Raw genomic sequence first — 54,540 nt, 5'->3', positions numbered from 1 at the left:
CCTCTCACAATCTGGGATCACTGGCTCCTAACCGCTTGCCTGCCTGCCTGCCTGATTGCCCCTAACTGTTCTCTTACCAGCCTGATCGCCCTTAACTGCTCCCCTATCAGCCTGATCGCCCCTAACTGCCTCTGCCTTGCCCCGCATCTGGGACCCAGGATTCCCTCCCCTGGCCAGTCACAGGCACCTGGGACTCGGGCTGGCTTTGCCCAGGCCAGCTGCAGCCACAGGGATCATGGGCGTGTGGCTTTGCCCAGGCTAAAGCCGCAGGCACCAGGACTGCAGGGTGGGTGGCTTGTCCCTCTCCTAGACCGCAGCCTGGCTGGTTCCTATTCCTCTATCTCTAGCTCTCTTCCTATTCCTCTCTCTTTGTGCCTGGCTGGTCCTCATTCCTCTCTCCCCAGTGTTGAGCCATTACTGCATGAGGGCGTGACGACCATTTGCATATTAGCTATTTATTATATATGAGTTTTTTGTTTTATCTCTTCTCATTCCCCAATCCTACATCGAGGTATGTCAGTCTGTTCAATGCCTCCATACTTAGGGTCTTATTTTGTGGTCAATTTATATGTCTTTTATTAGTTAGTTATGATAGTTCTTCATATATTCTAGATATAAATATCTCATCAAATATGTGATTGCAAAAATTTCTCCCATTCTGTGGGCTGTCATTTTGCTTTTTTGTTTGTTGGTGTCCTTTGAAATACAAAATTTTTTTTCATTTTAATAGAGAAAAAGTCCAGATTACCTATTTTTTTCTTTTGTTGCTTATGCTTTTGGTATCATATCCAGGTAACCATCACTTACCAAGATCACAAAACTTTACACCTACACTCTAAGAGTCTTATAGTTCTAGCTCTTACATTTAGGTCTTTAATCCATTTTGAGTAAACTTTTGTATATGGTGTGAAGTAGTGGTTCAACTTCATTTTTTCTCATCTGGCTATCCAGTTGTCCCAGCACAGTTTGTTAAAAAGACAACCCCCCACCCCATCCGACCATCCGACCATCTGACCGTCCAACTGCCTGGTAGGTATGATGTGCACTGACCATCAGGGGGCAGACGCTCAACACAGGAGCTGCTGAGCTGCGGTGACTTGGCAGCAGCGGTTCTTGGGTGACACACCTTGGAACCAGAGAGGAGGGAGACTGATTCCAGGGTGCGTCACCCAAGAAACGCCCTCTTGCAACCTGGGACCCCTTGGAGGATGTTGGAGAGCCAGTTTTGGCTGATCCCCGCAGATCAGGCCGAGGAACCCCACCTGCTGGAGGGACACTGCTCACTCTGCAGATGCCCTTTCAGCCATGGCGTTGCCCCAGGTGCAGCTGGCTGGGTTGGGACCACAGGAGGTTGGCTCCAGGGTGTGTCCGGCCCTTCTCGCCCAGTCCCGCCCCACCAGCCACCTTCTAATTAATTTCCTTTCAATGTGCATGAATCTGTGTACCGGGGCACTAGTTTTAGAATAAAAAAGCTAAAATTAGAGAAAACAAAAGAACATAAAACAATAGGAGATATTCAGGCTGCTTATGGCATTGTGACTATATTCGTGAAACCTGATCTAGAATTTTTGCTTATTCAGGAAATCACGGGTCTTGAAGAGCTTCTGATCGCACTCAGAGATAATGCATGTAGCCACTTGTCCCTGTTCTATTCTGAGGGGATTTAATCAGATATAACCTTCAGAGTCTTCTGTGACTTCTCAGCCTTTGGGTCTACAGGGTAGTACAAATGACATTGGCTGAGCTCAGGCATGAACAACCAGGAAAAAGATAAGAAAAGACAGCCCTTGACCTCAAGCTGTCAAATCTTTTCACATTACAACCTGGAAAAGGAGAGGCAGACCCTTGCCATTGGCCCCGGACTGAAGTTGACTCGTCTCTCACCACTTCTGTTCCACCAGTCAGCACTCTCTGGGGGAAATCTTACCTGGTCCTCCAGAACGGCCATCGATGCTACTTCTATGACGCCCTTGGTGTTTTTATTAGACAGATTTGAAGTTGCCTGTTTACTTTTCTTTCTTCCCTGTAGACCAAGCATGTCAAACTCACGGCCCGCTGGCAGCATGCGACCCACAATGAATATTTTTGCGGCCCCAGCCATTACAATGGTATGAAAGAAATATTTTAATAAACATTTCATAACTTAATTTTTACAATATCCTGTTCTACATAATTAATAACGAACTACAATGTTCGCGAATGACTGATTACTATAATTGTGTTGCATTCATTTCTCTTACATGCCTTATGCGCACCATTTCTCTCCACTAAAGCAGCGAATATTTTAGCAGCCGATTGCCATGTCATTAGTGTTGGACTGACTTGTTTGGTGTGCGCAACAGGAAATATTTCGCTTTTGGAGAACAAGAAAAATAGGTTTATTTGCGTTACGCTTATTAATTTGTGCAGTTATTCAGTGTCTGGTAAGTTAATGTTCAAGAAAAAATATTAATTTTTATTAAATGTTCTATTATTTTATGTTAACGATTACTCATTTATTTCAGCCCTTTGTATTCAGCATATCGCTATTGAAATAAACCTACGTTTCTATGAAAATTGAAGCTTTGTTTTTGTGCGGCCCTCATAAACTTAAACCTTATTTATTTGGCCCATGTTAGCCTTTGAGTTTGATATGCTGTAGACTGCAAGCTTGAAAAGCAGAGAAAATACCTTGTTAACCATTGAACCGCCTATATGGAAGTGACTGGGATGATAAATATCGAATGAAGGAATGAATGAGTGAGTACTATGTTCCTTCTTCCTATTATATATACGGAGCCACTTTAAAATGGAGTTGGAGCTGCCATCCCAGAGGATTCTTCTTGCATGTCGTATGCCTCAAATCTTTGGAATGTTAAAGCAGCAAAGGAACCTTTGGACTGGGCCTAAGACAACATTGTGTCCCAAAGAACTGTTTGCAAGGATAACAAGAAACAGATATGACTACTGAGCTGATGACTACTGCCCTGAAAATTAAAACATTGTTTTGAATTAGCGTCACTCTGTAAGCTTATCTGCACCAATAGAAATGCCTTTCTTCAAGTGATAGAATTGTTCCCTTTTTCATAAATACCTCCTGCTTTTGTCTCCTAATCGGAGGAGTTTGGATTTGGGTTTCTGCCCAAATCTGAGTTAGGGTTTCTTCCCGAATCAGTGCTTTTTGTGTAGCTATTCTCTTTTTTAATCTCAAATAAATGCTTTTTTGCCTCTTACTTTGGCCTTTTATTTTTAGGTTACCATTTCTTTAAAAGAGAATGATTTTACAGCATTACATTAAAAAAGAGAGAGAGAGAGAGAGATGCTTTGTAAGTGTATGTTAGTTCAGTGGAAAGAGTATTAAGTTCGTTGTCAGAAAACTGAGATGCGTTCCAGTTCTGGTTTTGTTACTTACTAGCTGTGTGACCTTGCATAAGTCACTTGCCTTCTCCGGACTTGGTCCCTCATCTATAAGATGAGAGAGCTTCAGGACTCCTTCCAGCCCCCATATTCTGTGAACTGTTGAAAACAGGGCAAATCCAGCTTTCAAATGCAGGCTCGCTTCCAGAAAAGCAATTCCACGGAACAGCTGCAATCTCCAACCTTTCGTAGGAGCCTCTGCCTCCTCCCCCTGCTCCATGTTGTAGCAAATATTAATAGCCAAGGGCCTCAGTGAGTGCGGTTTTTAATAGAATCCAATTTCAGTCCATTTAGAGTGGGACTTTTCGTGCTGACTCGGTAATTTGAACTCTCTCAGGCCTGAGGGACTGAAGGCATTTTCCCGTCTCGGCTGCCGGCCCCGGGCTGGCGAGGGGAGAGTGTGTGGGCAATGGGAGTGGGAAACGGGGGCATCTTAATCAAAGTGGCTGTGGACGAGCTATTTGGACCTCACATTCAGTCTTGTCTTTCCAACCCTGAGGCATGCAATGAGGATCCCAAGGTGCAGGAAGGGGAGCAGGCCATGACTCCTCTCTTTTCTGACAATCGCCTTCACCTTGGAGGTGAAAAGCCACTGGCCTTTGGGTGGAACCACAGGAAGAAAACTGTGCCGATCTTTGGATGCGACTAAAAGACAACTGGGTCTGAAAGCATCAGAATTATTCCAGTTGGCTGCTCTACACTCTCTGATGCGCTGGGAGAGAGCATGCGGTGAGTGGAATAAGGGGCCTGTGTGACCAGATAATCCAGGGCCTGTTGGAAGCTCCTTCCTTCTAGAGTTCGGTGTGGGAATGTCGGAGGCAAACATGCAGGTATTAGCAGCCAAACTATAGATGAAGAAACTGAGGCTGAGCGGGGCGGGGGGGGCGGGGCGGGGGACGCGGGAAGGAAATGAATATGTTCTATTTCATGCTTACGCTGCGCTAGGCACTGAGCTAGGAGACAGGTAGTTCTTAATCCTCCCAACACCCTTGTAAGGGGCATGTAATATTGTCCTCATGTTTAAGTGAGGCTAATGAGGGCCTGAAAAGTCATGCAACTGCCCTGAGGTCACACAGCCAGCGGATGTCAAAGCTGGTGTTCGAATAAAGCTCCATCTACCCACTGCAAAGGTCTCATGATTTGAAACAGTGGAGCCAGGGGCTCTGATTTATCTGCTGGACTGCTTCAGCAGCAGCTTTTTCCCCTGACTGGTCATCAGAAACACTGCAGGACTCACACACTCACATACACACTGTGGTGTGCTGAGCATCATCCCCGGGAGTCTGATTCAATGGATCTAAGGCAGAGCCTGAGATGATGCATTTTTAAAAAGCTACTTCAAGTGATTCTGATGTTTTGGAAAGCACAGCAGGGGAGCGCAGGGCTTCTCTTATAACCCACGTCTCCTAGGAGTTCTTCACTTCTCAGAAGCACAGATCCAGTCCAGCCCTGCATTTACCTCAAGTAACATCAGCCCCCGAGTCCATTATTCATCCAAGCCAAGCTCAATGCTCAACATTTAGTGAGCACTTGCTATGTGAAGGCGTGGTGCTAGACGTTCTGGCTGCAAAAATGAACAAACCACAGCGCCTGCCTTGAATATCCGGGTAGCGGCGGGGTGGGGGGGGGTGGTGGGGAACACATAAGTAGGAAATTCCAATTCACTGTCGGAAATGCTGGCCAGGGGTAGGCTCGTGCTGCTTTAGGAGTGCAGGCTGGACTCAGGGGTCAGGGACCACTTGCAAGCAGTGATGCTTAGGGTCCGAACGGAGTTAGCAAGGCAAAGAGGGAGCTGGAGGAGGAAGGCGTGGGCGGCTAGGCAGAGGGAGCAGCATGGAGAGGCCCAGAGACCCAGAACATGGGTTCAGGGAATGCCAAGCAGCTGTGTGGCAATGGAATGGAGGGCACCTGCGAAGCAGACCAGCAGGTGAGCCCAGAAGAGCCAGTGGGGGAAATCACAGGACAGCCCTTGTGTGTTATGCTAAGGAGTTTGGCTTTTAAAGTGAACGAGGAGCCGCTACAGATGTTCAAGCTAGGGAGCGACACCATCCGTGTGCTTTACAAGGGCCACCTGACAGAAATGGGAGAGTGAGCCACAGGCAGAAGAAGCTGGCAACAGAGGAACAAATTAATTGCAGAATTAAGAATTTATGTACGTCAGAAAGCACCATCAACAAAATTAGAAAGCAAAGCACTTGGAAAGCCCATTTGCAGTGTTTCTGGACAAAGATAATATTTGTAATAAAATTACATGTTGATAATAAAGGTAAACATACCAATATCAAATGACTAGAAATTTCACAAAGAAAGTAGTACAAATGATCAATAAGCGCATGAAGATGTTCATCAATAATAATCAGAGAAATGCAAGTTCAAATAACATTGACATCCTATCATTTCTCTATCAAATTGGTGAAGATTTGATAAGGGCTAATCAAATCTGTTCAAATCCATGAGGGAGGGTGCAGGGAACAGGGCATTCTCAAGGCTGCAGGTAAGAGTGCTTTGGTACAAACTCTCTGGAGGACAGTTGGCAACTTCCATCAAAATTCTTAAAGATAGCCAAGCAATTTTTTCCTTGTGCACAGAATAGCTCCAAGAATGTCTGTTGCAACCTTATTTAGAATGAAGACTGGGAACAAATGAAATGACCACTATTAGGAGATGGATTATCAAATAAGGGTCCATCAGTAGAATGGGGAGGATGTTGAAAAGTTCGAGAGAGAACGCAAAAAAAAATGTTATGCTCCTGATATAATAAGTGAAGTAGCACACCGGGCAAAAGCGTGTGTCCATATGCTACCATTTGTGTGTGACAAGAGTCTATGTGTCCATATGTTTGGAAATGCTTAAATGTCTCCGGAAGGATATACAGGTAATAGGAGCGAGACTAGATGCTGGCAGAGGGGTGGGCAGGAGATTTACTTCTTACTATAGAGATTTTTGTAATTTTTGAGTTTTGTGTCTGTGTATGTATTACATATCCTAAAATATACACATTTTGAAAAGTAAGTTATTAAAGAGTAAATATATATATACAATGTGCTCTAGTTTTTGTTTAAAAAAAACACACAACAAACTGTGTATGTGTATGTGTGCATTTATCTCAAAGAGAACCAAAAGATACGTCCCAAAGGATGGTAATGCTTGCCTTGGGTGCTAGGATTGTGGGTTGGAGTTTGTCTCCCCCCGCCCCCCTAAAATTCACAATACACATGTGAGGCGTTTATAATCATTACAAGAAAAGTATAATTTTTCTTCCCGAAGAGTCTATCCCAAAAGTCCAAGCAGGAGATGACAAAGCAGGTCAGATCCAGGTTTCGTGCTCCAGGAAGAGTTCAGCAGTGACATCCGCAAACACAGCGTGCAGTTAAATGTCAACCCCTGTTTGCGCGAGGGGCGGGGAGAAGGAAGCTGGCGGGAACGTGCACACACCTGATTTTGCTTAGCAGCTCCCTGACGTCTCTGTTGGACAAGTGAACAGAAGATCCACCACTCAGCCCAGACATCAGCTAATCCTCCAGGCAGCTTTTCCCTTTGGGATCATTTAACGTTGGGTCACAGTGAGTGGAGTTCCAGTAAGCATGTGTATCTGAGTCACCAGACAAGCAGACAGCCTGTACACTTGTACTAGGATGTCCCGTGAGGTTGTGCTTAGTTCTGGTTTTCAACCTTTTTCTTTGAAAGGATGATAACAATCTTATCCCCGGCTGTCCAGTCTCGCCGCAACCCACTTTTTGACCTCTCTCCTGAGCCACGTTGGGAACAGTTACTCTGCGTCCTTCCTGAAGGCAAGACCAAAGGGAAGACCCTGCCAGTATGAACTGGTTCTACAGGCCACCTCTGACCTCATCTTATCCTTCAGATTCTAACAAGCAGTTCGCCAACTCACGAGCTTGCTGGACCGGAGGCTTGGGGGCAGGGGAGTTTTGCACGGTTGCCTGTGCTCTGTACACTGAGGGTGGTTTTGAATTGGGGTCACGTGAAACCATTTTGGAGGAAGAGGGCAGAGAGAGGGCTGTGGTTAGGGGTGGGGTAGAATGTGGCAGCTCTAACAGCCTTTTCCTTTTCCCCTTCTCCTGAGGCTGAGCTACAGGCAAGCAACTGTGGGCCCTTGGGTATTCCTGGCACTTTCTCCGGGTCCCGGTTAGAAGCCTTTGAGAAGCCATGTGAGGATCCCCTGGGCTGCTGGCTCCTGGGCCCCTCAGCAGCCATGAAATCCTGCAGTGGCGGAGCCCCAGATTAAACAGATAACCCATCATCAACTTGGTATTCCCTTTCATCCTCTGCCTTATAATTGTGACCCTTCTCCAAAGCTGGGATGAGGTGAGGAAAGCTAGGTGGGTTGTCTGGCCCATCAGCAAGTAGAATGAACAATACTCAGAAATAACTGCTGGGTCTCAGCTCTCTTTTCCGGGTCTGTTACTGCCCTGTCCACTAGCGAGTCTAGTGTTAGGGACCTTTCTTTGTTTTTTTTTGTGTGTTTTTTTTTGCATTGGGCATTTTAAACACAAGAGGCAGCTCAGGTACTACAGTCAAAACTTTTTAATGTAACACACACTGTCCTGCTCTTGAGTGGTTGTAACTGCTCAATATACGTTGTAGAGCAGGAACTAATTACAGAGTAGTTTTAGCTAGAGCTCTGGGGTCAGACACACCTGGCTCAAATCCTAGCTATTCCACTTAAGACCATGCCACCTTGCAATAGTTCATTTTTCTCTTATAAGTTATTTTGTTCATTGATTTCAGAGAGGAAGGGAGAAGGAGAGGGAGAGATAGAAACATCAATGAGAATCATTGATTGGCTGCCCTCCTGAACGCCCCCTACTGGGGATTGAGCCTGCAACCCAGGCATGTGCCCTAACTGGGAATCAAACCGTGACCTCTTGGTTCATCGGCTGATGCTCAACCACCAGCCGGACTGGGATAGTTAATTTTTCTGGTTTTCAGTTTTCTTCTCCTTCAAATAGAAATGCTATCTCCTAGGGTAATTGCATGAAAGAAATGAGCTTATACATGTAAAGAGCTGAGGATAGTGCATTTAATAAATGCTAACTATTAACATTATTGCATCTGTATATATTTTAATTTGTACAATACTGTTTCTTTCACTAATCACACGGAAGATACACGAAAGTGCCTTGAAAATTTTAAAGCATCATATAAATGAAAGGTGTCATTGGTAATAATCTCACACGAGCATTTCTGAACTCTTCCATAGGACCACGTCCCATGTCCCACAGCATATTGCACAATGGTAGGCAAACAATAAGCCCTCAGGAAATGTTTCTTATTTGACTGAAGCAACATGGCATAAAGAGCATAGATGTCAGGAGACCAGGCTGGGATAAAACTAGTTTAAGGCAGGAGAGCCAGTCTGCAGTCATAATTTATTCATTCAACAAATATTTGTTGAGCACATTCTCTGTGCTAGATATTGAGTCCAGCTAATGTCATCGAAGAGGCTGTACAAGTCCCACAAAGTCCCACAAAGCCAACCCCCTGGGCAGAATCCCCAGCCCCAGCCTACTCTAACGCAGAGGAGGCAGCCAACTCTGTCGACCACGGAACAAGTGGCCCATTGGGGAAGCCCCACCCTGCCTGGCTGTAAGGAGCTCTGAGTGGGTTCCTTGGGGGAGGGAGCAACTGCGGGGGAGTGGGCTGCTTCCAACAGAAGTGACAGGAGTTTCTGCCTGTTAATTTCTTTTTATTTACACTTAATGAGCCGCCCAGTCTATACAATGCTCTCTCCCCTGGACGTCACCTCTCCCTCCCCATCTCACCTTAGTGGTCAACCCTTGGCCCACTTGTCCCTGCCCTTCTGCTGTCACAGCTGCCTGCTGGGGGGATGGGAGGATGGTATGTGTGGTCACCAGAGGGCACTGAGCGTGGGTGTCAATGGCATGTGAATCCTGGCACAGTCTCAGATCCCCGGGGGCAAGAGAAGAAAGCACAAGCAAAGACAACAAGGAAGGGAGGCAGGGGCGGAAGCGAGTAGGGGTAGAGGTGGAGAAATCCAGTGTACAAATTCATGGCCTCTCTCCTGCCTTAACCAATGCTCCTGGTGTTTGTCTCATCCCTGGATTTGTTACAATTTACTTGAGATGCTCTGGTCTGTCAGAAAGGTGTGCAGGGTCCAGACGTGAGTTCCTTGCCTGCTGCCTTTGGGATGGTAAACCGCCAAGATCTGCCTCTGTCAGAAACCCAGGCATTCCTGGTCTGTGAGCGTCCTCCCCGGCTGTTCCCACAGAGGTCAGGTCCCTCTCAGTGGCTGACCTGCTAGAGAAGAAGATATCTCCATTGTCAGGGCAACCCACCAGATTCCAAATTTGCATCTCCTTCTTTTCACACTGGGTGTAGACAAGAGTTGGGGGGCAACAGGAAGAAGAGATGGGAAGGGGGGCTAGTGGAAGGAGTGGGGAGAAAGGACCAGAACCCAGGGTGGGGCTCTCCGCCAGGGGATGCCTAGAAGTCCAGGGTCGGGCGCAAGTGCAAGTCTAGAGAGGTGTTGTAGTTACATGGCTTCCTTCTCTCTCTGGGAGCATCTGCTGAGCTTCATCTCCGTCAGCTGGATATACCGAATCACGTTGGTGTCTGTGAGGAGAGAAACACACCTTAGGGGGCACGTGGTGAGGGGAAGTCTCGGGCCTACAGCTATAGATCCTGGACAGGCCAGACTCATTCAACCAAGGTCCATGATGTCTGAGAGGGCAGCCAGGACGTTGGCATTCTCCTCCATGGCCTCCCCCGAGCAAATGTGGACAGGTCACCCTGACCCAGGGACAGACGGGAAGGAGACGAGAGGAGGAGGGATGTCTCCCTTTATTTCTATGAAACAGCACATCCCCGTGCTCCTGAGTCAGCACAGTGAGTGGAGGCTCTGTTTAGAGTTTAACTCCAGGCATGATACCAACTTCTCGGAGCCTCCTGTCTTGTCTGCAAGAAACAACTTCCATTTCTGAATGCCTACTTTGTGCCATGTTATCTCATTTCACCCTCCTTGAAACCCTGCAATGTGTGTAGCATCACCCTCACTGTGACAAAAGGGAAAACTGGGCCCTAGAGAGGTTAAGTGTGATGCCCAAGGACACAGACAGTGTGTGGGGCAGCTGACTCCAAAGCCTGCCTCCCCTGGGGGTCATACCTTCCTCGGGACATTTCCGTGAGGGCCAAAATAGGTTAGCCTAGCAGCGCTACTCGAACAAAGACGAAATATTAGTTGAATGTAATTTTTTAAATTGAAGAGTTTAAAATGACTTTGCTTCATTGTCTTATTTTTGTCCTTCTAAGTAGAGTCAGGCCACCTCACCTCAAACTGGGAAATGATCCCCCAATCCCAGCTTTTAAATTGGCGAGCGGGGTATGATGCGGAACAGCTGCTTGGCTCTGCACATAGCAGCATATAAGAGTTACAGGGCTGCTTGAATGTTTGCTTCCAGAATTCTAAGAAATGCCACACATGGTAGCCAGAACAGTGCTGGCATACAGTAGGTGTTCAAGAAAATTCTGTTGATTGAGCCCAGTTCTTTGTCCTCCAGTGGGTTAGAGTACAGTTGGGGGAACATGACTGATTACAGAAAACTAATCAACACATAAAGATATTGGTGCTCTTACAAAAAATAAAGAAAAATGTATACATTTGATCCTAAAGTTCTTAAAGACTTCTTGGAAAGAGAAGTGCATTTAAAAAAATCGGCCCTGTGAACAACCATGGCAACATCAAGTCAAAGTCATTATTGAAATGCTATCTCTTCAGAGAGGTTCTTTCTTACCACCAGGTCTACAATAGCACCCCATTTACTCTTGATCCCTTTTTTTCTGCTTCATTTTCTTCATAGCACTTCACACTACTAAATACTGCATTATCTATTTGTCCATTTGCTTACTGTCCATCTTCCTCCATTATATCATAAACTCCTTGAAGGTAGCCGCTTTCTTTCGTTCCCTGACATATCTACCCAGCACCTAGAACAGTTCCTGGGCCATTGTAACTGCTTAATCAGTATCTGTGGAATGAATGAATGGCTGAGCTTGTGGACGTGAATTTGCAAGAATGCTACAGATAATGCATCCTCTCAGGAATGGGATCTGACTGGAGAAGGCAGAGCATGCTTCCTGGAAGATACTGGGCTCAGCACCCAAATCATTGCTTTGTATTCTGTCTTGCCCACCAGAGTGTGAGCTCCTCAAATATACGAGCCACCTTTTCTCATCCACATCCCTGGTGCCCAGCAGAAATCTTGGCGCATCATAAGAATTCAATATGTATTTATTGAATAAGAGAAGAAAGCTGGATTCTGGATTTGAAAAGACAAAGAATTCCATATTCAATTTGAAGGGAAGAGGTGCCCAAGTTCCCTGGGACTCAGACCCCAGGCAAATGCATGGACTGTATGTTCTCCTCATTCCAGAGTCTAGCGGCCACCTGACCCCCAATTTGCCATTTCTGCACCTGCCTGGCCCTGCACCATGAGAGCGGCCCATCCCAATGAGAGGGCCCCAGGAGCTGCCAGAGGTGGCTGATGATGAGAAAACATCAAAATTTCTGCCTTACCTGTTGGCTGTCGGGTCCTTGCTTCTTTCAGGTAGTAGAGTGCTTTGTCATAGTCCCCAAGGTGGTAGAAGGCCACACCAGACCGGTAAAGGGCCTTGAAGTTCTCCCCTTCCTTCTTCAAGACTTTGAGGCAATACTCCTTGACTCGTTCATAGTTTACCAGCTCAGCCTGGAGCAGGCAGGCTGGAGAAGAGAGAAAGAAGGGAAAATGCCATCAACACAGTAGCAGTAGGCTCTGAATGTCTCTCTTTGGTTCTTTCTCCCCATCCAGAGAAGGTTTAAGAATTTTTGGGCTTGCCCTGACTGGTTTGGCTCAGTGGATAGAGCATCGGCCTGCAGACTGAAGGGTCCTGGGTTCGATTCCAGTCAAGGGCATGTACCTTGGTTGCAGGCACATTCCCAGTAGCGGGTGTGCAGGAGGCATCTGATTGATGTTTCTCTCTCATTGATGTTTCTAACTCTCTATCCCTCTCCCCTCCTCTCTGTAAAAAATCAATAAAATATATATTTTTTAAAAAAAGAATGTTGGGGCTTTACATGGGGATTCATGCCATGAACTGTGTCATCAAATAATCCTGGGGTCTAGGGACCCAATTTCATCACCAATGAGATGGGTGACATTGAGCAAGTTCCTTAGCCTTGTACCATAGGTTGAATTGTGTCTCCTCCCTCTCCCTCCACCCCATCCCTACAAAAGATGTGTTGGATTGTGAATCCCCAGTATCTCAGAATGTGACCTAATTTGGAAATAGGGTCTTTACAAAAGTAATCAAGTTAAAAGAGATCATTAGAGTGGTTTCTAAAGCCCATATTACTGATGTCCTTATAAAAAGGATGCTATAGCTGAATGTGTGTGTTTCTCCACCCTCCCTCCCCTAATTCATATGTTGAAAATTAATTCCCAATTTGGAGGGACCTGTGGGAGGAGACTACGTCGTGAGGATAGGGTTTTCATGATTGGGATCAGTACTCTTATAAAAGCGACCCCACGGAGCTCCTCCACCCTGTCCGCCTTGTGAGGACACAGTGAGAAGACAGCAGCTAAGATCCAGGAAACAGGTCCTCACCAGGCAGACACCGAACCTGCCAGTACCTTGATCTTGGACTTCTCTTCTTGGACTGTGAGAGATAAGGGGTTGTTGTTTGAGCCACCCAATCCATGGTATTTTTGTTATAGCAGCCCAAAAAGCCTCAAACAAAGGGGAAGTTTGGACACCGAGACAGACACACAGAGGAAAGATGAAGTGAAGAGACATAGGAGAAGATGGTCATCTATAAACCAGCAAAGCCCAGAAGCGAGGAGAGACGCAGGGAACAGAGTCTCCCTCACAGCTCATGGAAGGAACCAGCCCTACCAACACCTTGACCTTGGACTCCTAGCTTCTGGAACTGTGAGACAATACATTTCTATTGTTTAAGTCACCAGTTTGTGAGACTTTTGTTGTGGCAACCCTAGGAATAAGCTACACGAGGCAATCGCAATACTAACCATGGCTAGTACTTGTCCAGTGCTTATTTTGTGCCGGATGCTTGTCTCATTGCTTTCCTTGTATTACCGGATATGATCCTTGGAATACCATGATGTGAGTTCTATTATTATTCCCATTTGTCAGATGAGAAAGCTGAAGCCCAGAGAGGGTAAGTAATTTCCCAAGGTCACACATCATGAAAGAGGCAAGGCTGAGATTTAAATTCATGCTGTCTGGCTCCAGAGCCCAAGTTCTTTATTGAGTTGAGAGGATTATATAAAATAATGGCCATAATGTATTTAACACAGGGTGTGGCACATGGTAAGTACCCAAAGCGGTATTTAATATTATTATAATGTTTTTCAGCCCTGCACCCCTGCAGTGACAACTACCTCTGACTTGATTCAAGTTCTCTTTCATACGTGTTTCTCTCTGCAGTTCCTGGGAGCAGGGGCCTTCTGATAGGGAATGCCCAGCCCCATATGGGGCACACCTGTGGACAGGAGAGGCCTGGATGTCCCAGGCAAGAAGAAGCAAGGCTGGCAGGTGCCTATGGTGGGGCCCCTTACTATTCCACAGTCAGCCATTTCTGAGTAAACCATCTCCCCTTGAAGCTTCCCCTCACCAGCAATCAGGGTCGGAACAGGGTGAGAACTTGTATGAACCTGAGAGCGAGTGCCTCCTGCAATTTGGTTCCCTAGTAGCCTCACTGGCCTTGCCATAATCCCAGTCCTGCTGAGCTACCTCCATCTCCATTCGATCACTCAAATATTCAGTAGGCGTCGACTAAGACAGTGGTCGGCAAACCGCGGCTGGTAAGCCACATGCGGCTCTTTGGCCTCTTGAGTGTGGCTCTTCCACAAAATACCACGTGCGGGTGTGCACGTACAATGCGATTGAAACTTCGTGGCCCATGTGCAGTAGTCGGTTTTCGGCCTGGGCGAGTCTATTTTGAAGAAGTGGCGTTAGAACACTCAAGGGGCCAAAGAGCCGCATGCAGCTCGCCAGCCGCGGTTTGCCGACCACTGGACTAAGAGTAAAGAAGTGTTAAAGGGATTACAAAAAAAAAAAGAGACACCTTCTCCAAAGCAAATAAAAACAGATTTAGGAGCCTGGCCAGCGTGGCTCAGTGGTTGAGAATTGACCTATGAACCAGGAGGACATGGTTTGATTCCTGGTCAGGGCACATGCCCAGGTTGGGGGCTCAGATCCCCAGTAGGGCATGCAAGAAGCAGCAGATTGATATTTCTCTCTCATTGATGTTTCTCTCTCTCTTTCTCTCTCCCCCTACTCTCCCTTCCTCTCTCTCTAAAGATTAATGAAAAAAACACACAAACAAACAGACTTAGGAGGCAAAACTGCTCCTTCTTGCCGAGACCTGGCTGGTGGGGTGAGGGGTGTGCTGGCGGGTCTCTGTGCTCAGGTCTCTCCCACATTGAAAAAACCATCCTCAGATAGAGGCCAGTCACTGATTTTTATCTTCAGGGGTGTAACTTCAGCTGTTTTGATCCCTTAAATAACTTCCTAGGGTTCAGAATGGCTGATTAAGAGACCAGACCTGTCTCTGGGCATTGTGGACAGAACACATCCTCTGGCAGAGTGAGGGGGAGGGGAAGCACAGCTTCTCAAGTTGAAGGTGTGAGAACCAGGAAGTGGAAAAAAATCAGCCCAGATCTGGAAACTGACCTGTCAGGTTCCACTGGCCACAGGGCAGAAAGCCAAACAAGTCAGCTAAAGCCACCTGCTGCTGGCCCCCTGGGCCTGGGGTGGGCCTGGGCGTGGGCGGCTGTTGTCACAGATGATCTCTATCTGCTGACACACCAGGGGCTATCCCACTGGGCTGATGCCACCAACTCGCCTTCCCTCTCCTCCCCCAGCTGTGGGGTCGGCCCTGGTGCTCACACAGTTCTGCAGACATGGAGGGGTTTCTGCCACGAGGTTCCTGCGTGTAAACCTCTGGCTACTACCTGTGGGGGACTCAGGCTTCAACATCTGTCCCCAGAACTGATGGATTTCCTATCTCAGCTTCCCCGTGCCTGTCCGCTGTGATCTCAGCCTCTTCCTGTCCAGTTTTCCACCAAACACACTTCTGTTTGCTGACCTGAGCAGTCTAGGAAGCGGAACTTCTTTTTCTTTAAAACACAGGTTTTGAACATCTAAAATGGTGAGGGGCGGGGGGCAAAGAGGCCTGGAAATGGAAAAGATCCCTCTTCCCCAGGGCTAAAGGAACAATAGCAATCAATTTCTGGAATAGCAATCACTTTCTGGGACTCATTCGGTGAAAACGTCATGATTTCCCCTGCAGATCCGGTGGGAACTGTGATACCTGGCTCTGGCCTAGGGTTCAGACCTGGTGGGCGGTGAGGCCAGGCAGGTCCCAGGGTGTGGAGCCCCTGCTGGCATCAGAGGCAGAGCCCAGGAAGACAGAGAAATCTAGAGTTGGCTCCGGTCCGGATAGGCTGCCATCCAGATAAGGAAACAGGGGTGCCAGGCCAGAGTCTTAAGAGGGTTCAGGGTGGAGGGGGTAAGAGAGAGTCTGGAAAGCTGACCTCAGCCCTACCTACTGGTAATTTTTGGGATACCTCTCTAGTTTGGCTGGGGAGCTACTTGGGGTCCATGTAACAAGCCCATGGGATAGATAAGCTGGGATGTTTTTAAGGCACATTTTAAAGCTGAGAAAGTTAAGAAGAGGTTGACCAGCAGTCTGATGTTCCTTCCACGTCCCTCTGCCCATTACCCAGGGTCTGGGGTGCAGCAGACCCTTAGAATGGGTTGGGTCATCTTACTGCCCTTCCTTTATCTCCATTTTAATCCCTTCCCCTGTGTCAGAGGTGGTACTCAATACCTTACATGCATATCCTATGTCTTTTCATTATCACAGTAACTCTACGAAACAGGTTCTATGTTTGTTTGTTTTACAGATGATGAAACCCAGTTCCAGAGAATTTAAGTAACCTACTGAAGGTCACTCAAGGAGGAGGTGGAAGAATTATGATACCCACCCACTTCTGCCAGGCATCCAAGACTGTGCTCTTGACCATGGGTGCTTGTGAGTTTGCATTTGAAGCCTCTGGAAATCCACGTAACCCCTGGCAAAGGACAGGTCACCTGTGTAAACTACCTTCCTCTGTGTTCCACGGTCAAGGCCAGAAGTGATGCCTAACTGCACTGGGCACCCCACAGGCCACTGGGATCAGGTGATGAACCAAACACTCCATCCTGGGACTGATGGACTGGTGGAGAATTAAGGCGAGTTTCTCTTCGTGCTTGGGAAGAAGTGCTAGAAGAGAAACAGCCTTCCCAGAGCCTCGTGTGCAACTTACAAGGGAAAGGTACATTTGGGACAAGAATTGGGGCTGTAAGTCTCCAACCACCCCTCCCATGTGGAGGTCCCTCTTCCGTTGCCCACCTTGGGTGGTGAGGGTATGTTTCTATGAGAAGGGCAGGCAGGCTTTCTTAAGGGATCTGTGGTAGGAAATCTTAAAACAACCAGGAACTTAAAGAACCCCATTGCACACTCATGCACTCAGACAAGGGAAATCATTTGATGTTCCCCAAAGAAACCACACTGAGACCTCAGGCTAAAACATGTCAGGTTTTCCTGGCTCTGGCAACCTGTTTTTGTTTTTCCTGGTGCACGCAGGGCATAGTGACTGCCTGGGCAAAACGCCATTCATTGGCACGAGATGAAGGGAAACTGGATGAGAGGAGGCAGAACAAGTTTATGTAGCCATTGGTTTTCAGCTGATTCACTGTAGTTTTCCCGGGATGGGAGGGAAGGAAAGACCCATCTGGGGCCAGGAACGAGGAGAAGGAACCTACTCTACGGGGCTGCCTCACTGTTATGGGTTGAATTGTGTCCTCCCCAAAAGATAAGTTGGAATCCTCAAGACATGATCCTATTTGGTGAGAGGATCTTTACAGAGGTAATCAAGTCAAAAGGAGGTCATTAGGATGGACCCTGATTCAAAATGGTTGGCATCCTTATAAAAAGGAGACATTTGGACACAGAGACAGACACACAGAGGAAAGGCCATGTGAAAAGACAAAGGGAGAAGACGGCCATCTACACACCAAGGAACGCTGGAGGCTACCAGAGGGAGGAGAGAATGGATTCTCCCTCAAAGAGGTCAGAAAAAACCTACCCCTGGCCACACCTTGATCTTAGACTCCTGCCTCCAGATCTGCGAGACAATGCATTTGTTATCTGAAGCCACCCAGGTTGTGGTCCTTTATTCCAGCAGCCTCAGGAAACTAATACTCCTTGCTGGCCATTCCTTTGGGAGGTGGCGCCAAGAAGGGGCTATGACATTACTGGGAGAAATTTTCCCAAAAGTTAACCCAATTATTTGATTGGTTTTCAAATTTATTTCAGAGGGCAATGGCATAGTAGTCAAGTGGAAGGAGCGTGGATCTGGACAGAGGTGACGACAGTCAGAATACTTAGCAGCTGTCTGGGTCATAAGCACACTGAATAGGCACAGAGTATCGTGCCAGTTCTGGGCGGTCCTGGCTGAACAGCAGCGGTGGATCTGGAGATACGTTCCTGGGCTGGAACCCAAGTTCTGCCACCCACTAGCCCAGGCCCTCAGGCACGTTACTTAATCTCCCTGGGTCTCCCTCTCATGTGTTAAATGGAGGTAATATCTCCTTTGTGGGAACTCTTGTGATCATAAGATGACATAGTTAATGTCCTATGTGTCTCACACAGTGCTGGGCACTCAAGCTGAGTCTCCTAACTTCTAGTTCTTCAGGAAGCCATTTGTCAAATATGGTTTCTCCAGCAAACATGTACCTTCATCAGAGAAAATGTCCCTTTGGGTCCTACATACAATGGATATACATACATGAAGCCACAGCTTCATTTAAAGCACATTTTTAGGAATAGGTCAGACACATTTCGGAGGGCCTTCCTATGGCAGAGCGATGGGAACATGGAGTGTGCAGGGACATGACGGTTACTTTTACTTAGGAGGCTCCGTCACAGGACGGCAGTGACCCACTCAGTTTCACCTTTCCACGGAAGTGCTGATGGTCGCTCCTGCATACACTGATGCTTGCCATCGGAGCTCTGCAAACAACCCTCTTCTTTTGATTTCTGATTTTTGTGTCATGGTCTGGCATGCACATAAACCCCCACTTGCCACAAATGTCTCCCAAACCTAGGTTCGATGCTTGCTTTTACTTATCAGTTTTCCTTTCAAAGGTGTGTTTTCCCTACTGGGGATAGGCGGGTACATGCAAAGAACATCACCAAAGCAGCTTTGCAGTCAGAAAGGGGGGCTCGAGGGAAAGAATGGGTGGGGTTCTGGGCCTATTTTCTTCTCATAGATTAGCAAGCCTCTGAGTCAACAGCTGGTTCTACCCCCACCCCTCCACACCCCAAACATTAGAGCTGCCTGCTCCCTGCTCTCAGCCCCTCCCCTCACCACGAATGGATGAGTGGATGGCTGACAGCTTTATGGATGGGGTGGAGGGAGGGACGCAAAGTCACTGGGCTCCTCTGGAGTGCTAAGATTCAAGAGAGCTAGGAGCTCTAAAAGCAGCGTGGCAGGAAAATTAATAGGCCTGGTTCCTGAGACTATAAGGCATGAGACAGCCTATGAGGGAAGAGGGAAGTATTTTCAATGGAGAAGTTGCTGGCCAGGTTTGGTGCCTCTGAGTTAGTTGATGCATGACAACGTCCCTAGCACGGGCATCACTGGTGTCCTTGAGTTATACCTCACCTCTTGGGGTCTCAGTGTTGCAGTGGGTAAAAATGAAGGGAATTTTAGTTACTACCTACCTTTTGGTAGGATGAAAATAGCCCGTGCCTCCCAAGCTCCAGACCCTGACACCTGAACAGAACCCCACAGACAAGTGTTTCTCATTAAATCATCTGTGGAAGCTTATTTAATATTAGAGGCCCGGTGCACAAAATTCGTGCATGGGGAGGTGTGTCCCTCAGCCCAGCCTGTACCCTCTCCAATCTGGGACCCCTCGAGGGATGTCCGACTGCCCATTAGGATTGGGCCTAAACAGACAGTTGGACATCCCTCTCACAATCCAGGACTGCTGGCTCCCAACTGCTCGCCTGCCTGCCTTCCTGATTGCCCCTAACTGCTTCTGCCTGCCAGCCTGATTGCCCCTAACTGCCCTCCCCTGCAGGCCTGGGTCCCCTCCAACTGCCCTTCCCTGCAGGCCTGGTTGCTCCCAGCTTCCCTCTTCTGCCAGCCTGGTCACCCCTAACTGCCCTCCCCTGCAGGCTTGATCACCCCCAACTGCCCTCCCTTGCAGGCCTGGTCCCTCCTAACTGCCCTCCCCTGCTGGCCTGATCGCCCACAACTGCCATCCCTTGAAGGACTGGTCCCTCCCAACTACCCTCCCCTGCTGGCCATCTTGTGGTGGCCATCTTATGTCCACATGGGGGCAGGATCTTTGACCACATAGGGGCCGCCATCTTGTGTGTTGGAGTGACAGTTAATTTGCATATTACTCTTTTATTAGATAGGATAGAGGCCTGGTGCATGGGCGGGGGCCAACTGGTTTGCTCTGAAGGGTGTCCCGGATCAGGGTGGGGGTTCCCTTGGGGCATGGGGCGGCCTGGGCGAGGGGCCTGTGGTGGTTTGCAGGCTGGCCACACCCCCCGGCGACCCAAGTGGAAGCCCTGGTATCTGGGATTTATTTATCTTCTATAATTGAAACTTTGTAGTTTTGAGCAGAGGCAGGGCAGGCCAGGGCTGCGGGAAGCTTGTCTTCCTCCATCACTGGGGGCAACTCAAGCCTCCTGCTCTCTCCAGCTCTGTGGCTGCCACCATTTTTGTTGGAATTTAGTTATCTTCTATAATTGAAACTTTGTAGCCTTGAGCGAAGGCCAGGGCTGGCCAGAGTGGGCAGGAAGCTTGGCTTCCTCCATTGCCGGGGAAACCCAAGCCTCTTGCTAGCTACATGGCTGCAGCCATTTGGGTTGGGTTAATTTGCATACTTGCTCCTGATTGGCTTGTGGGCATGGCTTGTGGGTGTAGCAGAGGTATGGTCAGTTTGCATGTTTCTCTTTTATTAGTGTAGATGGAGATTCCCAGACCCCATGCTGGGCAATGTAGATTCGCAGATTCCCAAGGGTCCAGTAATCCACCTTTTTATTGATAATTTTTTATCTTCTTCCAGGATATGTTTTACTGCTTTTAGAGGGAGAGGTATGAAGAGAGAGAGAGAAAGAGAGAGTGAGAGAGAGAGAGAGAGAGAGAGAGAGAGAGAGAGGCTGATATATGAGAGAAACATTGATCAGTTGTCTCCTGTATGCACCCAGTCAGGGGATGGAACCTAGGTATGTGCCCTGGCCAGGAATCGAACTGGCAACCTTTTGTTGTACAGGAGGATGCTCTAACCAACTGAGCCACACAGGCAAGGCAGTAATCCACATTTTTAATGGGCACCTATAGGTGGGCCTCCTTGTTTCCTGAGCTGGTATATTCTAGCATTTTGGATATATGTTTCTTAAAAACCATATAATTGGTTAAACTTTTAGAACCCAGGACAGCCATGGGGAGCTCCAGGATTACCCACCAGATGGCCATGTGAAAATCTGTACAGGTGGACAAACAATTGTTCTTAGTCAACTTGGGACACTTTAGGCTTTTCTCTTCATAGTGATTGGAGACTTCTCACCGGAGAAGAGGAGACCAGGCCAGGGAAATGGAGAAACAGGAGGCTGAGATGTTTCATCCATCCTCCCAGAAGGGTAATGAGAGTAAGAGCAGATTATTAAGCATGAATAGGCCAGGCACTGAGGTTCTAGTATTTTTCCCACTTTCCAGATGGAAAAACTGAGGCCCAAGGAAGTTTAGTCACTTGCCCAAGATCACAAAGCTAATATGAGTCGGGGCTAGGATTTGAGCCTAAGCCTTCTGGCACCTAAAGCTGTGCTCAAGCATCACGCACACTGCCCTCCTAGGATGTTCAACGGCCTGTAGTGAATTTTAACTCAGTTCCTTCATCAGGTAGATTTGAGTCCTGAGTTCTGATTCTTGTGAGGCTTACCTGTGAGACCTGATGGTGCCAATCGGTGCTCACTTTATCTGTATACTTCTCACCTGGAAGCTTCCTATAGAATGCTCCAGAACCTTCTACCCCACTTGTTTCTCTGCATTCAAAGAGAAACCAAGTGCAGAGTGTCCACCAACACTTTTTTTTTTTTAAGTTCTAAAACCACCAGGATCTCCGATTTCATTGTGAGTCTACTGTTATCCTAATACAGCTGACACGACACATCTCTGGTTTCTTCCTGAGACAGCTCCTAACTTACCTGGTGCTTGCAAACTAACCCCCACAACATTATTTTTAATTAAAAAAAATTTTTTTATCGAGGTAGTTGTAGCTTCACATACAGTTGTAAGAAATAATACAGAGAGATCCCCATGTACCTTTTACTCGGTTTTCTCCCAATGGTATCATCTTATGAAACTGTAATACAATATCCTATCTAATAAGAGGGTAATATGCAAATTAACCATCACAAAGATGGCGGTGCCCATAGACACAAGATGGTGGCGTCCAGTCTTCTCAGCCCCACCGGAGTTCCCCAGGCCCGGGAGGGGGGCAGTTGCTGATAGCAGGCATCATGAGCAGCCTGGTGGAATGCTTGCTTTGTCGCCATGGTGACGAGGCAAATGTTCTGCGCCCAGCCACAGATGGGCTTCTGGGCTGCGGAAAGCCTCTGGGCAGCGGGCACGGAGTGTCCAGGCCCCCCAGAGAGCTACTGGCGCATGGATTTGTGTGCAGGGCTACTAATATTGACTATAATATTGACCCTGATACGATCCATAGATCTCACTCAGGTTTCCCTAGCTTCACTTGAACGCGAGTGTGCATGTGTTTAGTTATACATCATTTTATCACATTTGTAGGTTCCTCTGCCTCCACAGTTAAGTTACAGACCAGTTCCATCGCCACAGGATCCCTCCTGGTGCCCTTTTATAACTACATCCATGTCTTTCCTGTATCCCACCTCCTCTTTAACCCCTGACAACCATTAATCTGTTCTCCAATCCTAAAATGAACATCTCAAAGTGTTATATAAATGGAATCATACAGTATGAAGTCTTTTGGAACTTGTTTTTTCTTTTTCCTTCACTCAGCATAACCCCCTTGAGATACATCCAATTGTTTCATGGATCCATATTCATTCCTTTTTATTGCTGAGTAGTATTCCATGGCATGGATGTACCATAGTTTGTTTGACCATTCATATGATGAAGGACATTTGGGCTGTTTTGGGTTATATGAATAATGTTTCTATGAATATTCACAGACAGCTTTCATTTCTCTAGGATAAATGCCCAAGAGTGCAATTCCTGGGTCATAAGGGAAAGAATTTAGCTTCTCACCATTAAGTATGATGTTAGCTTTAGATTTTTGGTAGATGCTCTTTATCAAGATTAGGTACTTTCCCTCCATTTCTAACTTGCTGAGAAGTTATCATTTTTCTATTACCTATGGATTATAGCACGCACACACATACCCACCACTATCTAATAGTAATGCTTTCACACAACATGATGGGGAGTCTTTTTCTGACGCGGTCAAATCTACAGATACGATCGTCCAGTTGACACTTTCATTTTCCCGGGAAAAATTACTTTTCACAGCCACAGACTAGACTCAGGAGATGCCCATCCCTGCAGTTATTAATGGACCATGTCTCCTTCGCCCTTCCAGACAAGCATCCGTAGGTAGGGCATCTCTAAGTCCCCTCACAGCAAAACCACATCGTAGTGATTTGCACATATTGTATGCTCAAAAAGTAGCAATACCTAACATTTGTGTGGTCTTATACAACTCACTGACCCTCACAGTGATTCTGGGAAATAGGTACTTTTAGCCCTGCTTCCAGAAGCTTCCGGGGGAAGTTAAGTGACTTGCCGAGGCCATTTGACTTGTAGGGAAAGAGCCAGGGTTGTCTCAGCCCAAGTCCCGTGTTGATTCCACTCCTGCAGAGCTGGTGGTAAAGAGTGGAAACCTGGACACGCTGATCTCTAAAGGCCTCTTCCAAGCCAAAGGCCCTGAGAAGCTAGGACAAAAGTAGGATGGCAGTGTCCTTGTTCATGCTATACCTGCCCTGCCTGGTGCCCAGGTAAAGAGTCCTTCCCTCTACCAGGAGTCCTTTGGCTTTACCTAGTGGGCTGACTCCCCTCGGATGCCACTCACTGTCATTTCTGACCTATTTTTTTTTTCCAATCTAGCACAGCTTGCATTTGATTGATGCAAACACTGCCAAGTGTTTCTTTTGTTTTCTCTGTTTTAGCAACGCTGTCCTTGGAGACCTCTGCTTTTCACCATCCCCAAGTTGCTCTTTGTTTTCTGACCCTTTGAATTCTTCTCTTGGATGCCCCCTCCCCCCACCAACCCCTGCATTCCAAGACTGCTCAAACAAGGGCTGCTGCACCCCTCTCACCATCTCTGCACAATCCTGGGCAGAGGCTCTTAGTCAAGGTGTTCCATAAGGAGGCATTCATCATGGCCTGTGCCCAGAGCTTTAGGAGGAAAAGGGACAGCATTCGGAAGGTGTTGATATCTTCAACGACTTTATATTCTTATGCACCCTTTGTTGGCCAGTACTGCTGTCAAAGTGGCAGGTAGAAGAGGTAAGGGGAAAAGCCAATCGAAAAATCTTAAAGGCAGAAGGCTTATGTTGCTAGTCCTTTAAGGCATATTGGAATCTGCTCAAGAGAGCTGTAATGCCAAAGCCTGAAGTCAGCTCAGTTTTTTGGTGCCTGTCACAGGCCACTGTTCATGAGGGAAGGCATAGACCTGGTGTGATGGAGCATCCGTACAAGTTATCCCACCCGTGGCCCCTCTCACTCTTGATCTCAATGCGGTATACTCAGAGAGGGATGGGAGTCGCAGGGAGAAGGCTGACAGGGTTATTTCTGTTGGAGTCTTCCTTAACACCCCTTTCTTGGGTTGGAAGTGGGACTTTAATGGGACCAGCTGGGCCATTTGGAATGTCATAATGAGTATATGCCCAGAAATAATTCAGAAGAAATCCATTGCCCAACATGATTTTTTCCTTGTTGGCTCTGGCCAACGACACATGCCATGCCCTTTGGCAGGAATTCTGAGCCAGGATGGGTGAGGGGGGAATCTCAGAAACCAAAGTTCCATCCTGTTCTCTTTTTGGACTCTAAAGAATGCCTCCCCTGTCCTTATCACCACTTCTGCCATTTCTCTGTGACCCCAGCAACATCTCTCCTGTTCCATGGCCTCTCCCACCATCCCTCCATGACACCGGAGCAACCACCATGTCACCAGTGATATGTGGGGAGAAGTTAGTTCACAGGCATGAGTGTAGAGAAAGCACTTCTGTGGTTTCTCTGTGGCAACTCTGTGTGTGCAGAGCAAAGTGTTGGAAACCACCTACATATCTATCAGCAGGAAACCGCCTAAATAAATAACAGGACATTGGTATAATGGAACATGACACAGACATTAAAATCATGCCATAGAAAAATACATAATGGCACTGAAAAAACATTTCCCATGGAAATTATTGGTAGAAAAAAATAAAGGTTGTAAAAGTTGTGCAGTAGAATGGAATCTTATGGAAAGTGTGTGTGCACGCGCGAGCCTTGTGTGTGTGTGTGTGTGTGTGTGTGTGTGTAGAATTTGTAACAGTAGGCATCAGAATGCTTCTTAGGGAAGAAATTACCTTATTTTTAGAATACCCTCATCAACTGCTTCATGAGGAAGCGAAGATTTGAGATGCAAAGATGGCCAAACGTCTCTGCATAGGAAATGATAGGAATCTGAAAGTAGGAGAACCTAGGATGTGAAGAGGAGCTGGAGGGGGGAACAGCTGAGAAGCTCGGTAGGGAGGTGGGACCTGCCACACAAGGTGAGAAGTCAATAAGAAATTCCTGGTAGCCTGGTGGTCAAGTGAGTTTTAGGAAAAAGAATTTTGAATATTCTGTTTCTGAGATGGAAACTCCTTCTGCGTCCTGTAACCTTCAGTAAAAGCTGGTGTGACTACAGCCCGATGTGACACCAAGGGATGTGAGAAGCAATGAGGGGAAGCAGAACTGGCCCTTGGTTGACCCCCAGGTGGACGGCAGCATCCTGTGGGGGCTGAGGAAGAAAAGGAGGTGGGGTTCCCAGCAGCGGCCCAGCACATGTGAGGCAAACCCCTGCTTTTTATATATATATATATATATATATATATATATATATATATATACACACACACACACACACACACACACACACACACACACACACATACATACTAGATGCCTGGTGCACAAAATTCATGCATGGGGGTGTGTGTGTCCCTCAGCCTGGCCTGCACCCTCTTGCAATTCAGGACCCCTCGGGTTGGGTCCCTAGGCCTGGCCAGCGATCAGGGCCTATCGGGGCTTTCCTTCCCCTGGCTGCCGGCAGCTGGGCCTGCCCCCGCCGCTGCCACTGCTTGCCATCTGTGCAGCACTGTCCCCATTCCCCCGCCACTGGTCACCTCCCTCTGTGGGTGACAGGCATGGGGTATGATTGCTTGGCTGACCTGGGCCTCCCTCTGCGGGGCAATCACTGGCTGGCCCCGCACACCCGCCATAGTGTCACTGGCCGGTGGCCTGGGCCTCCCTCTGTAGGGTGATCATGGGACAATGGCAGGGCCCCCCAACCAATCGCATTGCACTGGCTTTGGCTGGCCTGGTGCCTATGCGTGTCATAGCATGGTCGTCCGGAAGGTCATCCAGATGGTCGTTCTGCTGTTTGGTCGTTCGGTTGATTTGCATATTATGCTTTTATTATTATAGACTAGTAGCCCATTTGCAGGAAGAATCCTGCAAGCGGCCGCTGCGGCCGCGTCCGCTGCCGCTGCCGCTGCTGTTGTGGCCGCAGCGCCTGCACCTGCGCACGCCACTGCCGCCCGCCCCGCTCTGCCCCGCCCCGCCCCGCCCGGGCTTTCCCTCTGGCAGCCACCTTGCTTTCTGCTTTTCCTCCCTCTTCCTTCTAAGTTGTCTTCAGTCTTCACTCCTCCCTCCCTCAGCGTATGCAAATTAACCACCATCTTGGTTGGGTAATTTGCATACTCGCCCTGATTGGCTGGTGGGCATGGGTTGGGCATAGCGAAGGTGTGGTCAATTTGCATATTTGTCTATTATTAGGTAGGATAATGTTATTTTAACTTGATAAGGATGATTCCTTTTTTATTATTTTTATTGATTTCAGGGAGGAAGGGAGAGGTAGAGAGATAGAAACATCAATGATGAGAATCATTGATCAGCTGCCTCCTACACTCCCCACACTAGGGATCAAGCCTGCAACACTGGCATGTGCCCTGACTGGGAATCAAACTGTAACCTCCTAGTTCATAGGTGAATGCTCAACCACTGAGCCACACCAGCTGGGCAAACCCCTGCTTTTATAAATAAGCTGGAGAGAGGTCGACCTCGAAGTGGGCTGGCTGATTTTTGGTTGACATATACATGTTACACACACACACAGAGGGGAGACTGGAAGGAAATAAACCCAAACAGGAAAGAGTGGGCATCTTGGGATGGAGGGTGACAAGTTGAGTTTTATTTTCTGATTTGAATGTCATTTATTTTCAATTACCTTCTGCGATGACGATGTTTGCCTTTTGTAATTAGAAAGCTGTTTTTGAACATCACCCCTGCCCGTGATGTCTTCACAGACAGCAGGGAGGAGAGGTGCGAGAGAGGCTGCTGCTTTCCAGCGCAGAAAGCACTGCCTGCTCAGGGGGCACTGCCTCGGGGACCCAGGCCCAGAGGACGCTGGGCAGTCTGGTGGAGGAGCACCTGGAGGCAGGACTAAAAGGAGGCCCAAGGCGCACACTTGCTAGCGCTTTCAAATGCAGGAGGAGCCCTGGTCAAGCCAGGGGATTCCCGGTTCGACATCCAGAAGGAGTTCCGGAAGTTGGCACAAGCACGAGGCGTACAGAGCGGGCAGCGCAGACACGAGGCTGCCAGCCTCGCAGCCTCGCCTCACGTCTCCCTCTCTCCCAGGCCTTGACTTCCTCCATTTCCCCTCCCCACCAGGAAGCCTCTTCTTGTGAAGCTCCCCGAGAACGGGTTGATCAGAGCGTGGATCTGCTCTTCCTGGCAACTCCTCATTCTCTGCTCTCAGTCTGAGCTGGTCTGACTTGTGGGAGAGCCCGAGGTTCTTGCGCTGCTGGTTCAGTTCAAAGAAAGGGTCAGAGAACCCTGGGGCAGAGTACGGAAGTGGCTGAGAGCAGCCGCTGTCTAACTGAGGCATATTCGCTGGCACAATCTCAGGCCAGAGGCCTGTCTGCCTAGAACCCAGCAGTTTCTAAGTGTTTCCTGGACCGGCCTATCGGCTGAGAAGCTGGAAGTAGGCACAGCGCCCCCTGGCCCAAGAGCCCTTGGTTCTTCTGGAGCTCAGCTGCCCTGCAGAGGAAGCCTGGTGGGTCACTCGCTCATTCAGCACCCTCTACCCATCCCCATGTTCCCCCTACTCCCCCCCATTAGGCCCAAGAATGCACCAGGTAGGAAATACCACACTGAAAGCTGTTGGTTCACACCTTGCTCGCTTCCCCTGTCCTGCAGCCACTCAGGGAGGTAAAACTTCCCTGACCCACTCACTTGCTTCCCATATTCCCCCACAGCTTCCTTTGCTAGGTCCCTTTTTCCTCCCCTCTCACATACTTTCCTGCTTTAGTACCTCCTGGAGTAGGCGTTACATTTATGTATAACCATCATGTAGTAAGCATCTGTTATACACCAGGCACTGTGCTAGGCATGTGTGCCTGCATCATTTAATGTTACTCACCATCACAATCCTGTGTGGTACATATTATTCCATGCCGTAATGGAAACAGACCTGTGTAAGGTGGGGACCTGTGCAAGGTTAACGGGGGAGTTGATGGGAAGTCAGGATTCAAACCCAGACCCTCTTATGCCACCTGAAGTTCTTTTCCATTGGGCCTACATGCCCCGCAGGTTTCCTGGGGTCTAGGTCTGCTGCCTCCGGTTCCTCTGGATCCCCCCTCCTCCTTCCTGTCCTCACTGGCACACACAGGGATACAGTCCTCTCCTTATGTAGATGTCTGGGAAGAGTCCTCACAAGTTCCCAAGACCCAGTGGCCTCCACCACCTGGGGGTGCAGGTCCATTCGAGAAAGGAGCTCAGTTCTGACTCAGCCTGAGCAAGAGGCCCAGAATCACATCCCAAAATGCTCATTCCTCAGGGACCTCCGGCCTTGGCCCCAGGGCGGCAACTCTGAGGTGCTATCCCTTAGCCAAACTGTTCACGGAAACTCTTGGTACTGCCAGTCCATTTCTTAAAAGCTTTTTTTTTTTTTCTTCTTGCCATTAGGATGTCTTGGTCTAATGTAGCCAGTATTGCCAGGTTTCTGATGGTGAATGGCTGCCTGCTCACAATCGAAGTCTGAATTTTGGAATAATCTGGGAATACTGTATATAGTAGTAATAGGTAACATTTGGTGCCATCAGTTTAGATTCTGGGACCCAGATACTATTGTATCTAGGCCCCCAACCCCCACCCTGGCATCTCCCAGATGTGCTGTCGGCCTCTATCATCCTGGGAGGCCGCGGCCTTCTTTTGGTCTATTCCCCAATTGGCAAGGGTTGCCTTAGACATCTTAGTTGAGATCTTTTAGTGATTCCTCGTCAGCACATACCAGGAAATTGGAATAAAAGAGAGCTTGCTTCCGGTTTCCTTACCAAATCTGGCTGTTACCAGAGAGGACGGCCAAGTGGGGAGGGGGCTCGAGGGCCGTCGAAATACTAGATGTTTAACTCGTCTAAAAGGAGACCTGGCGGGCATCTGACCTGCGCTGTTTACGGAAGGGGAACCTGCAGCGCAGAGATGTGTGACTTGTCCACAGTCACAGAGCACGTGAGCAGCAGGATCTGGGCCAGACCCCTGGTTCCCGCTGCCCCCATGCCGCGTTTTGAGGAGAACCGAAAGGATTAAGTTCGGCCTGTGAAGAGCCAAGAGGAGCCTCCGGAAAAGACTCTGCAAACGAGTGAGTTTCCTTCCGATGCTCTCAGGCTGCTGTGCCGGAGCCATCACTGGGCTCAGGGGCCACAGAGTCTTGGACATTGAGCACCCACACCGTCCTTCATTGACACCAGAGGTACATCACCCCTGACCAGGACCGGGTATATCACGGGCTCTGACCCAGCTCTCTTCCCTGACTCACCAGCAGGTTCAAACTGTCACGAACATGCTCCTGAGTGCAGAAGGGCACCCCCCTAAGGGGGCGGGGAGTACCATGCTGCCAGGATCTAGCCCTGTGTGTGGGCTGGGGTAACAAATGTACCACTCTGGTGGGGAAAGTTAGTCTCTGTCTGCAATTCTTCTGCCTCATCCCTTTTTCAAGTGCAGTTAACAGCTTCACTTGTATGATTTCAGTTTTCTTTTCTTTTCTTTTTTTTTTTTTGCTGCAAAAAGCTCTATTGTTCCCATTTGGTCCAAGGCATGGAGGAAGGCTATAGGGTGGTTAAAAGGCTGCTTAGAGGTTGCAGGGAGAAGCTCAGTCCCCTCGGCGGTCCCCTGGATCTGTCTCTTGCTTCAACAGTGTTTGGATGGGATATTAAGAGAAAATTTGGGATCATGTTGCTTGACATCTTCGGCATTACCATCAGACACGCATCGACAAGGCATAGCTAATATCCAGAATGGCATTAAAAATTATGTTTATAAGGTGGGTTTTCTTCAGGAAAATAAAAAGAAAGCAAAACTATGATTTCTCTACACAGATAATTCTGTCATCGTTTTTTCTTAAAACATAAAAGCAATTCTGCATATAGTTAGAAAAGTCAAACACCGGAGAAAGATTTAAAATAAAAAGTTAAAAAAGACATGGAGGAACCTTAAGTGTATGTTACTAAGTGAAAGAAGCAAATCGGAAAAGGCTGCACACTGTATGATTCCAACTACATGACATTCTGGAAAAGGCAAACCCATGGAGAACAGTAAAAACAAAAGTCAGTGTTTGCCAGGGGTTAGAGCGGGAGATATAGGATGAACAGACTGAGCACGGGGAAGTTTAGGGCAGTGAAAACACTCTAGAATATATGATGGGTACATATCATATATTTTGTCTAAGCCCAGAGAACGTACTACACACAAGCAAACCCTAACCTTAACCTTGGACTTGGAGTCATTACAACGTTTCAATGTAGTCATCAATTGTAACAAATGTACCACTCTGGTGGGGGATGTTGACAGTGGGGGAGGCTATGCCTGTGTGGGGGCAGGGAGAAAATAAGAAATATCTGTGCCTTCTCAATTTTGTTGTGAGTCTTAAAATACTCTAAAAACAATAAAATCTGAAGAATAAAAAAGTTAGTCTCTGTCTGCAATTCTTCTGCCTCATCCCCTTTTCAAGTGCAGTTAACAGCTTCACTTGTATGATTTCAGTGTTTGTTTATTTCTTGCTGCCAAAAGCTCTATTGCTCCCATTTGGTCCAAGACATGGAGGAAGGCTCCAGGGTGGTTAAAAGGCTGCTTAGAGGTTGCAGGGAGAAGCTCAGGCAGAGGCCAGACACCAGGGGGATGCAGAGGGGCCTCTGGGCTCCAAAGGCTCCTAGTCTCCCATGAGGGTGAGCCTTTCCAAGAGATACTGGCCCAGCCCAGGTGAGGCCCGCCAGCCTGCGGAGTTGAGTCAGGTGTCGCCCATCTTCTTGATGAGTTTCACCTCCTCATCCAGGAAGTGGTTCTCTAGGAAGCCAGGAGATGAGGGTCTGTGAGGATAGAACCCAGGGCATCTAGATCCCAAAGGGCCTGGGTCAGGTTCCTCTCCAGGACCACAGCAGCTTTCCTGGTGTCCTGGGTTTTGCCCCCACTCACCTTGGGAAGGCTTCAGCACGTCCGAGAAGAGAATGTGGACACAGAGCTGGTTTTGCATCCTTAAGAGACACTTGGTGCCCTCGGGCTTCTTCTCTGCCTTCTTGAGGACGAGGTGGTCCAGGCCCTCCAGAGCCACATGGTCACAGTGGAAACAGAAGCCCAGAGAAAGGTAGGTGTAGGGGGCTCACAGAGGCCGGTTTACCAGATGGTTGACCGCAGCCTCCACCCCAGTGGAATAATTTTGACCAATGTGGGAGCTCATGGTTGTTCGGCAATAAGGAGTTAAACCAAAAAAAAAAAAAAGAATGGTGTTGGCTGGTCTCAGAGGCTGAGGATGGTTGAGAAGGTTCTAAAGGTGGTAACTGGGAAAGAGGTTGGAGGGTGGTAGGAGGCTGGAAGAAGGAGCGTCCCTGTTCCATCCAAACATTTTTGAAGCAAGAGACAGATCCAGGGGACTGCTCAGATAATCTTGAATGCAAACACTACACTATCGTATATTCTTATGCTGGTTTATGTCTTTTATTTCTTTTTTACACAAGTGAATCATATTAAACGCTGTTCTGCATTTCTGCCTTTGCATGTAATAACCAATTTTGGAGACGGGTCTGTATCGCCCACACAGAACGACCCCATTCTGTGTTAAGGGCCACAGCGTTCATAACGAATGGCGGACGGCCACAGGCAGTGCCTCATTTGGATGTGTCTGGAGCCTTGGAAGCTTGACTACCCTGTGCTCTGCAAATGGACGCCGAGAGCTTGTTTGGAGGTTCTAGCAGGGGAGTGCGGCTACTTGTATACCCTTGACGGGAGGGCGATCCTCCTCTAGCTGGGAAGGTCTTCCTCTTTGACCCCGTGTGTAGTTGCAGGAGGGATGCACGTGGAGCAGGGAGGGAGGGAGGTGACACCGCCTAGCCAGCCAGATCAGCCTAATCAACCCTGGTGATCAATGGGGTGACAGGTGCCGCTGCCAGACTGCCTTCACATCTAGAGAGAAATTTTCCTTTAAGAGCTGGAAAGGACCCTTGAGAACCTGGAATCCAACCCTAGGTTTTTTATAAATCAGAAACCCATGGCCCAAGAGGTCAAATGCCTTGACCCAAGGCACCCAGCATATTAGAGCCAGAACTTGTAGTGCAAGTCTCTGTTCACCAAGTTATATTTCCTCTATGTTAATTAGGAAATTGCTGATTGGTTTTGTTGAAACATTTGGTTTTCATCCTAGATGCTTGGAGTAGGCATAGCCTGGCGGTGAAAGAAAACAGCTGGAAGGAGAGATCTTCTTGGCCTTCCTGTCTGGGCTGCAGCCGAATCCCCTTGCCTTGGATAGGGCACTCCCTTGTATCTGGCTATAGAAACTCTGACTTCAAGATGTCCTGATGAGTTTTCATTTCCCTTGGATGTAAACCAAGTAGCTTCAGAATCCACTTGAGAAACTCTGCCCCAAGTCTACATTCAGAATGTTCTTTCCTTGAAAGCATTCTACAAGTTTCAATTCTCACATCTTTTTTTGGAAGATGGTCTTAGAAGCTACATTTACAGTCTTTTTAAAAAATATATTTTATTGATTTTTTTTTTTTTTTTACAGAGAGGAAGGGAGAGGGATAGAGAGTTAGAAACATGGATGAGATAGAAACATCGATCAGCTGCCTCCTGCACACCCCTACTGGGGATGTACCCACAACCAAGGTACATGCCCTTGACCGGAATCGAACCTGGGACCCTTCAGGCCTCAGGCCGATGCTCTATCCACTAAGCCAAACCAGTTAGGGCTACATTTACAGTCTTACGATTTATTGGTCAAGGTGCTGCCCAACAAACAGCCTCAGGTCAACAATGATTTGGCCAGGCAGGTTCTCCCATCCAGATGGCAAGATATTGCCTGAGCATCTTAGCATAAAGCCTTCCTTCTTTCCTCTTCCTTTGACCAATTCTTACCCCAACGACTCATCTTCTGGCTACCAGGTTACCTCTTGTCTCTAGCTCTTGACCTCCTTTTTACCACTGAGTCCTTGCATTTGTAATTCATCTATCTTTTTGCTTGTTTCGTTGGTTCCACAACAATTTCTATTGAACACCCTTTGTCTGCCTCAGAGTCTATATCTAATTGTGCCCACTTTAGTTGCTTCCACCTAGTCATCTAGTGCCCCTTCAAGGGTGGGCGACTTATATAGTCACACAAGACTCATACACAGAAGGGCCCTGTATTTGACTTAATGCTCTGCTGTTGCCTTGTTAAAATTCTTAATAACTTTATCTTTGAAATTGTGTTTTGTAAGTGAAGTCTGATGGGACGAGGGAGCATAAACATGAGCAAAAGAGATAGGCACATCATTCCTTGCAGCCCTATTTGCAGATAGCAATCATGGCGCCCAATGAGCACAGAATTCCAATGGATTCACAATGCTTGACAGTTTAGAAGGATCCAACTCGAGTACACGGTAAGAGTTTTAGCTCTACAAGCAAGCAGAGGTGCTGACGGCCCCAAGAAACTAGGCTTTCCATTCAATCCAGAAATTGCTTCAAATGCAGAAAAGAAAGCAATAGTGTTGTCATAGCTTTCCTACTTATGTCATGTCCCTGTATTAGCCAACCACTCAGGCTGAAAATGATGACATAGGAAGAAAGAGTTAGGGAAACGTACAGTTCCTTTTCCTTTTTTACTCATCAGAAAGCCAAGCCTGATAGAAAGTGTGTACATAAAGTTTGCATATAAAGAAGTGAAATAAAAAGAGCTGAGTTTGTTTTGTCAGCATTTCCACTGTTTTAATAAGAATAATATGCATCTATAAACTACAAAATGTGAAATGTGTAATTTATATGATTCCATATACAAGTTAAGTGCTCTTGTATATCCATTTAAAAGTGGCACTGCACAGTATAAAGATGAGCATTAAACCGCATGCCAATCATTTAAATTTTTAATGTTCTTATATTGACATTAAATAGCAAATAAAAACACCGCGTCAAGTCAAGGGAGAGAGACAGCATGAGAGAAAGAAAAACGCTTTACCTTTTAAGAACTTTAATGACATTTCTCCCCTGACTTTTGAACAAGGAGCCCCACAGTTCCAGTCTGCACTGGGCCCCACAAATTATGTACCTGGCCCTGGTCCCATGGCTTTAAGTCATGTCCATAAGCACTGATAAAACTGGTTTCCATCCAAGGCCTTTTCCCAGTGTGGCTTCTCTAGACCCTGTTCTGGGCTTCAATTGGGACCAATGGAGATTATTTTCCCCTTTGGTACAATAAACTAAAAAAAAATCTCTCCCAAACATAGCTCTAAATGGATGGGAAAATGGAGGTAAAATGACACGGTAGGGGCTTACCCAAAGTCACAGTGTATGCCGTGGACAGAGGCCTGGGCTGACTCCCATCTTGTCTTTAGATGCAATGCCATGGCCTGTCTGCACCAATCACCACTGGTATTTCAGTCTCAAACATCATTTGGAAAATACCAACAAAGTCATTATGTGCTGCAACCTTTTGATCACACCCCAGCGGAGGCCACCACAGCCCCACAGGAACAGCTATAGAGCAAAAGGCTCTGCCCTTCAAGAGGTTCTGCATAGGACATTTCCAAGGCCCCGGGGGAGTCCTGTTTTGTTGAAGGTCAAGAGGAGTTGATCAACAGGCCAATACATGCTTCCTTTGCAGCCTTGGTAAGGAATAGATTCCTATACCGCCCCAGGCAAGTGAGGAAGTCTTTTCTAACCATTGTATCAAAGACATTAGAATTCTTAAGGAACAAGATGCTTCCCATCTCTTTCCTTGAATTTCTTACAGAATAGAATATACATAACCAAGTCCTGGCATCTTGTACCACTGGCCAGATCCCTACTAATCAGAAGAAACGCCCATCCAGAACAGACTACCACTATGAGCAAATTGCCTGCACACCCTTCATGTGGTCCCTTGAAGTCATTCAAATGGATTTTTTCCCTGGCTGCCCCCTCGTTATTGTCTTGGAGCCTTCCATGCAGAGTACAAGAATCCATTGAACCTAGTTTCCTCCAGAAGCTTCACAACAGTCTATTGCTTAGTGCTGTGATACCCTTAGCAACACAGCCTATTCCTGCAGGTACTTCCGGGCTAGCCCAAATGCCTTCTAACCCCCAAACCTCTCCCTCTATGCACAGCTGTGTAGAGGAGGATGGATCCTTGAGAGAACACCTTCAGACTGCTCCCGCCTGGAGCCTGCTGGGCTTCTCAGCTGGCACTGCAGCCCCAATGGAAAAGTCAGTTACCTTTTTGCCAGAACAAACTTGCAGTAGCTGTCTGCTTCCTTCTGGCACACGAGAGGGGAAGGACATCTTACAGGCCACACTGCACTGTTCTGACTCTAACAAGAATAACAGCAATCATTGTTCCTTCCCTTTCCATTAAATAATAACTATAAATGCACATTTAAAAAATGTATGTCACCCTTTAAAATAATCTTCATGAAAGTATTTTAATGAGATGTAAAATGCTTCGGACATATGGTAAGTGGAAATAAAGCCGGATACCGGAGGTCCTTTGTTTATAAACAGTTTACATTTATGTATAGAAAAAAAAATAGAGGAAGGAACTATATCACAATGGATTCCTTTAGGTGGCGGGGTTAAAGGGACTTTTCTATTTTCTTCCTTAACCTTTTGATATTTTCTAAAAGACAATACGTTTTGTAGGTGTGTATTACTTTTATAATCCCACAAGAAAGGACACGTTTCTGTTTGCTAGGATCTCTGCAATAGTAGTAACTGATCCTGTGCACTGTCCAAAGGAAACCATCAGGTTTCTACTTCTCCAGGTGACTTCTGGGTGGGTCCTTTCTCTCAGTTGAATTTTCTATACAGGATACCTGTTTGGGCTTTGACAGGACTGCTCCTTTATGTGAAAGTTGTCAGTATTTGGAAACAGCCCTGTCAGAACTTTGAATCAAGATACTGTATTTCTTTCTCCTGGCTACCAGGGCTGAGAGCTCCCAACAGAATTTTCTGAGGGTAAGGGCTCCAGCATCTATCTGAGACTGGACTCCAGGGGGAGAGAGTCTAGACTAGAGGATGCGGATTTTGCCTAGCAGGGTGTGATGACAAGAACGTAGATTTGGAATGACATGGCTCTAGAACTGCAGAGGTTTTTTTTTCTCTGCCAAACGGATGCTCATATTTCTTTTATTGAGTTGTTTTAAGGATTTAAAAAGACAATGTATGTAGAGGGCCTAGCAGAGTGCACACAAATTATTAGTGGTAAGAACTGGAGAAGGCAGCAGAGTGGACAGCTCTTCCACTTCACCCCTACCCACAACACACTGAAGTTTTCCAAAGTGTAGGTGGCAGCTGTCCAGATCTTAACCCCGCCCTGACTGGGCTGGGCTGGCCTGACCAAGGACAGACACATCTTTGGTGTCACCATGGAAATACAACCACCACTTCTGGGCTGGGCGATGGGCAGTGCTAGCCACAGGACAGCAGCCGAAAGTACGGGGTGAGGGGCAACCCCAGAATGTCCATGGATAATACCAAATATGACTCCATTACCACTCTGAAATCACTGCATTAGTGATCCAAACTGCCTCTTCCTCCACCCACAGCCACTCTGCCCTTTAACTATTCATCAGGCAGTAAGAAGCATGCCAGAGACTTACAGGAAATAAAGGGAATCATGCTGTACCTTGTAAGGGATTGACATATCCCATCTTTGCTATACTGCTACTTCATCTGCTGCAGTTTTTACCAGAACTGCTACCAGCACCACCATTTCTACCACTGCTGCTGCTATTACTATTAATTCTGTAAACGGCAATTTTCAAAGCGCCTGGGTTTTTGCCTGATGAAAGAGAATAGTGGACATGGCATTATGGGAAGGCAGGCTGGCACTAGGAACCTCAAAGGGAACAGCAGAATGATCAATATATATATTTTTTCATGCCCCAACTGCCTGGACTCTAGCCACATCCCCAGCCACACCTAGTCCCTCTCCCAACCCTACTCAGCTCCAATGTCTATCGCTGATTTAGGCAATTTCAAGGGTTCATGGACTTTTGTTTGGTTGGTCAGAGGAGCTGGACCATGCCCAAATCCCACCAAATGGGGTGGGGGAAGAGGAGAGAATGCGCCCAACATCCAAGGCCATTGCCTGTGTCAGCATCTCCCACCTTCCAAGAGGATGGCCCCGGAAGGACCCAGTCTCTTCCTTTTTTTAGAGACTTTAAATTTTCCTGTGCCAAAGTTGCATGTTCAGATCCTGTTTGACTTGGCCCGCGACCCCCAAAGCGAACTGGGGGCATGCCTACCTCCCCTTCTCGTCCCAGCAGAAGGGCTCCCTCTCTCCGCGCACCTAGCCGCCAGCCGGTGTGAGGACCAACACTGCCCGGAGTGAGGAGGGAGGGAGGCAGGAGAGCGAGAACGTGGCCCAGCCCCAGCCCAACCTCGACCGAAGGCTCCCTTTGAGATCGCCCTCTTCACCTGGCAACCGGGCCCCAGCTGGGCTCCGGGAGAAGAAAAGTGGCATTTTGGAATCCATGTTGCTCAAGACGTTGAAGGCATCTGGGCAAACTTCCCTTTGCTACTGCCTTTGCTACCGGGGCCAAGTGAACTTGGGGAAGGGCCGCGCCCCTAGGGATGCGGTTGTCTGGGGAGGAGGGGGGACCGTCTCCGGCGCCAGGGGTACCTGCCCAGAGAGAGCAGTGGCTGGGCATCTACCGTGGGTGCGGGTGGCCCGCCCTGGCGCTGCTCCCCGCCTTGGACCCACGTCTCCTGGGGAGTGATAGTAGCAGCCGTCGCCGCCAGGCCAGCTGGGATCCCTTCTGTCTCCGTCCGGTTATTTATAGGCGCGATTTACGGCGGCTTGCGGGGGAAGGGACGCGGGATGACAATGAGTTTTGGAGGGTATCAGGCTAAAAGTCACACTTTTCCCAAAGCGCCCCCCTCCCAGGTTCTTCCTCCCAGAGCAGCACGGTCCCGGCGGGGGAGCGCGCACCGCGGGGCGCCGCCGTGGTCCGCTGGACCCCAGGCCCGGGCCGCGGAAGGGGGGCCCCGCGGCGGGCGGGAGCCGGGGAGCCCGGGAGGCCGCGAGGCCGGGAGGAGGGGCCGGGTGCGCGGCGCGGCTCACCTGCCAGGCTGTTGTAGCAGTCGATCTCGATGGCTTCCACCGTCCGGCTCTGCTCCTCCGAGAGGCGGCCGGGGGCGTTGGGGGCCCCGGCCGGAGAGGCCGCACGCGAGTCCCGCTCCCGCTCCCCGGGGGCGGGCTGCAGCCCCTTCAGCTCCAGCAGCGCCCGGTGGTACTTGCCGATGGCTTCGCGGAATTTCTTGTCCTTGTAGCACTGCGAGCCTTGGCTCTTGAACTCGTGCGCGCGCCGGATGGACTCGGCGGGCTCGGCCGCCGCCCCAGCCTGGCCCCGCGCCGGAGCCCCTCCGCCGCCGCCGCCGCCCGGGACGCACAGCGGCGGCGGCGGCCGCTGCACCTCGCTGGCCCCCGGCGGGCTCGGGTTCCCTTTGGTCCCGGCCGCCGAGCCCTTCCACTCCATTCGGCCGCCGCCCGGCGCCCCGCGCGCGCCGCGATCAGCCCGCCGCCGCCGCGCCCTCCCGGGTTCAAAAGCGGCGGGCGCCTGCCCCGCGTCTGGCGAGCTTGGCCGCGGCCTTGACACCCCGCGGCGGTCTGTCGTCCCGCACTCCCATTCTCCTCGCCAGCTGCGGGAAGCTGCGCTCTCCTCCTCCTCCTCCTCCTCCTCCACCACCTCCACCACCTCCTCCTCCTCCTCCTCCCTCCCTCCCTCCCTCCCCGCCTCGCGCGCCGCCCGCCCGGCTTCAGGCCCTCCTCCCCTCCCTCAACCTGCGGGGGGTGAGGACCTGGCCCTCACGCCCTCTGGGGCTAGCGTTATGGGGGGCTGCGGGCCTGGTTGGGGTGCCGGGGATTGTCGCTGACCCGGAAGAAGCTTGGCTCGCCTGAAAGAGGGGAGGATTAATGACAAAGACGGCCCAGTTCTTTCCCATTCAATCCAGTCCTCTGAGACGCGCCTAGTCTGAAAGGGACGAAAGGGGGAAGGGGTGTGTGTGCGTGTGTGCGTGTGTGCATGTGTGCATGTGTGCGTGTGTGCGTGCGTGTGCGTGTGTGTGTGCATGTGTGCGTGTGTGTGTGCATGTGTGCGTGTGTGTGTGCGTGTGTGTGCGTGTGTGCGCGTGTGTGTGCGTGTGTGTGTGCGTGCGTGTGTGTGCGTGTGTGTGCGTGTGTGTGTGTAGGTGTGCAGGGAGGGGGCACGCCAGCGACGAAACGCGTGCAGACTCACCCTCCATAGATTTCTTAGAAACTGAACACAGAGGAGCTGCGAGGAGCAAGGGGCGTAGGCACGAGCCGTAGCTGCTGGTTCCTTTCAGCCTGGCAGTCACATTCTAAGGGGGCAGGGCCTTTTCTGTGCGGGTCCGGGTGGTCGCCGAGGTGCGTCTCCGCGGGTGGCCGCCGGAGCGCCCAGAGCACAGCGCGCACGTCAGCGAGCGGGGCGTCGGACTCCCGAAGCCGCCGGTGCCGACCCCTTGGTGGGCCGGCATCTGTGCCGCGTGAGTCACGGACGCCGAGATGGAAAACACCTGTTACTGCTGGTCAGCAGGCTTGGCGTGCAGACGGGCTGGTTTCCATGTCCAGGACAGTTGCGCGCCCCTCCGCGGGAGGCCAATTCTTACTTCATTCATTCTTAGCTCAGCCCCCGAGGTTGGCTGACTGCAGGGATTTGTGGAGACCAAGCGCCCGGCCGACGGCCGACGAAGATAGGCAAGTGGCTGCCCTGCTCTCAAGTGAACTCCCAGCCTCCTGGGGCAGGGGGACACCGCCCACCCTTACAGCCACTCTTCCAGATAATGGTGGGTAAAGAGTACCCGGGAAGGACAGACAGTGCCGTGGAGCGCGGAGGAGGGGAGAGGGGTGGCTCTTTACGCAGCGGTGGATCCGCAGACTTTATGGAGGCATGGCCTTGGAGGGCTTTGAAGGGTGGGGAGTAGAACTTGGGCACGAGGAAACAGAAGGAAGTGACATATCAGCCAGAGTGAGAAAACAGAGCAGAAATCATGATGCTTGACATCTCGAGTGAGTTTAGGGCAGTAGTGGCCTAAACAGAAGTGGTGGGAAATGATTGAGTTAAATGATGGAGGCATTTGGATGAAGAGTGTGGGTTTTATTTTTGTAAGCAATGGAGAAGCCTGACCTTTTTTTTTTTTTTTAGTACTTCCCCACTTCTTTATGATGCTATATATATATAAGCATTATATATACACTGAGTGGCCAGATTATGATGATCTCTGAATGTATAATCTGGCCACTCAGTGTATATCCTATATAATAAAAGGCTAATATGCAAATTGTCCCCTCGACCAGGAGTTCGACCAGCAGGCAGGCCGGCCAACCGCCCATGTCCCCTCCCCCTGGCCAGGCTGGTGGGACCCCACCCATGCACGAATTCATGCACCGGGCCTCTAATACACACACACACACACACACACACACACACACACACACACACACACACTGAGTGGCCAGATTATTATGTGTTCAGAGATCATAATAATCTGGATATATATATATATATATATATATATATATATATATATATATATATATATATATATATGTTTTCAAAGCATGGTTTCCACACCTGTAGCATCAGTGTTACCTGAAATCTGTAAAAATGTACATTCTAGGGTTGTGCTCCAGCTCTATTAAAATCTGAAACTCTAGGGTTGGGGTCGAGCACCTGTCCTTTAACAACCCTCTGGTTGGTTCAGACGCACACATAAGTTTGAGAACCCCTGCTCCAAAACCTCACTACTCAAAGTGTAGGCCTTGGACAAGTAGAATCAGCATCACCCAGGAGTCTGTTAGCGATGCAGAATCTATAAAAATCCAGACTACCAACCCAGAATCTGCATTTTAACAAGATCACCAGGTGATTCCCATGCCTATTGGAGTGTGAGAAGCACCGCTCTAAAGGATTTGCAAAGTACAGAAGCAGATAAAACCCCAACCCTACACGGTCACTCAGATATATTCTTTGTTAATATTCTGATGGAATCCCTACGGGTTGCTTTCTATACATCTATATTTGTACCAAGTCCTCTTTTAACAAACATGAGTGGTATGAGACAATATATACAATGTTCTGCTCTTTATTACTTTACATAATATGTGATTAGTCGTTTAAAGCTTCATTTTAATGGCTTTATAATACTCATTTTATGTCTGTATCAGTGTACTTAACCATTTTCTAATTATTTGCTATTATATTGAATACTGTGATGATAAAAATAATAGATTTCTACATAGTGCTTACTTTGTGCCAGGCACTGGGTTAAGCACTTTACATATAATAACTCATGCAATCCTAATAACAACCCAGTGAAATAGGCACTATAATTATCCCCATTTGAATATATATATATATATATATATATATATATATATATATATATATATTTTTTTTTTTTTTTTCATTGATTTCAGAGAGAGGAAGGGAGAGGGAGAGCTAGAAGCAGCAATGTTGAGAAAAATCATTGATCAGCTGCCTCCCGCACGCCCCCTAGTGGGGATCAAGCCGGAAACCCAGGGTCCACACTCAACCACCTAGCCACACCAGCAGGGCTATTATCCCCATTTTCAATACCAGCTCACCGAAATTTCCCCAAGGTCACACTGCTAATAAGTAGTGGAGCTGGGATTTAAATTTAAGCAATCCGCTTTCAGGATCTATACTCTTAATTATATTTATACTTAAGTTTTTGTTGTAATTTATTTGTCCTTACAAGAAATTCTGATGTCAATTTCTAAAAATGTCTTGAAACATATTGTCAGTTTCCCTTTCAGAAAGGTTGTAGTAATTTGTGCTTCCACCAGCAATGTACTAGTTTCACAACATCCGTGCCAACAAATGAGAGTTAAACTTAAAAAAAATTTTTTTTCTAACCTAATAAATGAAAACTCTCTTTTGAGTGAACTGGGATCTCTTTAATTATAAGATTGGACATTTTCCATACATGTAATTGCCATTTATAGAGTACTGAGGGCCTTTTGACACAATCTTACTGCACTAAATTATACCTTATATGTTATAGGACCTTACTTCAACATCTTTAATCTCATTTAATCCTCGCCTTAGCCTCAGAGGAGGAAAATGATTCCCTACTCACACAGTGGTTTCTGACCAGTGAGATATCATAGTTCACTGGTTAAGAGGCTTTGGGCTCAGATAGGTGTGGGCTGGAATTCTATCTTTGCTGCTTCCTGGGCAAGTATTCAATTTATGAAAACTTCAAATTTCCTCATTCATTAAATGGAGATACTACTTACTTCATAGAATTCTTGTGAAGCACACTGTGAGAGCTGAATAGATGGTAAGTTTAATCATTACTCATTAAATCCTGTCGTTATTGGATCCCATAAAAATGTTATGGCAGCCCTGGCTGGGGTTGCTCAGTTGGTTGGAGTGTCATTCGTGTACCGAAGGGTGATGGCTTAGATTCCCAGTCAGGGCATATACCTAGGTTTCAGGTTCTAACCCTGGTCAGGGCACATATAGGAGGCAATTAATTAATGTTTCTCCACATAGATGTTTCTCTCTCTCTCTCTCTCTCTCTCTCTCTCCCTCTCCTTCTGCTCTCTCTCTCAAAAAAAAAAAAAATCAATTAAAAAACACATATACTCCAGGTAAGGAGTCAAAAAATGTTATGGCAGGCTGAAACCGGTTTGGCTCAGTGGATAGAGCGTCGGCCTGCGGACTCAAGGGTCCCAGGTTCGATTCCAGTCAAGGGCATGTACCTTGGTTGCGGGCACATCCCCAGTGGGGGGTGTGCAAGAGGCAGCTGATCGATGTTTCTCTCTCATTGATGTTTCTGACTCTCTATCCCTCTCTCTTCCTCGCTGTAAAAAATCAATAAAATAAAAAAAATGTTATGGCAGACATATTTGCCAGCCCTGGCCTTTTTTACTTTAAGGTATTATATCAGGTAGAAGAAAGAGAAGACACTGGGGGTTGGGTGCTCTGAGTTTTTATCATTAACTTCCTGCTCAGGCAGGAAGAGCTACTGAAGGCAAATATTGGATGAAGATCTAGGTGTGGGATTTGGCTACTGTCCAAAATAAGATGTGGGTAGTGATGATCATAACTGTTTAAAGGTGAGAAATACCGATGTGCCAAGTTTGTTTTTTGATTTCCTGCTCTGTCCTGGCTTAATAGTACAGTAGCTTGTGCTTAGATTTTGGGCTTGAGGACAGGGCTGCAAGAGACATGTACTCCACGTGGTACTCAACTGTGTATGAAACAGAGCTCCACATGAGAGCTTAATACTAGCTTGGATGAAGGAGAGCTTGAGCGAGGGAGGGAGGGAATATTATGGGCGGCGGGATGCAATGAGAGGAGACTTACTATGCCCATCTGTCCCGCTCAGCAGAGCTGTGTGGGTATGTCTAGAACTGTTTTGTTTACTTGTTTTTAGTATGTTTCTGTCTCTGTCTAAGCCACTCATTGGTAAATTGGGGCTGGTTTCTCAGAAATTTTCTCCCTTCAAATGTAATTAAAGAGGTGCCAAAGAGAATTTCTCAAGTATCCTGTCATTAACTATTGACCATATGCAGAGTACTATTTTTGGAAGTGAGCAAAGATCCAAATGACAGACAATTTGGGCATGAATTTAGGATTCAGAAACTCGGTGCTTCTCAAACTTTAACAGGCATATGAATCCCAGTCTTATTAAACGCAATTTCCTGATTCCATTCATGTAGGATGGGGCCCAAGGCTGTGCATTTCTAACAAACTACCAGGTGATGCTGCTCCTGCTGGTCCATGGCCCACATTTTGAAGAGCAAGTATTTAGATCAGGGGTGGGCAACCTTTTTTTCTGCCAAGGGCCAATTGGATACTTATAACATTATTCACTTAATATAAATTTATGTTGCTATGAATAAAGCTCCTAGCCTGGCTGGGATGGCTCAGTGGTTGAGCATCGACCTAGGAACCAGGAGGTTGTGGTTTGATTCCCCGTTGGGGCACATGCCCAGGTTGCTGGCTAGATCCCCAGTGTGAGGTATGCAGGGGGCAGCTAATCAATGATTCTCTCTCATCATTGATGTTTCTATCTCTGAAATCAATAAAAATATTATTTTTAAAAAAGCTCCTAGATTTATTGAATTTCAGGTCCCGCCTGCGGTTGCCTTGGCAGGGCCGGACCAAATGATTTTGTGGGCCCAGAAGGCCAGACGTTCTCTATCCCTGATTTAGATGAAAGAAAAATTCCATCTCTCCCCTTATCTCCTGGCCTTTGCCTTCCCCCAGAGAGGACATGTTCTTTAGATTTGGTCAGATTCCCGAAAATTAATCTGTCCACATTCAAAGGGCAGGGGTATGAACCTGCACTTCATGCAGCAGGAATAGGTGCACTAAGCCAAGTCCTCCTCTTGGGAGCTGGCCACCTTGTTTTCCCTTCCTCACATGTGTCACCAAGCATACTTTTTATTGCTTCCATTTCTGGTTCAAATGTGGCAGGACAGCGGGCAGGAAGACTTTGGTATGTGGGGGGAAGGGGAGGCTCGCGTGGGTCTTTACTGTAGGCTACTTGCTCCAAGGTTGTATTTACAAGATAACTCTGCATTAAAAAATTGGGCATCTATTCAGGTGAAAATAAAGTAGTATTTTGATGTCTTATCCATTGATGGCTCTTGAATGTATTGCTTGCTTATGAACCTCCCTGAGGAGAAAGATGATTAAGCCAGAGTAGCTTTCTAGACTCATGGTCCTTTGGCCCAATTGTCACCAAAACCTCTCCCTTCATTCATCATGGGCAAGCACTGGTTACAGCCCAATTAATCCAGCCTATGGACCAGGGGTCCTCACACTTTTTAAACAGGGGGCCAGTTCACTGTCCCTCAGACCATTGGAGGGCCGGACTATAGTTAAAAAAAAAAACTATGAACAAATTCCTATGCACACTGCACATATCTTATTTTGAAGTAAAAAAAAAAAAAACAACAAAACGGCAAAAACACCCGCATGTGGCCCGTGGGCCGTAGTTTGAGGACGCCTGTTATGGACGATCATACCACGAAGGGAATAACTCATTACTGCCGAGACATGCTGGGAGATTTCTTAGAGAAGATATACGTGGAGCTATTTTGATGGAAAGAACTTGGTGCGGTACACAGCAGAAGGCACAGCATTCCTGCTGGCTCTATGTGTCTCAGACTCTGTCTGTCCTCTGTCTGACCTTGTTTCTGCTTCTCTGAGTCTCTGCCTTTCTCAGTGCCAACTGGTCTTAGAAGACTGAAGCCCCCTTCCTTCCCAAAGTCACCGTGGAGCTTGCACACCTCCTAAACAGATGGCATGTGCTGCTTTTTCTCTTCCTTCAGTTCAGTCTCTTAGACATATATGAAAGACATATATTTGAATCTCTTTTATACTAATCCAAGCTGTTCAGGATTTGGTCACATGCCAACCAAAACAAAGCTATTTTGAGGATGTTTTTCTATTGCATTCAACTTCACAATTTACCTTAGAAAATTACAGAATTTCCATCACCAGTTTTTATCTCTATTCAATGTTCAGTCATCCTTCTTTGAAAAAGTGGAATATTTTTAACTATGTCATGCCCAGATGTAGCATTAGCCATATGAAGCTAATGTGAGCTTCATATTTTCATTCATCTTACCCCTCACTCCTATCCCAACAACAAATTTCTCTATAATTCCAGGGTCCAGCTCCGTCTGGCCTTATTTAGAAAAATAAGGCATCTCTACTTATCCCTATTCTCCTACTACTCAATCTACTCAGCACCCCCCAATAACTATTGTAACCCTCCATGGGGGCTATGATGTCAGTTATTCGGATCTGTCGGCATTCCTTCCCTAGCGGGCTCTTCCTTTCCCAATTCATGTGGTCCTGGTGGAGCTGTCAATCATGGTGTCTGAGCCCCTGCCCCACACTTGCTAGCATTATTTCAGTCTTGGCCAATCATATTATTCCATCTCCCTACCCCACAGTGATTGGTTCAGAGAGGGGCACATGACCTAAGTAGAGATGGATGAGAAATTTCCATGAGATTTACATATGGACATTGGGAGAGAAAAATTATTTAAGTTGGGAGGATTTGAGGTGAGGACTATCAATGACTGTCTTGCTTACCACCTGGAGAAGGCCTGTCTGAAAAATGAAACTGAACAGAGGCAAAAAGGATCTGAGGGAGAGACTGGACTCTGGTAGCATCACGTAAGTTCTTAGATCCAACAGTTTTTAATGCCAGCTACACCTTCAGACTGCCTAATATGTGAATTAGTGAATTGCTTTTTATATTTGAGCTAGTTTGAGTTATCATTTACAATCGAAAAACTATTGACTTATATAATCCTTCTCAGGTATTTACCCTCTTTGCCTTCCACCTTCTGCCACCTTGGTTTGGCTGTTACATGTGGCTGGTAATTATAGCCATGTCCCCCTTGCCTAGAAAACATTCATTTTTCAATTTCTTTTACACATTAAAAATAGTTTACTTGTCATGGCTGGGTTGCTCAGTTGGTTGGAGCATGCTCCTGTATATCAAAAGGTTGTGGGTTCAATTCCAAGTCAGGGCACATATCTAGGTTGTGGGTTGATCCCCCTATCTCTCTCTCTTTCTCTCTCTTCCTCTCTTTAAAAACCAATAACACATATCCTTGGGTGAGGATTAAAATATAGTTTACTGCCCTAACCAGTTTGGCTCAGTGGATAAAGAAAGCATCAGCCTGCGGACTGAAGAGTCCCAGGTTTGATTCCGGTCAAGGGCATGTAACTTGGTTGCGGGCACATCCCAGTAGGGGGTGTGCAGGAGGCAGCTGATCAATGTTTCTCTCTCATCAATGTTTCTAACTCTCTATCCCTTTCCCTTGCTCTCTGTAAAAAATCAATAAAATATATATATTTTAAAAATAGTTTACTTACTAATTTATTCTTAACTTTGTATTATGGAAAATTTTAAACAGACACAAAAGAAAAAATCTATATAATAAAAGCCTAATATGCTAACTGTCCAGTTATCTGGTCATCCGTTCAACCAATCAAAGTGTAATATGCAGGCCAGCCATGCCCCGGCTTTGTCAGGAAGGACGTCTAGAAGACGTCCAGTCTAATTAGCATATTACCCTTTTATTAGTATAGATGGTATTTGTACAGATATATCAGAATATATTTCACCAGGTTTCAGTTGTTAGATATTTAAGTAGTAATGAAGATATTTTGGTGAGCCACTCAACTAGTTGATAAGTCAGACTGCACTGTGAAACTGGTGATCAAATTTTTCATGCTGAACAAAGTCAACAGCTCCCCCTGGGGAGGAGGTCAGTCTCCCCACCTCTGCATATATATTTAATTTCACCACAACCTCGTGAGGTTATTATGATGCTCACATTACAAAGAAGAAACCTGAGATTTTCAGAGGTTAGGTAAATTGCCCAAGGTCACACAGCTTGGAAGCAGGGAGCGGACCTGCCTGACTCCAAAGGCCACACTTCTGCCACCATTGGAGTTTTGGGTATTTCTGCTAGGGATGAAATAAAGAGGATTTATACCGATTGTCTTAGATGATCTTTAAGATTCTTTGAAGAATATGGAAGTGTTCTAACACTGTGCCACCTCCCACCATCTCTTCTCTGCCCTTTTCTGTCTGGTTTTGTGCCCTAGGAGACTGGCCCCTGGACCAATAAGGCTCCTCTTCCCTGTTAATGCTGGTCAGCTTTGCTGCAAGGAACAAGGAAAACATCAACATGAGACTGGAGGATGGAGAGAGAGAGAGAGAGAGAGAGAGAGAGAGAGAGAGAGAGAGAGAGAAAGGTGTTTCTTTTTTAAAAAAATATTTTTATTGATTTCAGAGAGGAAGAGAAAGGGGGAGAGAGATAGAAACATCAATGATGAGAGGGAACCATTGATGGGCTGCCTCCTGCCTCCTGCACAGGGATTGGGGGGATCAAGCCTGCAACCCCAGCATGTGCCTGTGACCAGACCCGGGACCCTTCAGTCCACAGGCTGACGCTCTATCCACTGAGCCAAACCGGATAGGGCAAGAAATGTATTTCTTTACCACTCCCTCCCTGCCTTGGCAACATGGCTTTGAGGGTGGTTATGTCCTGTCATTATGATCGTTGTGCTTGGGTGCCCCCTTCTCCCTGGGTCTACCTGGAAACACAATTTCTGCCTTTTGCCCAAATACCTCCCCTCTCTTGCTAGTCTCTGGATGCTTCAACATTCTTTGGTTCCTGTAACCATGTCCATGCTTTTGTAAATAGTCCCTGTATTGAAAGTCTCTTCAGATGAACCATTATAGTTAGAGTTTGCTTCCTGTCATGACCCTGTTATAAATACTATTTTAAGATGTTATTTCTTCTAGGAGATATTTAAAGACCTGATACTGAAAGACTCAATGAAATTTATCTCTAATGGCCATTTTCCAGTTAGTTGGGTGAGCTATTTAGAGCTAATCTGTACTTTTTTTACTCTCAAATTGTCTAATTGGCAGCAGCCTATTTAGCCAAGTGTTGAGATACACTCTGCTATTGGTATGTAAGGTTGTGAGTACATGGATTTTATATATATATATATATATATATATATATATATATATATATATCCATTAACATTGATTTATAATTATTTTTAATTTTTTTTTTCATTTAAATTCTATGTTCCAAAATTATAATAGTTACAGGTTACTATATTTGTCCATGTCCATTTGTAACATGAAAATATAAAATTCTCTGATAAAAGTAAATGAACATATTGGAGTTGTTATCAGTTTAAAATAGAATGATATCACCTTAATGCAATGGTGACTTGACAGACTCTCTTTAGTAATTCTTGTAGAGAAGGTCTGGTGGCTTTTGCTTAACTGGAAAAGTTTTAATTTTTCCTTAAATTTAAAAAGGATAGTTTTGCTGAATACAGTATTCTTGGTTGGCAAATTTGTGTGCTTTTCCTTTTCCTTTCAGCACTTTGAGTATGCCATGCTACTCTGTACTAGCCTGCAAAGCATCTGCTGAGAAATTTACTGATAATCTTATGGAAGCTTCCATGTTATGTTAGAAATGGTTTTTCTGTTGCTGCTTTCAAGATTCTCTCTTTACCTTTGACTTTGTACAGTTTAACTTTAATGTGTCTCAATGTGATTGTCTTTGGATTTATCCTAGTTAGAATTTTTTAAGCTTCTTGAATCTGTAATTCCATTTCTTTCCTTATATTTTGGAAGTTTTAGCCATTATTTCTTCAAATAAGCTCTCAATCATTTTCTTTCTCTTTTTGTCTGTGACTCCCTAATATGTATAGTAAATTAGTCCTCTTGATAGTGTCCATAAGTACCTTATGTTCTCTTTGCTCTTCTTCATTTTTTTTTCTTTTTTACTCCAGTGACTCAGTGATTTCTAATGACTTGTCTTCAAGTTTGCTACTCTTTCTTCTGCCTTATGAGGCTTTATGTTGAACTCCTATAGTTAAGTTTTCAGCATTATTATTATACTAGAGGCTCAATGCAAGAAATTTGTGCAAGAGTAGGCCTTCCTTCCCCTGGCTGCTGGCACTATAACCAGGACCCGGGCTTCCCTCGCAGCCCTGGCTTTATCTGGAAGGTCGTCCGGAAGGACATCCGGTCTAATTAGCATATTATGCTTTTATTATTATAGATCATTAAGCTCTGGAGTTTCTGTTTGGTTCCTTTATTGATATTCTCATTTTGTTCATGCATTGTTTTCCTGATTTCATTTAGTTGTCTATTTGTGTCCTCATTTAGCTCATTGAGCATCTTTATGACAGCTACTTTAAATTCTTTGTCAGACAGCTCATAGATCTGCATTTCTTTAGAATCAGTTTCTGGAGTTTTATTTTGATCCCTTGATTGGTCCATGTTTCTATTTCTTTCTTTGACATGTAATCTTTTGATGGGATTTGGGCATTTGAAAAACGAACCATCTCTCCCAGTCTTTGTACATTGGCTTCATTCTGGGGAAGACCTTCACCAATCAACTAGCTGCAGGTTCTAGGCCATCTCAAACCTTTTCTGATCTATTGCTCCCCCCAGTGTCTCCATGTGGTTCTGCAGCTCTAACATGCTACCTGCCTCTGTTTTTAGTGGCTTCCAAACTCTACTGTCAGTCCTTTAAGTGGTCCAAATCAGGCAAGATGGAAATCAATCCTCCAGGTTGCCTCCAAACAAGCTAGAATGTTGGGTACATGGTCTACACTTTTGTTTCCATCCTGAGAGGGAGCCCTGGTATGATGGATTTCTTCCTGGTTGCTCAGCACTATGCTGCATAAAAGAAGAACAGGGATAGTTATGCCAAATGCTCAAAATTTTGTACCTCTTGTTTTGGAATCCTGTCTTTGTTTTAAAATGACTGGTCTCTAGATTTCTCACAGAGGCCCCTTAAGAAGACTTTTTAGATATTTTTCATAGTCATCCCACCCATGACATTTTCTTAAAGAAAATCTTTATGAGATATAATTCATATACCATACAATTCACCCATTTAAAGTGTACAAATCAATGGCTTTAGTATATTCACAGGATTGTGCAATCATCACTATAATCAACTTGAGAACATTTTCATCAATCCCAAAATAAACCCTGTGCCCATTAGTTATCAACTCCAGTCCCCTAGCCTCATCTTCCACTTTCCTACCCCCAAGCCTATACAATCAGTAATCTACTTCCTATAGATCGGCCTTTCTGGGCATTTCATATGAAAGGAATCATATAATATGAAGACCATATGATATTTTAATAGAACAATTATATATTTGTTTATGTACTGCATTTATATCTGTACTTTATACATAAACAGATATTTTTACACCCCCTTCAAAGAATCAATTTTCATCAACCCCACTGAGAATGTATCATCCAAGGTGCCATGTGGTTTCTCCACAGAATTTCCCCAACCAGCTGCAGATAGCAAAACTGTGAGTCATTTGTTGACAGTACATGATTATCAAAATGAGGTGTTTGTGTAATTGGTTATAATTACTACCACCACCCCCAGAAACTGGGTACAAAGGAATGAACTCTTCATGAGCTTAAATAGAAGTGAATGCAATTTTCCTGACTAAGCCCAAATATGACTTTACAAATGAAAAAACCTGATCCTAAAATCTGGCCTCTTTTACCTTTTACTTGCATCTACCTCTGAATGGACCTACTGAATAGCTTTAAATATCCTGCCTGATCCATTGCTATTTTCCCTATTCAGGCCCATATTCTTGTTTACTTAAACTAATCGTCAGTCATACCTTTCCAACCATCCTTCATATAACTGCAGATTGGGCTTTCTAAAACAAAAAATCTGACATTTCATCACCCCAAGTAAAAAATTTTCCAATGATACCCCCCAATACTTACAGGATAAAGCCCAAATTACTTATTGTGGAATACAAGCCCTCCAGGTACTGGGCTTCAATTTGCCCCTTGCTATATCTTATAACCACTCATCTCACTCATCCTTCAACTTAACCCCATGTCCAGGCATAGGGAAATGTTTGAAAAACTTTGAGTATGCCAGGATGCTTCATGTCTACATATTTCTGTTTTCCTTCCTTTCTCCTCCCTTCTTCTCTCTCTTCCCCGCTTCCTAGTCCATCTGGAAAAAAACTCATCTTTTATATCAGCTTCAACGTCATTTCCTATACAAATCTGTGAATTCTGAGGGCGTAGGGGAAAGACATCTACTAAGAAGGGTTCCTGGTGGCTTACTGGGCTCAAATTTTTATTTTAATCTTTTTATTGATTTCAGAGAGGAAGGAAGAAGGAAAGAGAGATAGACACATCAATGATGAGAGAGAATCATTTATCAGCTGCCTCCTGCATGCCCCACACTGAGGACTGAGCTCAAAACCTGGGCCTGGAATCAAATTGTGACCTCCTGATTCATGACCTTGACACTCAACCACTGAGCCACACTAGCCAGGCTCAAATTAAAATAAAAACACACAGAGACTAGCAGCCATTTCTTACCGAGGCCTCTCACACAAACTGCACTTCATGGAGAAGTCTGTGCTGAATTGCTTGCCTGCACTGTTTCTGCCATCTCAACCAACCTTTGTAAAGGAGTTCCTGGTATCCTATTTCTATAGGACTGAGGCTTTCCCCATCTAACCAGAACCATGCAGCTCAGGCCATTCAGAGCAGCTATACTCTGACCAATCAGGAGAGTGCCTTTTGGACCAATCAAACTGGGCGAATTTAGAGTCCTCATTTGCATGAGGATGGGCCAATCAGAGATCAGGGGCAAGGACTCCTGGCCCCAGGACCACATCACAATTGAGCTGTTTTGCACTGAATAAAGTTTCCTTCTTCACCACACCCCAAATTGGGGATTTCTGTTGGTGTTGTGTTGGCACCAACGACCATCCATTAACAAATACTTTGCTGAAAACCAGACCCCATTGCCCCCATTGTTTCCTGGGTAGGATTTCTTAATCACTAGAGTATAGTAACAATCCTACCTAATAAAATGGTAATATGTAAATTACCATCACTCCGCTACGCCCACGATTGGGCCAGCGGGAGGCACAGGGGGCGGGACTCGGGGTGGCCGGGGTAGCTGATTGGGCCAGCGGAATGCTGAGCTCGCGTCGTCAGCGGTGGCGCAAGCTCAGCGTCTGCACCATGGCTGTGCTGCGGAACAGAAGGGGCCTCTGGGGCAGCAAGCTCACGTCCCGCCGCGGACCATCAAAAGCGGGGGAGCTGGGTGCCTGTCCGCTCCGGCACCAGGCCTTTCGGAAGCCTCCGCCGCCGAAAGGCCTGGTGCACCAGCAGACAGGCACCCAGCTCCCCCGCGATCGAAAGCGAAAGTGTGTAGGGGACCCTACACGTGCATGATTCAATCATGCACTGGGCCTCTAGTATAATAATAAATATTCATAGTTACTATTGAATAAAGGAAAAAATGGTGTGTACCCTTCCCCTAGTTCATTAGTAGAAGAGTTTGTTGGTGGTTGTTATTTTTTTTTAAATACTGCATCACTGTCTAGGAGAGCTTGTTCATTCCCATGGGCTTCGATTACCAAATTTCCATAACTAACTTCCAAAGAAGCACCAGTTCTGTGCCTCTTATTGCTTATCAGATAACCCAGTAGGAAACATAAACCAGAGGCAAGGACAATAATTAGAAGTCTATTACAATAATCTAAGTGAGAGGCAGTGAGAATGGAAATTAGCGAACACACCTAAGAGACTTCTGAGATATGAATTGCATCCAGGCCAGATAGGAAGCCTCTTGCCAGTGCTCTGAAATTCCACAATGTGTGCGGATGCCTACTCCCCCGGTGGGGAAGGCTGACACAGGACAGAGGAAAGTCAAATATTTTCAGAGCGCCACTCCTTTCCTCTTCCCTTCTCTTCTCAAAGTCTGACACAGAGGTGGGTAGGAAACCAGCAGAGCTGGGGCACAGGAAGTAAAATTCCAGTTTCTCTTCTCCCTATGGGAGCTCTAGAGCTAATCTTTGGTCTTGCATTTATATAATATACTAGAGGCCTGGTGCATGAATTCGTTCGGGGGGGTGGGTAGGGGGAGGCCGTGGGAGGTGGGCTGTGGGAGCACACTGACCACCAGGGGGCAGCTCCTGCATTGAGCATCTGCCCCCTGGTGGTCAATGCATGTCATAGCGACTGGTCCACCAGTGGTTCCAGTAGTTCCGGTCGATTGGTCATAACGGTCACTTAGGCTTTTATATATATAGATAAAGACATAATATATAAAATCAAGACTGCCAACTATTCTTAGTGCTTGCATGACAGATCAAAAAAATTTCCTTTATGCCCTCTATTCACAATTTATGGCTTTTGACAGACTGGCATGCTGGATACCTAAAACCACCTTAATTTATTACCAGCTCTGAGTTCTTCTGGATGTACAATGAGCAACGTGGCCCCAGAACAAAATTCTCTGTGTGATCAGTCAGGTCTGAGCATAGGCAATGACAAGGCTTCGACTGGCAGGCCTCATAGGGGAAGCTGCCCTCCTCACACCAGCAGGTGCACAGCCAGCATCGTAGTTATCTGGAGGGAATTACAGATGAGAACTGCATCCCCTGGAGCCAGCCATGCTCCAATGCATACCTGCATTCCCAGCCCAGGCACTATTTGGAGTCCACTATATCAGGGGGCTTCAGTGAGACATTTTCCAAGCACCTCCCCCAAGACCTCATTATCAGGGACCATTGGTGGAGGCAGTTTTACCTTTTGACACCTAGTCTTCCCCCCTCTTCCTTGCTGTGGCCCCACAGGTCCATACAAAAGCAGGAGCTTTTTGTTCAGGGTACTTGGC

At 46.9% G+C, this 54,540-nt stretch overlaps 1 protein-coding gene across 1 annotated transcript; it reads right to left on the bottom strand.

The window, feature by feature from the left end:
• Positions 1 to 6,497: 6,497 nt before the first annotated feature.
• TTC9 (tetratricopeptide repeat domain 9) lies at positions 6,498 to 38,926 on the bottom strand. The gene is made up of 3 exons (XM_079769774.1): positions 38,344 to 38,926; positions 11,951 to 12,133; positions 6,498 to 9,990 (listed from the first exon to the last, which is right to left on the bottom strand). Exons 1-3 carry the CDS (start codon positions 38,756 to 38,758, stop codon positions 9,911 to 9,913), a joined length of 678 nt encoding a protein of 225 aa, XP_079625900.1. The 5' UTR covers positions 38,759 to 38,926; the 3' UTR covers positions 6,498 to 9,910.
• Between the last annotated feature and the right edge of the window lie 15,614 nt (positions 38,927 to 54,540).

Source organism: Cnephaeus nilssonii (assembly GCF_951640355.1).
Source record: "Cnephaeus nilssonii genome assembly, chromosome: 4".
Classification (NCBI taxonomy): domain Eukaryota; kingdom Metazoa; phylum Chordata; class Mammalia; order Chiroptera; family Vespertilionidae; genus Cnephaeus; species Cnephaeus nilssonii.
Note: the sequence above shows the minus strand (reverse complement) of the source record. Positions and strands in the feature narration are given on the sequence as shown.

Excerpts from the sequence above, each read along its gene's own strand:
- TTC9 (XM_079769774.1), bottom strand. The coding sequence starts at position 38,758 with ATGGAGTGGAAGGGCTCGGCGGCCGGGACCAAAGGGAACCCGAGCCCG. Across the intron at positions 12,134-38,343 it reads CTGCTACAACAGCCTGGCAG|CCTGCCTGCTCCAGGCTGAG; the intron begins GTGAGCCGCGCC and ends TCTCTTCTCCAG. Across the intron at positions 9,991-11,950 it reads AAGGACCCGACAGCCAACAG|ACACCAACGTGATTCGGTAT; the intron begins GTAAGGCAGAAA and ends CTCTCCTCACAG.